The sequence below is a fragment of the Magnolia sinica genome, chromosome 17, assembly GCF_029962835.1.
Source record: "Magnolia sinica isolate HGM2019 chromosome 17, MsV1, whole genome shotgun sequence".
Lineage (NCBI taxonomy): Eukaryota > Viridiplantae > Streptophyta > Magnoliopsida > Magnoliales > Magnoliaceae > Magnolia > Magnolia sinica.
Genome location: NC_080589.1, coordinates 51,887,976 through 51,960,064, shown reverse-complemented (window position 1 = coordinate 51,960,064; position 72,089 = coordinate 51,887,976). Strand labels below are relative to the sequence as shown.

At 38.4% G+C, this 72,089-nt stretch overlaps 2 protein-coding genes across 10 annotated transcripts; one reads left to right on the top strand and one right to left on the bottom strand.

Moving 5' to 3' along the window:
- Nucleotides 1-39,552: 39,552 nt before the first annotated feature.
- Nucleotides 39,553-50,492, top strand: LOC131231356 (uncharacterized). 8 transcript variants are annotated; one of them, XR_009164327.1, is made up of 7 exons: nt 39,553-39,779; nt 40,038-40,101; nt 43,323-43,373; nt 44,815-44,947; nt 47,148-47,198; nt 47,286-47,408; nt 50,233-50,492. XR_009164327.1 is itself a non-coding variant. In XM_058227524.1 (3 exons), exons 1-3 carry the CDS (start codon nt 45,553-45,555, stop codon nt 50,432-50,434), a joined length of 483 nt encoding a protein of 160 aa, XP_058083507.1. In that variant the 5' UTR covers nt 45,076-45,552; the 3' UTR covers nt 50,435-50,492. The 8 variants fall into 8 exon arrangements, 2 of the variants coding, with proteins under 2 accessions (XP_058083507.1, XP_058083506.1); XR_009164329.1 differs by lacking the exons at nt 44,815-44,947; nt 47,148-47,198; nt 47,286-47,408; nt 50,233-50,492 and adding an exon at nt 44,524-44,777; XR_009164328.1 differs by lacking the exons at nt 39,553-39,779; nt 40,038-40,101; nt 43,323-43,373; nt 44,815-44,947 and adding an exon at nt 45,077-45,782.
- Nucleotides 50,493-53,710: 3,218 nt separating this feature from the next.
- On the bottom strand, nt 53,711-60,976 carry LOC131231448 (probable leucine-rich repeat receptor-like protein kinase At1g35710). Of its 2 annotated transcripts, XM_058227640.1 has the most exons (3): nt 57,212-60,976; nt 57,017-57,118; nt 53,711-54,300 (listed from the first exon to the last, which is right to left on the bottom strand). In XM_058227640.1, exons 1-3 carry the CDS (start codon nt 60,852-60,854, stop codon nt 53,942-53,944), a joined length of 4,104 nt encoding a protein of 1,367 aa, XP_058083623.1. In that variant the 5' UTR covers nt 60,855-60,976; the 3' UTR covers nt 53,711-53,941. The 2 variants fall into 2 exon arrangements, with proteins under 2 accessions (XP_058083623.1, XP_058083622.1); XM_058227639.1 differs by having other exon boundaries at nt 57,017-60,976.
- Nucleotides 60,977-72,089: the final 11,113 nt, after the last annotated feature.

Here is a 72,089-nt window from a genome sequence, read left to right as displayed (position 1 = left end):
CTCATTAAACACTGTTTCTTGTAATGTGATCGACTTGAGATTGTTGTATACTCATTTTTGGTTTCTTACCATAAAATGATATGGAAAAATAGATGGACCGCATGGATGAAACACATACATCATACTGGGGGCCACAGGGCACCGACCATCAGCCATTGGCTGGTGGCAGGGGGAGTAGCCAATCCGTTTCCCCTTAGGTTCCCCTGACCATGGGCCCACCTTGATGTATATATTGCATATTTATATCATCCATCAGCAAATTTTAGAGCATGGTCCCAAAATCGAAACTGATCCAAATCTCCGGTGTACCGCGACACATAAAACAGTGGTGATTGAATGCAGTCTATTATGGAAACACTGCTAACCGCGGGTCACCTGGGCAACGCCTAATCCGCTTCCATCCTGGAGATCAAGTGGCTACACGTGAAGCAATCTCATGTAAAATTATAAGAGGACCATGTTTAGTTGGACACTGTTTAAAAGATGGTGGTTTCTTCAATCAAATACATGGCATGGTTGCATGGCAATCCAAACCGTACAAATTGTTGTCCCTACTGTTGATGGACCATAACAGAAAAATTACAAGGAAAGCATAATCTTAACCATCTGATTTAATCTACAAATTTTAACCACTCCATATGCTTGTACTTTTGACCTTCCATTTGATTGACACTAAATGAATGGTTAGGATTGCTTTATCAGTATATTCTTAGAGGCATTCTCCATCACAATGGGACCCATAACTTAGACGGCTTGGATCGAAGTAGCTAGCTCCGTGTCATATGTGGGGACGATTAGCTGAACCACTTTCAAAATCGATATTTGGTGATGAGGAGAGATTGCTGTGTGATGGACACAAATTGCCTTCACAAAGGAAGCTCCTATCATGGAGGCCCACTGAGATATCCGTGAGATATCCATCACGTCCATTAGTTTCTATATGCAGCTCATGCTAGGACATGATAGAAAAAAATTACGGCAGATCAAAAATTCAAATTAAGACTTATTTGTGGGGCCTGCCAAAATAATGGCTATATAATAAAACTCTTCATAATAAAATACTTAAAAGTTGTTCATCTCATTCACAGTACGTTTCTTCACTTAGGTTTCTGGCTGCTTCGTCACAGAAACAATTCTCAACATCCTTCCTCTTGGTATGGAAACCATCTCCATCATAGTTACATAGCCATTGTGAATCGCACTTGAAAATTTTGCTCGTGCTTGGGGCATCCAATCCAATCATCAATTCACTTCCATGATATATATATATATATATATATATATATATATATATATATATATATATATATATATATATATATATATATATATATATACATATATCATATATGTGAGTTCTGATTTAATTGATAATATTTGTGAGTTCTGATTGATCGCGTACTTTAAAATCCCTGAAAGCCCAAAAGCTACACCTGGCTCAACATATAGGTGTAGGCCACCTAGTGGGTCAATTAGATTGATTTTTTTACAAGGGTGATAATCCTAGTGGGATCTACTATTTTCACGGCACGGATGTTGTTGGGAGTGAACCCGCTCTATATCACACCACAATAATGTAAATTGGAGACAACAATAGGTACAGATCAAACCGTAGGTGTTAGAAATTTGAATCTAACACTGCCATCATTTTGTGTGCTTTGCCGAAGCATAATAAATGAAGATAGAACAATATAATGATACAGGATAACTAAATTAAAAGCAAATAATCACAAATACGATGATATTTTACATGGAAAAATCCTTGCGTGAAATAATCATGGCACAAAATGGCAAAGATCCACTATAATTAAAACCTTAAAATTATACAAAGTCACATTTTTTCGATTATATATGTACCCGATCTCCCCTTGTGATGTGTACATCTGGGAAACCCCTAAATTCCTTGAGAAATCTTTCCCAAGACTCTTTACAAGTGTAGAAAACCATCTCCCTTGGCCAACCCTAGCCCCTTAAGAAAACAATTGTTTTAGCTTTTCATTAGCCTTATAAGTACTCCGAATAAGAAAATAAGGCTTAAATATGGTTCAGGGATGGACATGATGAGGTCGAGCACCATCTTCCTCACGAGATAATTATTCTAAATCCATAGAGCTTCTCTGCATTCCTCAAAGAGATTCTTTGAATCCACGAGGAGAGATAGAAAATAGAAATAAATTATAATAAAATCAGAAATAAATTGATCGATGGATAAAAATGAATTTACAATCATTTAAATACTGATACCAAACCTAGAGATAAGTTTCAGAATCAAACTCTAATTCAAACTCCCTAAAATTCATGACTTACTATAAATGTACTATTTATAGACAATCATGATTTCCACCATACTTCTTAGTTTTTGGCCAAAAATAAGTGTCTTATTTGGCCTAACCATGTTGTTCTCCTAAATTTTCTAAGCCCTTTTCATGTCAGACACAACTCCTAAAGCTCAATGGATCAAAAGTTATGATCAAACAAAATCGAAAATAAAATGAATTTTTGACTGTCGATATGATGGAATATTCTAGCAAATTCGGTGTGGACAACCCAATGTAGCAAGTTGGTTGGCTAAAGTAGCTTCTCCTACCTCTAAAATCATATATGGTACGTCAAATAACTCATTCTAATTTGCGAGATATGCATGTTTTAATGTTCTGACAGTCCTAATCACTTCCGCATTCGATCAAGCCTTCTCTGTTCCATCTTGGATATAAAAGTGTTTGTGACCCACTTTACATCAAATTATCTTATTTTGCACAAAATTGTGAAACTCGACAGCCACACCGTGAACATCACAGTGAGTCATAGTCGACCTTAGATCCTCACGGTCAACCGTGCCCTGCAGAATACAAGGTATCTGGACAACCAATGCCCAACATAAGTGTGTCATGTTAGTGAGAAAAAAAGTATGTCACCAAAAGCTACAATTATCTATTCCAATGTGAAAAATAAATAAAATAAATAAAAAAAATGAGTTGGATAATAAGTTCAATGGTGGGGTTGGATGCTTTTACGTGCGCAGGTCAAGTTTGGACTAGGCTCAAAGCCTATGCCTAGAATGATCCTAAAACAACAAGTTGTTGAGATGTGGAGCCACATCTGGGGGTCGCACGACTAGTCATGGCCCCTGCTCGACCGGTCGTGGCCCCTGCTCGACCAGTCGTGGACTAGCTCGACTCAAAGTCCAGTGAGTATAAGATTTTTGGTTCCGAGGTGCTTGACCGGTCGTGGAGTCCTCTCGACCGGTCGTGTAATCTGCTCGACCGGTCATGGTTACGCAGATTCGTTTCCGAATTTGATGCGGACTGCGGATTTCTGTCTCTCCTTCCGCAAGGGTGCGAAAGGGAAGTTGCCAAAACTATAAATTGGGGTCCCTAGGGCTATTCTAGGGTTAAGGTGAATATTGAAAAATATTTCTAAGGTGTGGGCAAGGGACTTTCTCTATACTTCCAAGGGAGAGGTTAGTATTTTGCCTTGTAATCTCTGTTTGTTCTTCATAGTGGAAGTTTGTATCTGTGGTTTTTTACCCTAGTCTAGTATTTTTCTATGTATATCTTGTCTTGTGGTTTATTTGTATTGCTTTAATCTATTTCTAGTTTATTTTTCTTCTTGTTTATCGTTTGTGGGTGAGGCCTGAGATTGGATCTAGGCTCGCTGCATTGTTGGCGTGCTGTGTAACAATTGGTATCAAAGCTATTAGTTTAGTTCTATTGGGAGCGATGACAGAAGAAGGGAAAACTAGAATTGAGAAGTTTGATGGTTCAAACTTTGCCTTCTGGAAGATGCAGATGGAGGATTATTTGTATCAGAAGGACCTCTATATTCCTCTAGGAGGAAAAGAGAAGAAACTAGAAAAGATGATAGATGATGAATGGTTTTTTACTGGATAGGAAGGCTTTAGGAACGATCTGACTCTCTTTGTCTAAGAGCGTCGCCTTTAACATATCCAACATGAAAACTACAAAAGAATTAATGGAAGCCCTAACCACCATGTATGAAAAGCCCTCAGTTTCCAACAAGGTTCATCTTATGAAACAGCTATTCAACATGAAGATGTCAGATGGTGGGAGCGTAGCTGAACATCTAAACGAGTTCAATACAGTCACGAGCTAGTTGGAATCCGTTGGCATTATTTTTGAGGATGAGGTCAGGGCTTTATTGATCTTATCCAGTTTACCAGACAGTTGGGATGGTTTGGTGATTACTATGAGCAATTCTTCAGGGTCGACAAAGCTGAAATTTGATGATGTGGCCGGTTTAATTCTCAGTGAAGAATCTAGAAGAAAGGCATCAGGAGTTTCAGGGGATTCAGGGAATGCTCTAAACGTTGAAGGAAGAGGAAGATCGTTAAACAAAGGAGACAATAAACATGAGCGTTCTAAGTCGATAAAGAAGGCCAAGGAACTGAAAGACAAAGACGGGTATTGGTATTGCGGCAAGAAGGGGCACATGAAACGTGATTACAGGACGCTCAAGAAACAAGAAGGAAGCTCTCAATGAGGGAAAGATTCAGTGAATCTATCTAAGGAGAGTGACACAGAGGGATTGATCTTGTCTCTTGATGCGAGGAATAAGTCTTGGGTTATAGACTCGGGTGCTTCGTTTAATGCCACTACATGTAAGGAAGTTCTGCGTGATTATGTGTCAGGTGACTTTGGGAGAGTCTACCTGGGTGATGATGAGCCGTGTAGTATTGTTGGAAAGGGGGACGTTCATGTAAATCAGAAAGATGGAACGATTTTGAAATTGAAGGATGTCAGATATGTACCGAGTTTGAAACGTAACTTGATCTCAGTGGGGCAGTTGGTCGATACCGGTTATGTGACGACATTCACTAGTGATTCCTGAAAGATCACAAAAGGTGCCCTGATGATATCTCGAGGCAAGAAGGAAGGTACTTTATATGTGACTTCGGGATCGTATAGTTCACTCTCAGTCACATCAACTGGAGTCAATGGGCAGTTATGGCATTAGAGGTTGGGACATATGAGTGAGAAAGAGATGAAAGTATTATTGTCAAAAGGAAAGCTATCGGGGCTAAAGTCTATTAACTTGGAATTCTACGAGAACTGTGTGTATGACAAGTAGAAGAGGGTAAGCTTTAAGAAGACGGGACGCGCTCCAAAAACGCATCTGTTGGAGCTTGTACACACTGATGTGTGGGGACCGGCACAAGTATTATCTCTTGGTGGCTCACGTTATTTTGTTCTTTTATTGATGATGCTAGTAGAAAACTGTGGGTCTATTTCTTAAAGTACAAATCTGATGTATTTGATGTATTTAAGAAGTGAAAAGTTATGGTAGAAAACGAGACAGGTAAAACAGTAAAATGTCTCAGATCTGATAATGGGGGAGAATATTGTGATAAGAGATTTGAGGAGTATTGTGCAGCAAATGGAATCAAATATCAGAAAACGATTCCAGGGACACTGCAACAGAATGGTGTGGCTGAGTGCATTAGCAGGACCATCCTTGAGCGCACCAGGAGCATGAGGCTACATGCAAGGTTGCCTAAGACCTTTTGGGTAGATGCTGTGAATACTATCGCATATCTCATCAATAGAAGTCCCTCAGTACCATTAGATGGTGGGCTACCAGAAGAAACGTGGGCTGGAAAAGAAGTGAACCTTGCACATCTCAGAGTGTTCGGTTGCACTTCATATATTCACATTGATGCAAAGCACAGAAATAAACTGGATGCAAAATCCAAGAGGTGCACGTTTATAGGCTACAGGCAGCATGATTTTAGCTACAGGTTTTGGAATGCAGAAAACAGGAAAATCATCAGAAGCAAGGACAGTCTTCAATGAAAAAGTGATGTATAAGGACAGTATGCAAGAAAATAAGGCCGAAGAAAAAGAATTCGTAGAGTTGGAAGAGTTACCAGACACAAGTGTTACAGCGCCACAGGATGATCATGCACAAGAGCATTATGAGGCAGAGCCGCATACACCGGTTGTGAGGAGGTCTACTCGGGAGAGGAGACCCACAGTCCGATACTCACCCTCCTTACATTATCTACTGCTGACAGATAATGGTGAACCAAAATGTTTTGAAGAGACATTACAGTCAGATACGTGGGTTAAGTGGGAGTAGGCCATGGATGATGAGATGGACTCTCTTGAGTCTAATCGTACATGGGAGCTAGTCACTTTACCTAAGGGTAAGAAAGCTCTTTATAACAAGTGTGTTTACAGACTGAAGGAGGAACATGATGGTTCGAAACGGTACAAGGCCAGATTGGTTGTGAAAAGGTTCCAACAAAAGGCAGGTATCGACTTCACTGAAATATTTTCACTGAAATATTTTCACCTGTGGTGAAAATGTCTACGATTCGCATGATCTTGAGTATAGTGGCTACAAAGGACTTACATCTAGAGCAGCTAGATGTTAAGACAGCCTTTCTTCATAGAGATCTTGAAGAAGAGGTATATATATGCATCAGCCAACAGGATACGTGGCCCCAAGAAAGGAGAACAAGGTGTGCAGACTGAAGAAAAGTCTATATGACCTGAAGCAGGCCCCAAGGCAGTGGTACAAGAAGTTCGATAATTTCATGTCGAGAAACGGTTTTAGGAGATGTCATGCAGACCACTGTTGTTATTTGAAGAAGTTTGATACGCCATACATCATCCTTCTTCTATACGTTAATGATATGCTTGTAGCCGGTTCAAGCATGAAGGACATCTTATATCTCAAAAGACAATGTCTAGAGAATTTGCCATGAAGAATTTAGGAGCTGCAAAACAAATCCTAGGCATGAGGATAAAGCGTGATAGGGAAAACAAGAAACTAGTTTTGTCACAGGCAGAGTCCATAGTTAAGGTACTTGATCGATTCAATATGGGAGGTGCTAAGCTAGTTAGCACTCCATTAGCCAACCACTTCAAGCTATCTAAGGAGCAAGGTGCAAAGACGTAGGAGGAACGGGACTACATGGCTAAAGTCTCATACGCATCAGCGATAGAGAGTCTTATGTATGTTATGGTGAGCACGAGGCCAGACATTGCTCAAGCAGTGGGAGTTATTATCAGGTTCATGAACAACCTTGGGAAGGAACATTGGGAAGCTGTGAAGTGGATCCTTAGATACCTGGTAAGTACTAAGGATGTAAGGCTGTGTTATGGTGGATCGAAAATCAAGTTACAAGGCTACGTGGATTCAGATTTGGCAAGAGATATCGACAGCAGAAGAAACACTATAGGTTATGTTTTTTCTCTGGGTAGTGTTGCAGTCAGTTGGGTCTCTCAGTTACAGAAGATAGTGTCTATCAGTACGACAGAAGCAGAATACGTTGCGGCTACAGAAGCGTGCAAGGAGATGGTGTGGATGCAAGGTTTCATGGAAGAGTTGGGTAAGAAGTAAGCAGATTGCAAGTTGTACAGTGACAGTCAGAATGCAATACACTTAGCTAAGAATTCAGCCTTTCATTCAAGGACCAAGCAGAATATGTTACTGAAAGATAGATCGATTGCTCTGGAGAAGATTCATATAAGTGAGAATCCTGCAGATATGTTGACCAAGGCGGTCACACGGGAGAAGCTGAAGCTCTGTTCAGCTTTGATTGGACTTCAGGCTTAAAGACAGGGAAGTGATGCACTCCAAATGAAATGTGTCTCCAAGTGAGAGATTGTTAAGATGTGGAGCCACATCTGAGGGTCGTACGACCGGTCCTGACCCCTGCTCGACCAGTCATGGACTGACTCGACTCAAAGTCCAGCGAGCATAAGATTTTTGGTTCTGAGGTGCTCAACTAGTCGTGGCCCATGCTCGACCGGTCGTGGGGTCCTCTCGACCGGTCATGCAGTCTGCTCAACTAGTCGTGGTTACGCAGATTCGTTTCCGAATCCAATGCGAACTACGGATTTCAGTGTCGCCTTTCGCAAGGTTACAAAAGGGAAGTTGTCAAAACTATAAATTGGGGTCCCTAGGGCTATTCTAGGGTTAAGATGAATATTGAAAAATATTTCTAAGGTGTGGGCAAGGGACTTTCTATGTACTTCCAAGAGAGAGGTTAGTATATTGCCTTGTAATCTCTGTTCGTTCTTCATAGTGGAAGTTTGCATTCGTGGTTTTTTACCCTAGTCTGGGGTTTTTCCATGTATATCTTGTCTTATGGTTTGTTTGCATTGCTTTGATCTATTTCTAGTTTATATTTCTTCTTATTTATCGTTTGTGGGTGAGGCCTGAGATTGGATCTAAGCTCACTGCATTGTTGGCGTGCAGCGCAACACAAGCCCAAGTCCAAAGCCTGAAAAGATTGGTCAGGATTGCATCCAACACAGCTAAAAATGGATCAAATACTTATTCAATGTGTCCCAATAGATGAATTGTCCTCATCACTGAAGGATTAGTGTTGCTTGTAAAGATTAATGAGAGTAAGTTACTAAGGTATTTAGTGTGAGGCATGATAGCAATGTTTTTATCTTATCTATTGACTTCTAAACGTGGCACCGCCACATTTGTCATTATTACAAATACTGAACTAAAGAGGACTTTTACTTTTGGTGGGAATGAGGGAATCAAGAGGCTTTGATGTGGCCTATAGTAACCATAGGGCCACACGGTAACAATTGCCTAATGCAATGGCACACCACATGCATTCTCTGGTGGAAATGGGATGTCGTACCCATGAGGGTGGTTTGAAACTGACTTGATGCTTTGTTATTTTCTCTTGAAAATATCAAGAAATAAACTTACATTGGGATGAAAGAAAATTGCTAGATGTAAAAAAGAAGGATAAGCAAAGAGAAGAAACTATCTCACAAGATAAGCATGAGAAGAAAGAGCTACTTGCCAAAATGGCATAGCAACCCGTGAAACCATATCTTCTCCTACCAACATGCTATTTGTGTAGTCAATTTAAACCATGGAAACACTAAGCCCCACCATGAAGACCACCTAGCACAATAATCAGTTGGTAGTTAATCAGCTGAGTCACACCATATTGGTACCATGGGACAACTCATGATTTGGCTCAACATGTAGATGTGGTGCACCCATTTAGACTATGAAATTGATTTTTGAGAAATGTCATCTTCATGAAGGGATCTATTGTTTTAATGGGACGGATGCCCACGAAAGTATCATGCTAGTGGAAAAGATGGCATGTCACCAAACATAGTAGAAAATGAATTGGATGATAGGTTCAATGGTGCATTTGGATGTTTTATATATGAAATTGAATGTGTGATGTGACTTAGGGTAGTAATGGGGTAAGCGTAAAGCCTGAGCCTAGTATGACCCTAGCTCGAGCCCAAGCCTGAAAAGATTGGTTGGGCACTACATGAAAAATGGAAAAAAAGGACGGATTTTGAGACAGTTTTGGACCGTCTCTAAAACTGCTTGGTTTAAAAACGCTTTAGAGACGGCCGTAAACCGTCTCTAAAATTTTAGACGGCCCCTGACCATCCTTAATATTGTCTTAAAAATTTTAATGTCCACAGATCATTTAAGACGGTCGTTAATCATCTTATATGCGGTCATCTGAGACGATCATTGGCCGTCCGCATTAGAGACGGTCTTTGACCGTCTTATATGCTGTCATCTGAGACAGTCATTGGCTGTCTGCATTAGAGAGTTATTGGCCGTCTTTGACTTGTAATCTGAGACTGTCAAAGACTGTCTCTATTAGAGACGGTCCGTAGCCGTCTTATAGCCCGATCAAAGACCGTCTCTATTAGAGACGGTCTTAAACCGTCTTATATCCCTGTCAAAGACCGTCTCTATCAGAGATGGTCCTAAACCATCTCTAATGCTTAAAAAGCTCAAAAAAATTATGAATTTCGAAAAAAAAAAAAATAGTTGAGAAGCTTAGAAAAATAATTAACAATGTTTAAGAAAAATTTAAATTTTGAAAAAAAAAAACTGTAATTTTATAAAAATCTAGATTTTGAAAAAAAAAAGTAAGAACTTTAAATAATGTTGATAATTTTGAAAAGCAAAAAATTTGATAAAAAAAAATGATTTGAAAAAGAAAATTTTAAAAATGTAACAAAATTGTGAAAAAATTGACAAATTGTAAAAAAAATATATTTTTAAAAAAAGAAAACTAGATTTTGTATTTTGATAAGAAAAATTAAAAAGTTATGTAACAAAAGTGAGATTTAAAAAATGATATTTTGAAAAAGAAAATTTAAAAAATTAAACAAAATTGTGAAAAAATTGACAAATTGTAAAACAATATATATTTTAAAAAAGAAAACTAGATTTTGTATTTTGACAAGAAAAATTAAAAAGTTATATAACAAAAATGAGATTTAAAAAATGATATTTTGAAAAAGAAAATTTTAAAAATTAAACAAAATTGACAAATTGTAAAAAAATATATTTTAAAAAAAAAAAACTAAATTTTGTATTTTGACAAGAAAAATTGAAAAGTTAGATAACAAAAGTGAGATTTTGATGATGTGTTGTATATCCTTGTCGCCCCTATGTTTCTCTAACCCATTTTTTGGCCGGGTATAAAAAATTGTGTAAATTTAAATCTTAAGTGGACCACACCACTGGAAAGAATGATAATATAGTACCTCGCCATTAAAAATTATAAAGAGCCCATCGTAAGGTTTTAGTAATGTTTATTTGCAATCCAACTTGTTGATAATGTAAAGAAGATCTAGATGAAGGTAAACTACAAAGATCAAATTGATCCAAAACTTTTGTGGCCTTCAAAAGGTTTTTAATAGTTATTCATCATTGTTTTGATTGGTATGACCCACCTGAGATTATTGAGTTCTTATGATTTGAAATCACATCCTAAAATATGATGGAAAAATATAAGGACGATGTCGATATACATAAAATATATCAAGGTGGGCCCTACACGGTTAGAGTAACACCCATGAAGGAGTTACCTAAATAGTGAATGGTACTATAAGGTCACCTCATGGGAAGTCCATGATGTATGTAGAACATCAACACCATGCATTGGATGTGTCCCCTTTATGTCCAAAAATCAGTCGTATACGAAACTCAGTTGGGCCATAGCATCTAAAACTATGTGAAGACATCCCTAAAACATATAAAAGCATTTAATTGGTGAGGCCCACATGAGTTTTAGATGTGTATGAAACTTGGGTTGACTCCTCATCCAAGTGGGACACACATAATGAATGGGCTGGATCTATGAACCATATCTAGGTGGGCCCAATAAATGATTATGAATGTTTTAATGGGAGGGTAACCCTCTCAACTATAGTATGTGGTGTGGCCCACCCAAGTCATGGATTGACTTTATTTTTAAGCTCTTGGCCTACCATGGAATGGTGCATCTGACTGACGGGGCAGATCCAAAGTTCAAGTGGACCCACACCATAGAAAAGAGTGGGATAGTGACACCCACTATTAAAACCTTCTCAGGGCCCACCGCGATGTTTATTTAAGATCCAACATGTTTATAAGTTAATATAGACATGGATGCAGTTGAAACTTGGTCTGACCACACATAATGAGTGGGTTGGATATGTGAATCACATTTAGGCAGGCCCAATATATGATTATGAATGTTTTAAGGAAACCCTTCTCTACTATATTTAGGTGAGTTACTCGTTACCCTTACCAGAGTAATTAAACTCTGTGGGGTCCACTGTTATTTATTTATTTTATCCACTCCATTCATCCATGTTTACAGATAATTTGACATTTAAAGAACAAAAAGGAAGCATATCCAAAGCTCAGGTAGATCACACCACAGGAAATAGTGTGATTGAACCTCTACCGTTTAAAATTTCTTGGAGGCCATATAAGTTTTGGATCAAGCTGATTTTTGTGTTTTCTATTCATTCATATATTTTTGATATTATGAACAACCTTTAATCGTTTTTGGACAATCTGATCAGTCCAGATTGAAGAGTAAATAACTTCAGATGTTTAAATCAAAATTCACTCAAATTGTTGATCAATCTTGTTTGCCCAATATCTTTCTCATATGTAGCATGATCGGGGCGAGTAACTATATTGATCAGTAAAATAGAGTGAATGGACCAGACATGTAAAATGGGTCAAATATTCTAGTCAAAATTGTGACCCAACTTATTGACACCCTGAGACTCTAAGAATTAATGTTAGTAAGTTTTGTAGGGCTCATCATGATGTGTGTCGAACATCAACACCGTGCATTTGATAGAAGTTTTGGATCAAGTTGATGTTTGTGTTTTCCCTTCATTCATATCTTTTTGATGTTTTGAACATGTTGGATGACAAACATTACTGTGGGGAAGGTATCGACAATGGAAATCATTATTCCACATTGTTTTGTGTGGCATGGTTCACTTGAGTTTTGGATTTACCGAAAATTTGAGATCAACACACACTGTTCATCCATTTTTCGAGATCATTTTATAGAATTATCTAAAAAATGAATCATATTCAAAGATTAAATGGACCACACCACAAATAAGGGGAACAGATTGGCTACTCCCCCTATACCATCCAATGACTGGTGGTTAGTGTTGTGTGGGCCCCACCATGATTTATGGCCCCACGACCAATCTTTTTTAAACTTTTGAACCAGTTGGATTTCAAATAAACATTACGATGGGCCTTAGGATAGTTTCAACGGTGGGAATCACCCTCCTGTTGTTTTCTGTGGTGGGGTCCACTACAGATTTTTATCTGTCTCGTTCTTTGGCTCGTGACTTAAAATGATATCTCAAAATGGATGGACGATGTGGATATAACAAATACATCATAAGTTTTTATATTTTTAAAATATTATATATATATATATATATATATATATATATATATATGGAAAAGGTTCTATACGTCGAGCTCATGGGAACTCCCTATGAGGTCGAGCTGTGTGGGCCCCACCATGGTGTGTGTCGTAAATCAACACTGTGTATTTGATGGTCCCCTTTAAATTATGGGATATCCCAAAAATCAGCCGTATACAGAACTTTGGTGGGCCATACCATCTAAAATCATGTGAAGACATGCCCAAAACATATAAAAGCACTTGGTGGGGCCCCACCTGAAATTTGGATGCGTCTGAAACTTGGTATGACCCCTCATCCAAGTGGCACACACATAATGGATGGGCTAGATTTGTGAACCACATCTCTGTGGGCCCAAAAAATAATTATGAATGTTTTAACGGAGGGTAACCCCTCTCAACTTCTGTGTTCGGTGGTCTATGGGCCCCACCATGATGTATGTGTTTCATCCATGTCATCCATCTATTTTTATAGATCATTTTATGATATTACAAAAAAAAATGAGTTATATCCCAATCTCGAGTGAACCACATTACAGGAAAAGGTGTTGAATGAATGTCGACCATTAAAAACTTTTTGGGAGCCATAAAATTATTAGATCAAGCTGATCTTTGTTTTTTACCTTCATCTGGGCCTTTATGACCAAATCAACAAATTGGATGTCAGATAAACAGTACAGTCAGCCTTAGGAGGATTTAAATGATGGATATCCAATCACTATTGTTTTCCTGTGGTGTGGTCCACCTAAGATTTATATCCCTCTTATTTTTAGGACGAAGGCCTAAAATGATCTTTAAAAATGGATGAACGGATTAGATGAAACACATACATCATGGTGGGGCCCATAGACCACCGAACACCAGCCATGAGGTGGGTTTCAAGGGGAGTAGCTAATCCGTTCCACCCCAAAAACCATCCCGTGCGCGCCCACAACCCCAAATCCCTAAATCTCTCTCCCTCTCTCTTTCTCTCTCTATCTAATCTGCGTCCAGAGACGCCCTAATCCCCGGGCTGTCTCTAGCGGCCTCCTCTCTTTCTCTCTCTCTCTCTCTCTCTCTCTCTCTCTCTCTCTCTCTCACCCTGTCCCTCCTCTCTCTCTGTCTCTCTCTTCCTCTCTCTTTCTCTCTCCACCACAGATCTACTGTTGCCGAACGCCCTACCCATGCATGCTCTCTCTCTCTCTCTCTCTGAAGCTCGGTTGAAGGCTAACTCATTCATCACAGCGAGGTATCTCTCTCTATCTCTCTCTCTCTCTCAATCTCTGCCAATCTCAATACTGATTTAGGGATTTGGGGATTTAGCAATTTGTGGATTCCCGATTCGATGTGGACCCTCATTTAGAGATTTGGAGACTTAGCAATTTGTGGATTCCTGATTCGATGTGGACCCTCGTTTAGGGATTTGGGGATTTTAGGGCTTACAGATTTCATTGTGGACCTCGAACCTGGGATTGAAACCTCGTGCATGCTATGCAAGCATGCGGTCAATGTGGTATATGATTCTTCATGGATTGATGTCCTATGTACCATGGATGTGTAGCAACATGGTTTTGGATTGCGGTTTGGAGAGTGAATCTCACAGAAATAGGAACTCGTACAGCTCGCCCCAACTCAGTATCATTTTAGGGTGTAACTTGCACATTGACTCGTTTAGAAGATGTTGGATTTTACGTCTTGTTTTTTGTTGCACTAAAATTATAAGATTACAAAGAGTTTAGAAGATGTTGGATTTTACCCCATATAATCTTGGAGGATTAGGATTTTTTATATTTATATTCTAGGGAACACTAGGCCAGTTGCGTGGATTTGGGAAAAAAAAATGTTCTTGTGGGACTGTCGATCGGATACTTGGATAAAAGTAATTTTCACTTTCTCTTTCGTTATTTTATCTTTTTCGACCCTAATTTCTTCAATATCTGTTTGTGATGATTTGAGGAGAGGATTTTATTCTGTTTTGGGAAATCTAACATGTGTTTTGTTTATTTTAGTTGGAGAGGTATGTTTGACAGTTCTTCTCATTGAAAAATATTAAATCTTTATGAACATTTGGTGCATAGGGATCTTGATTGTCATGCAATGCTGGTGCACTTTCTCTTTGGCAAATAGCTAAATAATTCCATCATGAATAAAGCACAACTGCCAAAATTTTATGGTCTGATTTTATTTGATAATTGCCAATATAATGCTGTAAAATGTATTTTATATATGCAGCCACCAACAATTGCAGTAGCGGCATCTGTGGCTTGGTTTTATTTTGACTTCTCATTGGTAATATGCAGGTTAGCAGTAATTCTCATTTCCATCCATGGCTTGGTTTTATTCTCAATTCTCCTTGGCAATATGCAAGTAACTAATTCCTCAACCATCTCATGGTCATGGCGAACATCAATTTGAGTCAGCATAAACCTTTGGATCCTCTTTTTGAAAGGTATATTCACTCTAATCCAACTCCCAAGCCCACAAATGTATTTCTTGCAATATTTCAAAATCTGAATGATATTTGTTACATTGCTGACAGTAACATTGTTTTCTAATATGTGCCACCAAAAAATTGGATATGGGCTGCCTTGTGGTTCTATTTGTCATTGAATTATTTTTACTCCATGTTTTATATTTACTTGATATGGATTTATTGATAGATTTCGGCAATGATTATTGTATTTTTCAAAACGGAGGTAGTAATTCCCTACTTGGAAGTGTTAGGATTACCTTCACTCCAACCATCCAGCATTATAGCATGGCAACAGGGCTTAAGGCATTATATTGATTTAGCTGAGTTAACTTCAATTGTTTCTTGTATTTCAGGAAGCTATCAATTTAATGTTCAGATTTCACCCACACATAACTTTCTGTTTAGATGTTATGATTAATTCGATTTGATCATATTCCTAATTAATTGGTTAGATCAAAGCTCAAGTGGACCACACCATAGATGTATATGTAGGTTTAACAAGCAGTATTGTCCATGTACCTTCTTTTATCTGCATCCAAATCACAACTACTTAAATGCTACAAAACATGTATTTGAAATAACCATTTGGTCTTCCAAATAGGAGTTACTTTCAGCTTGTAGTATTTCATCAAAATTTTAGAAATTGCACATGCAAGTGAGCATAATATATTATATACCAAGCATCTTACATATTCTACCCGTCATACCTAGGGTTGTCAATGGGTCAGCTTTGCAATGGGCTTAGCATACTCGAATCCAAACATGATTAGGGAATTCAGATTTGAATCCTGTTCATTTTGGATCCGAGTATCATATACGAGGAACTAGAGCTGAAACTTATTGGAAATTGGGAAAATTTTCTTTTCTAAAGTATTTGGGGCCCCACTTTTTTAATATGATGATGAAGCATGTTCATCTCTCAATTTTTTGAAAACATTTAATTATTTGTATTTTTTTCTAAAAAATCTGTTTAACAAGAATAAGAATAATTGCAACCTTTTTTTTTTTTTTTTTTATATCTGTTTTATTTCAATGTTTTCTTATTTATGGTCTATGATTATGATCAATAGGTTGCATTTGTTAATGGGAAATCAGTTTTTGTTTATAATAATATTTAAAAAATTTATTTATATATAAAAAAAAATTCCATTTGATTTTTTTTGTATGGATGCATCATGCATGGTTTTATGATAAAACACATGTATGTATGTGTGTATATGTATGTATACACGCATGGATGGATGAAACGTATGCATGCATGCCTGGATGGACAGATTATGCATGTGTGTGTATGCATGCATACATACATGGATGGACTTATGTGTGTGTATATGTATGTATGTATGTATGCATGCATGGATGGAACACTAGATGTATGCATGCATGGATGTGCGTCGGAGCTATCCGGATGAGCGGGGGTCCTTGGAAGGTGGGAACCGCTGTAATGACCATGATGAAGCTGTCCATCTCCTATGGATAGCATTGGATGGGCTTGGCCATTTGGACAGGCCATGTTTATGTATTTGCTCGAAATTAATGAAGCAGACCCGGATGTGCGTCGGAGCTATCCGGATGAGCAGGGGTCCTTGGAAGGTGGGAACAACTATTATGACCATGATGAAGCTGTCTATTTATTATGGACAGCATTGGAGGGGCATGACCATTTGGATAGGCCGTGTTTATATCTGTATTTGCACGAACTTGATGGAGCAGACCTGGATGTGCGTCAAAGCTATCCAGATGTTGAGCGGGGGTCCCTGGAAGGTGAGAACCACTGTTATGACCATGATGAAGCTGTCCATTTCCTGTGGATAACATTGGAAGGGCCTGGCCAATTGGAGCAGGCCATGTTTATATCTTTATTTGCAGGAACCACACCCTCAACCTATAACCTAAACCTATTCTCAAATCCCAAAACCTATAACTACAACCTAAACTCAATTCCCTATATAAACTTTAACCTATAACTTAACCTAAACCTATACTTATAACCTAAACATATTCTCAAATCTCAAAACCTATAACCTAAACCTTAACCTAAACCTATAACCTATAACCTATAACCTGAACCTATAACCTAAACTCAATTCCCTAAACCTTAACCTATAACCTAACCTAAACTTATACTTATAACCTAAACCTATTCTCAAATCCCAGAACCTATAACTATAACCTAAACCTTAACCAAAAACCTATAACCTAACCTAAACCTAAACCTATAACCTTAACCTAAACCTAATCCTATAGCCTTAACCTTAACATATAGCCTTAACCTAAACCTATGACCTAAACCTAAACCTATAACCTAAACCTATTCTCAAATCCTTAAACCTAAACCTAAACCTAAACCTATAACCTATAACCTATAACCTAAACCTATTCTCAAATCCCTAAACCTATAACCTAAACCTAAACCTTTAACCTTTAACCTATAACCTAAACCTTTAACCTATAACCTAAACCCAAACCTAAACCTATAACCTTAACCAAAACCTAAACCTTAACCTTAAATTATAACCCAAACCTAAACCCGATCACAAACCCGAACCCGATTTCCTAAACCGAAACCTTTAACTATTCTCAATTCCCTAAAGCAATAACCTATAACTTAAACCTAAACCTATAACCTTAACCTAAACCTAAAACCTAAATGTATTCTCAAATCCCTAAACCTAAACCTATAACCTACAACATTAACATAAACTTATAACCTAAACCTATAACCTACAACATTAACCTAAACCTAAACTTATAACCTTAACCTATAACCTAAACCTATACTTATAACCTTAACCTAAACTTCTAACCTTAACCTAAACCTATTCTCAAATCCCAAAACCTAAACTTCTAACCTTAACCTAAACCTTAACTTATAACCTTAACTTAAACTTATAACCTTAACCTAAACTTATAACCTTAACCTATAACCTTAATCTATAACCTAAACCTATACTTATAACATTAACCTAAACTTCTAACCTTAACCTACACCTATTCTCAAATCCCAAAACCTATAACCTAAACCTAAACTTATAACCTAAACCTAAACCTATAACCTATAACCTAAACCTAAACCTAAACCTATAACCTAAACCTTAAACTATAACCCAAACCTAAAACCTAAAACCTAAAACCTTAACGTATTCTCAAATCCCTAAACCTAAACCTACACCTAATCCTAATCTCAACTCCCTAACCTAAACCTAAACCTAAACTTGAAAACCCAAACCTAAACCCGAACCTGATTTCCTAAACCTAAAATTGTAACCTTAACCTAAACCAAAACCTAGGACCTATAACCTATAACCTAAACTTATAACCTATAACCTAACCTTAACCTAAACCTAAAACCTAGGACCTATAACCTATAACCTAAACTTATAATCTATAACCTAACCTTAACCTAAACCTAAAACGTAAACCTTAACCTATAACCTAAAACCTAAATGTATTCTCAAATCCCTAAACCTAAACCTACACCTAATCCTAATCTCAACTCCCTAACCTAAACCTAAACTTGAAAACCCAAACCTAAACCCGATCTTGAACCCGAACCCGATTTCCTAAACCTAAACATTAACCTATTCTCAAATCCCTAAACCTAAACCTAAACCTAAACCTAAACCTATAACCTAAACCTAAACCTAAACCTAAAACCTAAATGTATTCTCAAATCCCTAAACCTAAACCTACACCTAATCCTAATCTCAACTCCTTAACCTAAACCTAAACTTGAAAACCCAAACCTAAACCCGATCCTGAACCCGAACCCAATTTCTTAAACCTAAACCTTAACCTATTCTCAATTCCCTAAAGCTATAGCCTATAACCTTAACCTAAACCTTAACCTAAACCTAAACCTTAACTTAAACCTAAACCTATAACCTTAATCTAAACCAAAACCTAGGACCTATAACCTATAACCTAAACTTATAATATATAACCTAACCTTAACCTAAACCTAAAACCAAAACCTTAACCTATAACCTATAACCTAAACCTAAACCTAAAACCTAAATGTATTCTCAAATCTCTAAACCTAAACCTACACCTAATCCTAATCTCAACTCCCTAACCTAAACCTAAACCTAAACCTAAACCTAAACTTGAAAACCCAAACCTAAACCCAATCCCGAACCTGAACCCGATTTCCTAAACCTAAACCTTAACCTATTCTCAATTCCCTAAACATATAGCTTATAACCTAAACCTAAACCTTAACCTAAACTTAAACATAAACCTATAATCTATAACCTAAACTCAAACCTAAAACTTAAATGTATTCTCAAATCCCTAAACCTAAACCTACACCTAATCCTAATCTCAACTCCCTAACCTAAACCTAAACCTAACCTTGAAAACTTAAACCTAAACCCAATCCCGAACCCGAACCTGATTTCTTAAACCTAAACATTAACCTATTCTCAATTCCCTAAACCTATAGCTTATAACCTAAACCTAAACCTAAACCCTAACCTAAACCAAAACCTAAACCTATAACCTATAACCTAAACCTAAACCTAAAACCTAAATGTATTCCCAAATCCCTAAACCTAAACCTACACCTAATCCTAATCTCAACTCCCTAACCTAAACCTAAACCTAAACTTGAAAACCCAAACCTAAACCCGATCCCGAACCCGACCCCGATTTTCTAAACCTAAACCTTAACCTATTTTCAATTCCCTAAACCTATAGCTTATAACCTAAACCCAAACCTAAACCTAAACCTAAACCTATAACCTATAACCTAAACCTAAACCTAAAACTAAAACTTAAATGTATTCTCAAATCTCTAAACCTAAACCTACACCTAATCCTAATCTCAACTCTATAACCTAAACCTAAACCTAAACTTGAAAACCCAAACCTAAATCCGATCCCGATCCCGAACCCAAACTCGATTTCCTAAACCTAAACATTAACCTATTCTCAATTCCCTAAACCTATAGCTTATAACCTAAACCTAAACCTAAACCTAAACCTAAACTTAACCTAAACCTAAACCTAAACCTATAACCTATAACCTAAACCTAAACTTAAAACCTAAATGTATTCTCAAATCCCTAAACCTAAACTTGCACATAATCCTAATCTCAACTCCCTAACCTAAACCTAAACCCAAACTTGAAAACCCAAACTTAAACCCGAACCCGATTTCCTAAACCTAAACTTAACCTATTCTGAATTCCCTAAACCTTAACCTATAACCTAACCTAAAGCTGAACCTATAACCTGCACTTATAACCTGAACCTAAGCCTAAAACTTAAACCTGAAACCGAAATGTATTCTAAAATCCTTAAACCTAAACCTACACCTAATCTTAATCTCAACTCCCTAACCTAAACTTAAACCTAAACTTGAAAACCCAAACCTAAAAGAAAATTGTTGCTTATTTGTTTCCTTTTTTTTTATGATGTTAAACTTATATGTATTTTATGCGTAGATGAATGTAATGTGGATAAGATTGCTTGTGTTTGGATGGATGTAGTTTATGTTTGGATGAAAGTAGTTTGTTTGGATGGATTTACGTAGTTTGGGTTTAGATGGATGTGAATGTGAATATGATGAAATATATTATATAACACGCGTAACGAAAAATATTGTAACAGGTGTATATTGACCATCTCAAATTTGAAAATGTCCTTTGAAGGCTCATAAGAGACGGTTGATAGCAGTCCTTTTTAAGGACGACCCATGACCATCCTTTAAAAGAACGGTCGATGGCCGTCCTTTGAAGGCTCATAAGAGACGGTCTATGGCAGTCCTTTTTAAGGGCGGTCCATGGCCATCCTTTGAAGGCTCGTAAGAGATGGTCCATGGTAGTCCTTTCTAAGGACGGTTCATGATCGTCCTTTTAAAGGACGGTCCATGGCCGTCCTTTGAAGGCTCATAAGAGACAGTCCATGGCAGTCATTTTTAAGGACAATCCATGACCGTTCTTTTAAAGGACCTTTGAAGGCTCATAAAAGACAGTCCATTGCAGTCCTTTTTAAGGATGGTCCATGACCATCCTTTTTAATGACGGTCCATGACTGTCCTTTTTTCATCAATAAGAATGACGGTTTTCAACCGTCCTTTAAGTAATACAACATGTCAAAATATAATGGCCCATGCAACGGTCCATGACCGTCCTTTTTTCATTGTTTTGGCGTAGTGGAGACAGGGTCCAACTCATATTGAAAAATGATTAAATACCTATTCCATGACGAATTGCCGTGATCTGTTACATGTGTGCCATGTGGGCATGAGTCACATGAAGCCCATGTCTATCTCAAGGGAGTGACTGTCATTCCCTCTAATTGAGAACATAATATTAGCAGTTCTACTACCTATCCTTAATAAGTCATTTATATCCTGCCAAGCATGGATATTAACTGACTGGACTCTTTCTCATTAAACAATTAGCTGTATTTTCATGTTATATAGAACATATGGAGGCCATATTATATTCGTCCAATGCCTCAGTTCTTTGTGAATCCATCAATTCAGTTACTCCCTACAGATGAACTGTCTTGATCACTATTGTATGTAAGGAATGCTACTCTAAATGAACACTGCCAAAGCAATCTGCCCCACACATTGAAGAGGTGATTGACAGGACATGCATTCAGGGGCTGTGCAAGCAAGCTCTGGTTGGTTCATGAGTTGTGCCCACTGCATGAGTTAACGGTCATTTGTTTGTGCCAATGGATTTTCATACCGGCCTTCCAGATTACATATATTACACAAGTGTCAAGAATCATCTCTAGAACCTCTTGTTGTGCAAATTACACACCATGTTCTCAAAGTACAAACACATCCACAGATTAAGTAGAGTGGCAAACGGTGGAACTAGTTTGGAGTCAGTAGCATGATTCAAAACAGACTAACCATTCAAAACCCCAATCTGAGTCACAACCCATGGACCCATGATCCAAAACTTACCCATTTACTAATTCAGTTTAGAAATTTCTAACACATGGTCCAACCAGTCGGAAAATCATTAGGCCCACTCCTTCACCCCCATTTACTTGTTAGTTTCTATGAGATTTGGGAATTGAAATTTTCTATCACTTACGTACATAGTAGAAGTACAGTTTGAGATGGGAATGAGTTTGCCATAGCCTGACTTGTTTACTTTAACGGGCATTGTTTTCTGGCTAAAATGAAGCACAACCCAAAAAATACACTTGAGCTCAAGTTAAAAGCAAGCCTGGCAAGCTGGTTCATGGGCTGATGAGAGTTGCAGGCCCATTGCTAGCCCTAATTTAGGTATCATTTAATCTTAAATTGTGCAAAATAAAAAAGCTTTGAATACATTTTGACTTGATGAGCATAAACAAATCAATAAAATACTATGTCTATATCTAGTCCCAGGCCCACTCCTTGGAATTTGGCGGCATCTAAAAAAAGAGACGTAACTTGAAGAAGTGTAAGATAGGCGTAAACCCATCCATTCCTACGCCCCCACTCATTGGAATCTTAATGCTCCCAACAAAAGAGTAAACTTCATAGTAGAATTTAAGATCAAACCATTCAGTCATGGGCCCACTTCCTTGAAATAATCGCAGCACCCAATAAAAACGAAAATTTGCCCTAAAGATAAAATTTTGGCTTAACGTTATCCAATCCGATGCTCAACTCCACGAAATACAACAACACCCAATAAAATAAAATTAAAATTAAAACAAAATAAAAATGAAAAATCAGAAAAGGAAAAAAAATATATATGATACTTGACTGCAATAGTAGAATCTAAGTCCAAAACCATTCAGTCTCAGCCTCACTCCTTGGAATAATGGACACAGGGCTTCCTAGTAAGCAGTTATAACAGAAATCCTATTTAACCTTAAGCTTTGTGGGGCTATATATGTGATGCCAATGATATATCCACTCCATTCATCATGCAAGCCCATTTTAGAGTCTGATGTAAAAATTCAGGAAATTAAAAACTCAATTGACAGTGAAAAACATAACCTTTACCGGCCAAAAAAGTTTTGGCGGTAAAAACATTATTCAGCGGTTTAGTTTGTCGATGAAGCTCGGGCAAAAATTTTCTAAAGTGAAAAACATCCTAAGTTTCCTTGGCCGAAAATTTTATTCGGTAAAAACATTATTCGACAGTTTTTAGTTCGTCGGTAAAACTCAGGGCGAAAATTTTCTATCTTAAAAATTAAAATACTTTTATCGACGAGAATTTTCATCGGTAAAAACATTATTCCCGACGGTTTTAGTTCGTCGGTAAAACTCAGGGTGAAAATATTCAAAGTTAAAAACATAACACTTTTACCGACGAAATTTTCGCTGGTAAAAGTCTTATCGCGAAATTTTTAAAATAGCGCGAACATTTTCATCTTAAAAATTAAGATACTTTTACTGACAAAAATTTTCGTTTGTAAAAACATTATTCCCAACAGTTTTAGTTCGTCAGTAAAACTCACGTCAGTAAAAGTACTGTTTCTTGTAGTGTATGTTTATTTTATCCATGTTATCTTCTAGATTATTTTAGGTACACGCTCAAAAATTAGACAGAGACAAATCTCAGGTGGACCATGCCACAAGAAAATAATGGTGATTGAAAAGCCATCATTAAAAAAGTTTCTAAGGCCTAATGTAATGGTTATTTTTTTATTTTAAAAAAAAACCATTCATCATATATCATCACAAAAAGTCTATACAGCTTGAGATTTGGGAGGGACCCGGTATGTGGGCCCTCCTATCGTAAGAGCAACAAGGAAATTGAAGAAGTGGACTCGGGTGAGGCGATACGAATGTTGCCCAACCCGATTCTGTTAAAGAAGAGAAGGCCGCGAATCTTGACAGGGAGGGCATCCTTGGATGAAGGGAAATCACAAACGTCAGCTGCATCTAAAACTTTTGTAGCCCTTAGAAGTTTTTAATGGTGGGCATTCAATCACCACATGAGAGTTGGATGTGCCTATTTTTTGACTCGAACCTTCAAATGACTTAGAAAAATGGATGGACGACATCAATAAAATAAATAAATGATTAGGGCTGTCAATGGGTCAGCCTAGCCCATGGGCTTCCAAGCCTAGCCTGCCTTAGGCTGGTCTTGGGCTAGGTTGTTAGGCCAGGTTTGAGCTCAAAGATAGAGCAGGTTTTTCAATTAGGCAGAGCTTAGATATAGTTATTTAAGGCCCGTTAGCCTGCCCAGCATGTAACAATCTTTTAAAGTTCAAAATTTGAACTTTTCTCCCTCAAACTTTCTATTCTTTAAAACTATTTTTCATACCTTCCCCTTCTTCAAGGCCATAGTTAATGCTTCCCTCTTTAAACTTGAAGCGGATTGCGTCGTGTGCTCCATGCTGTGTTAACATCAACAAGTTCTGTGGGCCCCACCATAATGTATGTGTTATATCCATATCGCCCATTCATTTTGAGAGATCATTTCAGCGCATTAACCTAAAAATGAGTAGATCCAAAGCTCAAGTGGACCACATTAGATACAACAATGGGACAATGATTCCCACAGTTGAAACTTTCTTAGGGCCAACCATGATGTTTATTTGCTATCTAACCTGTTCATAAGGTTACACGGACCTGGATGAAGAGAAAATACATATACCAGATTGATTCAAAACTTTCATGACCCTCCATAAGTTTTCAATGGGAGACATTCAATGCCCATTGCTTTCTTTGGTGTGGGCGACTTGAGCTTTAGATCTGTCTCTTTTTCTTTTTTTCGGGGATAAAGCACTAAAATGATCTTGCCAAATAGACGGATGAGTTGGATGGAAACGAAAAATTATGGTGAGCATTATTGTGACCCTAGGAAGTTTTTAATGGTGGGTGTCCAATAACCACTGTTTCCTTTGGTGTGGTCCACATAAGCTTTGGGATCTACTTAATTTTTGGGAATACGTATAAAATGGTGTGAGAATGGTGTTAATATACAACACATCATCAAGATGTGCCCCGCAAGTATGTTGTTACCTAGCTAACACCTAATCTGCTTCCTCCTTTAATTGCCCCTCTCTGCAGAGGCACCACCCTCCATTTGTATATAAGTCGGCTCATCCGCACTGACCTCCATTCGTATCTCTGCCGATTCATTGAGTTTTCTTCATATTCTATAATTTTTGTTTGGTTTATATTTTAGGGTTTTGATTAATTTCAAGAGGGGAGACGGAGAAGGATAATAAGAAGCTCTGATGAATGTAGGAAATAGCGTTTCATCTACTGGTTGTTAAGTACGTAAATATCACAAAAATTTCATCATCTCTTTTCGATTGTTAAAGAGTTTTTGTCACATTGGGCTCAGGCTTAGGCTGGATTTGGGCCGAGCCCTGTAATAACAAATCGGGCTACGTTGGACTGGATTGTTTTGGCATATTACAGGCCCAGCCTGGGTTTGGGTTGAAGCTAAAAAATTCATGCTAGGCTTGGATAGTTTACCTCTGCCCTAGCCCGGCCCATTGACACCCCTAATCATGAAGAGGCCAAGAAAGCACCTTCTAATAACTACTGGCTACCGACAGCCTCAGTAGACAATCGGCTTCCTCCACTATTCCTTCTGGTTTTTAAGGGACGGATGAGGTTTAGCCACAAATGTTGTCATTAGCTTTGCGAGCCCCACAATGATGTATGTGTTTCATCCATGCCGACCATCCAATTTTTTAAGATTAATTTAAGGCATCAGCCCAAATATGAGGTAGATCCAAATTTCAAGTGGACCGCATCATAAGAAACAATATTGATTGAATGCCTATCATTAAAAACTTCTTAGGGCCACAAAAGTTTTGGATCAAGCTGATATTTGTTTTTTCCTTTTATCCTGGTCTCTATGACTTAAGCAACGTGTTGGATTTTAATTAAGTAAACATTACAGTGGGCCCTAGGAGGTTTTTAATGGTGTGCATTCAATTACTATTGTTTTCCTGTGGTGTGGTCCACCTGAAATTTAGATCTACCTCATTTTTTTTAGTCAAGCCATAAAATGATCTGAAAAAAAAATGGATGGACAGCGAGGATAAAATACATATATCATGGTGGGGTCCACAGATTTGAGTTACATACATCATAGTGGTCCCACGGAGCTTTGAGGTGGATACAAGCAGCATCATTAGCCAAACCGTGTTGGAGGTACACATCTCTAGAATTATTGTTTGGTTGTCTTCCTTGTGGAAGTATCAGATATTTCTTTGTTCAGCCTTTGTAAAATTTATTGCGATGCATCTACGGAAATTTCTCTATGTCAAATAGAAAATATGAGGCTTGTTGAAGGCAGAATCTCTATACGTGCTAATGGGAAGTAAAAATTGAGTTTCATTCTATACACAGTTTCTCTAATATATGTTGTTGCTCATAGAAATAAGGTTGCGTTTAATTGCAATGTGATAGTTGCACCACGTTTAATAGATAGGAAATGAGACCAAGGGTAGCAATGGGTAGGGCGGCTCGAAAGTTCGGCTCGGTTTGGTTTGGTTTGAAAAAGCTCAGCTTGGATTGGTTCGAATAGAAGTTCAAATCAAACTAAGTGCTAGAGTCAAGCTCATTTAAAAAAACAAACCATGCTCAAACTAGGGCAATATCAGCTCAGCTTGAATCTCGGCTTCATTCAGTTCGGTTTAATTCAGGTTGTAGATTGTATGCACAATGTTTCTTGTGGTGTGATCCACTTGAGCTTTGGATATGATTCAATTATAGGATCATGTTCTAAAATGATATGTAAAAACAGATGGATAGCGCGAATAATACATATACATGATGACATGGATAATACATAATACATATACATATACATATACATGAATGCACACTATTTCTTGTGGTTTGGTTCACTAGAGCTTTGGATATGATTCAATTTTGGATCATCTCCTAAAATGATATGTAAAAACAGATGGACGGCGTGGATAATACATATACATGGTGGGCCCACAAAGTTTACTCAATATGCTAAAATGGGATTCGAATTGGCTAGTGACCTCAAGACCCGTAGCTAATGCCAAAGCTCTATGGGGGCCTCCATGATATATGTGTTTTATCCAGCTGTCCATTAAAATTTTCAACTCATTTTACTGCATGAGACTAAAAATAAGGAAGATCCCAATCTTCGGTAAACCACAACACGGGATCCAAACTTATTGGGGGACAGAAGGTTCGGATCAATACATATGATTCAATTTTATGTATATTGTTATTTAACAAAAATAAAATAAAATGAGTTGACACATGTTCTAACTTGGCTTGATTCGGCCTGGATATTTGGACTAAACCAAACCAATATCAAACGGTAGGGATAGGCTTAAAGCTTAGCTCATGTAAATCTCAAACAAAGGAGTGTCACATAAACAAGCCAAACCAAACTTGGGTCAAACTCAGTTTAGCTCGGCTCATATACAACTCTAGCAATGCGAAGAGTTGTCTACCAACCTAGCTTTCGGCCGAGCTTAGACCAACTAACTAAGCCTATGGGCCAGGCTTGGACCTTCTATGAACAACTTGATTATTTTTTAAGTCAAGCTAGGACTCATGTTGGTTTATGCTAAATATGTGCATGTATTATATCCCACAAATATATACTATGTTAGGCAATCCATTCATCATGAATGTAGACGACTCGTTTAATTCCTCTACAATGTCAACTTCTTTGTGCATTGGTGCCCCACATGATCAATGGATATATTAGGAAAATTCAAATAGGAAATAGGGATTTTACCAATTTTTAGGTCAAGCTTAAGCTTGGGCCTTCTGCATTAGGTTCGTTTTGGGCTTAGGCTAAGGCTAGGACTTAGGCCCCACCCATTGCCCACCCTAAAAACCTTCCTTATTGTTTATAATTAAATCGAATTAGCCCTCAAACAGCTTGGATAGAACAAACAAAGACAATAAGATGTTCCTTTTTGCACTATACAAACAATGCATCAAAGGTGTGCACATCACTCTACTGGTCCTCACTCTCTCTGATTCTCTTCCCAAATTCATATCCCATTTTACCATTGCAGAGAGGGAGGTAAAGAAGGAAGATTGAGGGCGTTTGACACTTCTCCAACGAGTGTCTTCTCAAACGTTTGGTGATCAAGTAGGTAAGGATCAAAACCTCTGTCAGCCCATTGATTTGATGCTTAACAGCATTGTAAACATTTGGTATCAAAGCAAGGTCTCTGCTTATGCGGCAGTGATATTTTTCCACCATTAAAACCCTAGAAGGTTTTCCATCACCGACCATGGCTGTCGCTACCACTAGTTGGAGAATATAGCCCCCCTTTTAATGGGCCTGCTTGACCTAGCCCTCAAATGGTGGAGATGGTGATGAACAATTTAATCCGTCATCATAGTGCCATTGTTGAATCGGGCCTCCATCTCAATCACTACTACCAAATCCTTGTTCGAGAATTCTCCTCCCTTCTTCCACTCTGTCTCAAAGAGTAACTAGGACTAAATCAGTCACATCTTCGGGGTCCGTCTGTATTACTCTTTTATGTTTTATGATTCATGTCTTTGCAGTTTTAACTATAATTCTTTATGCAAATCAGTCAGTCCATGCATCTATTGGTTGGGCTTGAGCTTGGGCCAGGGTCAGGTTTAGCTTGAGTCTGGCACATTGCCAACCTTGGAAATGACCAAGTGTTGAAGCAACCCTTTGTATAAAGTGGTATGTTCATTTTAAGCTCTACATTAGTAGGAATTTTTAAGGTATTTAGAGAATTTATAAATTTTGCATGCAACAGCTAAGATTTTGTTGGGAGCGTTGCACAAAAATCTTAGAATCTTACCTTCTAAAAATACTAGAATTATAAGATATAATAAAGCAATGAAATAAATTAAAGCATAAACCACACGACACAAAGGATTTTATGTGGAAAACCCTCAAAGAGGTAAAAACTACAGGACCTCGTCCAAATCAACAATTCACTATAAAAGTAAAATGTTGCAACTGATCACAAGCACACGCCACTTGGATCAAATCTTCTTGATTCACGCAAGAGTTGAACAATAAGAGAATAAAGAAAACGGAGAGATCTCACTGATCACGAGGACGTAAAAGTGTTGAGATGTCAACTACGCAATAGATCACCTTTACGAGCAGAACCCTCCCTTCCACAAGCGCTCTCTCTCTCTCTCTCTCTCTCTCTCACCTTTTGATAACCTTAAAACCCTTTAGCAAACCCTTGCATAGCTTTAGGAAACCTCCTTGCATTGCCCTAGAATAACCCTAGGACCCCTATTTATAGTTTAAGAAACTCCTTTCTGCACCTCTGCGAAAATCGCCTCAAATTTACGCAGTCCGCATCAAATCCGAACTGAATCTGCGTAACCCTCGACTGGTTGAGTCAGGCCCTCGACCGGTCGAGTAATTAAAAAACCCGGTCGCTGGACTTTGAGTTGAGCAGTCCTCGACTGGTCAAGTAGCACCCTTCGACCAGTCGAGCAACGCTGTGAAACATCCATCTTTTTACAACCGGCTACTCTATCTCTCCTCTAAAATGAGGAGGAAAACCTCATCAAATCTCCCCCTTTCCGATTCAGGAGGAATTCGCCTTCTTCAAGCCAGCCAGGTTTCTACAAACCTCAATCTTTTCCTTGAGCAATGCCTTGGTCATCATGTCATTATTGTCCATGTGGACCTTCTCAAGCTGTAACACCTTTTATTCTAAAGTATCTCTTCATGATAAATCTCTATGTGCTTCGACTTGGAGTGCGACTTGGATTCTTACTCAAGTGTATAGCACTTTAAATATCGTAATAGACTATGTGTTGCTCTGCTTCAAGATAAGTTCCCGTGTAGGAACCTCTTCATCTAAGGCATCTCTTTACATGCTTCGTGACCGCATGATGTACTCGGCATCTATCATCGATAATGCTACGACCTTTTGTAGCTTGCTATACCAAGAGACCGCTCTCCTTACAAACGTGAACATGAACCCCAATGTAGACTTCCTGAGTCTATGTCACCTGTCATATCTGCATCTGTGTAGCCCTCTAACATAGGTTTTGAGTCACCATAGCATAGGCTCAACCTAGATGAGCCTCTTAGACACCGCAATATCCATTTCACCATATCATAGGTGTGGTTCTTATGCAAGGATTTCATCTCCTCTTGCATAGCTTTCAACCACTCTCCCTTATGCTCGTTAGCTAGGGTCTCAAAATAATCTCCTGCCTCTCCCCCATCAGTGAGCATAATGTACTCATGCGACGAGTACTTCTTGGACGGATGTTTGTCCCTATATGACCTCCTCACTTGTGGCTCAATAGGTGGATCAAGTGGGGGTTTCTCCCCCGGTCCATCTTTTGTAAGAACTCCCTCATCCTCTGTACCTTACTGTACTCCTTCGTCATTAGGCACCACAGGAGGAATAACTGAATCCATGTCCTTTAACTCACCTGAACTAGGCTGGGTCTTCTCTGGCTTACAAATGTCTTCTATCATTGATCTTTAAAGAAAACCACATCTCTACTCCTGACGAGCTTCTTCTCAGTCGGATCCCATAATCTATAGCAAAACTTTTCATCACTATACCCCAAGAACACAAATTGCCTAATCTTCGTGTCGAGCTTGGACCTCTCGTCCTTTGGTATATGAACGGATGCCCTGCATCTAACACCCTGAGATGACTGTACAATGGGTTTTATCTAGTCCACACCTTCTCAGGTACTTCTCCATTCAACAGGGCTGATGAAGGCCTGTTTATCAAATACACTACCGTGTGCATTGCTTCTCCTTAAAACATCTTGGGCAACTTTGCATGGGATAACATGCATTTGATTCTTTTTATAATGGTGCAATTCATTCGCTCAGCCACACCATTATGCTAGGGGTCTTGAGAACCATCTGTTCATGCCGTATACCCAGGAACTTATAATACTCATGGAAGTCACCAATGTATTCACCACTATTGTCAGTGCAGATGCATATAATCTACCTGTCATTCTCTCGACCATAACATGAAACATTTTAAACACACCAAAGACCTCGTCCTTGGATTTCAAAGCATAAACTCAAACCCTTCTAGATGCATCATCTATAAAAGTGACAAAATATAATGCCCCACCTAAGGTTTTTGTCCTCATAGGACCACAAACATCAGAATAAACCAAATTTAATGCATGCACTTTATTAACATGAGAAGCAGATTTAACAAATGAAACTCTATACTGTTTTCCTGATAAATAATCAATATAGGTTTTGAGAGGTATACCTGTCACGTCTGGAAGGAGCCGCTTCCTTGCTAGTACCTGAAGTCATTTTTCACTCATGTGACCTAGACGTCTGTAACACATGTCAATAGTTGAATCTTCCGTTGTGTTCAACTCATCCTTGCACAAACTAACAATTGCCTTGTAAAGGGTGCAACACTTCTTCCCTCTGGCTGTGATCAGTGAACCCTTGACGAAGCTTCCAGCACCCACCAATAAATTGGCTTTCATACCCATCATCATCCAACCTTCTTATCGACATCAACTTGAGGCGAAGGTCTGGAAAGTGTCTCAAATCCCTGAGAGCCAATGTGTAGCCCACATTGGTTTTCACACAAATATCACCGACCCCTACGATTTTCGATACGCCAGAATTTTCCATCTTCACGGTCTCAAAGTCACCTTACTGGTAGCTTATGAAGAAGTCTCTGTGTGGAGTCGTATGAAACGAGGCTCCTGAATCTATCACCCAGTCGGTGTCCTGACTCGTAGCCGTGAGACAAACATCATGATCTACCGAAAGAATAATTACAACGTCGTCATCTGAAGCGGCCGTAGTGGGGTCTGATTCATCTTTCTTCTCCTTTCCTTTTTTCTTTCTTGTCATTCTTCTTCTTATGACATTCATGCTTATAGTGGCCCTTCTTGCCACAATTCCAGCATTCAACATCCTTCCTAATACTCGAATTGCTTCTTGATTTATCTCGGGCCTTCTCGCCCTTTCTGTTCTTTCCTCTCCCCCGACTTGTGTCATAAGGGCCTCTTGTTGAGTAAACCCCTAAGACTTCCTCCTTGTCTCCTCATTGAAGAGACAACTAGTTACCTGTTTCATGGACACCTTTTCGTCTGACGCGGAGTTACTCAAAGACACCATCAATGTCTCCCAACTGTCAGGCAATGAGCTAAGCAATAACAAAGCTTGTAGTTCATCGTCCAAGACCATCTTCATAGTGGAGAGTTGGTTCAATATGTTGCTGACCTCATTTATGTGCTCAACCACAAAACCACCACTTTGAACTTGAGATTTATAAGTCGTTTTATCAAAAAAATCTTATTGTCAGTTGTCTTCCTCTCATACGCTAGCGGCTGAAGTCTCCATAGACACATGGTGAAATACGGAATCATCCAGCCATTGTCTAATAAACCTATAACATCTCGGAAAGATTTGTACAAGGACCCAAGTACTAGGGCTGAAAGTTGGGCGGGTTCAACCCGATCGACCCAACATTGGGTTGGGCTCGAGCAGGATATATCGGGTCTGATCTCAAGCTTAGGCTATACAAACACCAACCCGATCAAACTTGGGTTGGGCTCGGGTTGAGGTCTCGGGTTGCCCGACCCAACCCGAACCCAATCAATATATAAATTACTTATAAATTATAATTGAGTATGGATCATTTGAGTCAAAGGCACACTAGTGATGCTGGGTCTCATTTGTTCATGTCATTTCCTATGACTCAAGCTAACAAGATATGCCGGATTTCTCTCTCCGAAAAAGATTGCGTGCTATGTTACGTGACTTCTAAAGGAATAGTTGTCCTATATTTTAGCTTATTTTTTAAAATGAAGTTCTTTATGATGAATAATCACATATATAATTAATAAAATCATAGATACAAAAAATAAGTCCTATATTGAAATATAATAAACTAATTTAATGACGAAAATATTAGCACGTATACACCCGACTGAACTCACTTGGGTTGGGCTTGGGTTGGGAATTCCCAACCCAAGGTTGGCTTGAGTTGGGTTAGGGTTGCGTTATAGGAACCTTGGGTTAGGCTAGGGTTGAGCGCCCACCCGACCCAACCTAACCCGCCGGACTTTCAGCCCCAAGTACCACCTCAGGCAGAACCACTTATGGACCGTATCATGTCGTAATTTACATGGAAATTAGTTAAGTACTAAACTAAATAATCGATGGATTAAGCATGGGCTACCATTTTCACAAATGAGAAGGCATAAAACCATTAATACAACTAACTCAACGTCCCTTAAAGACCTAGGAGAAATCCTAAGAGCCTATCAGTCTCGGGAGTACATTGAAACCCCGTATCAGACCACACGTCAAGAGTCTGATGACCGCGAAACTATAGGATTATGTCCATCCTACGAGGCTTGACAACCATCGCGGGAATCAAGCCCAAATGGTGTCCAGAAATGCACAACTTGAGCTCTCTTTAGAAAATGTAATGGAACTTAAGTGAATTAGGCCATTCGCTCACACACAAAATTGAGGATTTCAAACGGTCAGTTTTTGACCAAACTTCACCCATGAAAAATGAAATTTCCCTGCGCATATCTATATACTTGTGGCCCCAATCGAGTAAGTATGACCGTTGATCTGACACGGGTCCTCCACAGTCGATCAGCTTATCCGATCGCACTACAATCACATTCTGGTCTAGATCCATTGTCAAGGAACTTAAACTATGATGTAAGTGAGTTGTGGGCCTCCCTGTGTGCCCCGTTTGTTAAAAACAGCAGCCCTTTGGTTATAACCCATGTATATAGTGGCCCTAGGGCCATTTGCATCACTTATGTGCCTATAAATAGCCCTTAAACCACCCCACTTCTCTCATATACGAATTTCTCCAAAACCCTAAGGGAGAGAGAGAGAGAGAGAGAGAAAAGAATAGAAAAGAGGAAAGAGAGAAGAAGAATCTTTAGTGATCGTTGCAATGATTATCTCCTACGAATCCACGCATCGAATCACCTCCCGTTAAATTACACAATCTGTTTTGGTTACGATTTTGGGTAAGAAACCCTAACCTTAATCTTGTTATAGAGATTCAGGTTGATTATTTGTCAAACTAGCTAACCTTTTATGTTAGTTAGGTGCCCAACGTTTCATTTTCGGGAACGTAGAATTCGAACCGAGTCTAAATCTAGTATTCCGACGAAAGGTTCGGACTATAAACGTTTAGGTTATGGTTATCAATGCTTTCTATGTCAGTTAATGATTTATGTTTGACTTGATTGCTACTATATTATCTTAGATACACTATTTTCGATATAATATACATGTATGAACTATGTGGAACAAATTATACATTTTATGTGTTTGTTGAAATGTTAGAATGAATATGTAAACATGATTTGTGCTTACCATTATTACAAATCTAGGATTCATCATTGTCATATGCACGCTGACCTATCTATGTAAAGATCTGCTAAAATATGTGTTATAACTAACCTAGTCTATATATTTGGTGAAGTGTAGTCTAAGTGTTTGATGAATTGTCTAAATGAGAGATTGTTGATGATTTCTATGTAATACGAGTATTAAGATAGGATTCTTAATTACCTTATGCACATGTATAGTTTCGTTCATGTAATCATATTTTCTGCTACGCAATTCATGTATTAAATACAAGTGTTTGGCAATATGTTCAATGTGGTTGATGAAATGTTTAAATGAGGAATTCACTTGAATTGTTTGTTAAATGCTGAAGTGATTATCACATGTGTTTATGTGCTACATTTGAATAAGATTGGGACTACAACATAGTCCAAGCAATCAGTAATGAAAAGGCCTAGCTATATGTCCCACTAAGCTAGGTTTGCATCCTACTAAGTCGATTTATATAGTAACACTCGAGTACGAGAAAGTACGAGGTGTTAAGTCAGCGTGTGGCCATACCAATCGAACTTGCGTAACGAATCGATTGGCCTATTGTGTGTTTACCATGCATGGACACTACTGCTTAAATCTAAGGTACCCCTCTCCAATGTAAAGGCTCACTTTAACCATGGTACCAAGATCTGCTAAGACTCATGAGCTGAGCATGGTGATATGGGACACCGTGTTCAAGCTGTCGGCTCACGCTAGGGTGACGAATCTCCCCGTAGTGACCAGTGAGCAACCAAGACTCGTGAGTCGGGCATGGTGGTATGGGACACCTTGTTCGTGTTGTCGACCTACGCTGAGGTGACGAGCCTCTCATGGTGACCGCGAGTATAGACTCTTGAACTTGCCTATCGACTGTTTTTCATTAGGAGTGATGACCTTACAACTTGCCTATCGTATGTGCTTAATTAGGAGTGACGAACCTAGATGGATCCTTCGATTCGGGTCAATGATATAAAGGGAAGTACCCTAGCTTCTCAAACTTGCTGTATGAATAAACATAATTAATTACTTGGCTAACACGACTATGCATCGCACTGCATTAGTTAGGACGTGCTTTAAAGGTGATGAAGTCACACCGGAGGCAATGATGTCATATGCGAAATTGGTTGTTAGAGTCACTTTTTGAGGGAGCTTTGATACAAGGGCATACATCATTACTTGCACTCCACTCATGCATTAACAAGAGTAGTTGGGAAGTGATTGCTAAGTTGCTTTATCATTACTGCTGGATTGACTTGATAACATGTTAACCTTTAACTTATAGTACCACTGAGTTGATCACTCACTCTCACCCTGGGACGGTGTTTTAAAACACTAACCAGACTCTGGTTTAGATGTAAGTGTTGATGAAGTCTATGCAATGGAGCAGGACTTTATGGATGAGGAGGAGTTCTCCTACTTTCAGCTCTCGGGCGGGTTTGTGTAGACCTCATGCTGATTCGCAGGGAACACTAGGATATTTGGCTTAGTTGGACACCTTACATTTCCACATTTTGTATATTTTGAAATAATACATGTATATATTCAACCCAGTTACATACTCATACTCTGGAGGTTGTGAAACACTTATACACTTAAATATATATGCTTCAGACTTCTGCTTGCTTAGTAATTATATCTGGAGTATGATATGTTGCTTTAGTATAATCCCACTCATGTTTAACTCATTAATATGGATAAAATCTGAACATCATTATCCATATTACATAAGTGATGTGCTGGATCTCGGGAGTAGAGCTTTGCTCGACCCTTGAAATTCAGGGCATTACATTGTGGGCCCTCATTTGGATTTCGAGAAAGTAAAGTATTTATGTTGAACTTATGCATGGATGTTTGATATCCTATTAAAAGAACGCAATTTTTGACAATTTTTCTGAGATAAATCTTGTTAAGCCTATGGAGTGTATACGAGAATCATGGTGCATGACATCCACACCTGACAACCAACCTGAACGCTCTGATACAACTTTGTTGGGAGCGTTGCACAAAAACCTTAGGATCTCGCCTCCCAAAACCTTAGAAATATGGGATATAATAAAGCAATGAAATAAATTAAAACACAAACCACATGACACAAGGGATTTTACGTGAAAAACCCTCAAAGAGGTAAAAACCACGGGACCTCATCCAGAGCAACAATTCACTATGAAGTAGAACGTTACAACCGATCACAAGCACACACCACTTGGATCAAACCTTCTTCACTCACGCAAGAGTGGATGAACAATAAGAGAATAATGAAAACGGAGAGATCTCACCGATTATGAGGACGTAAAAGCGCTGAGACGTCGACTGCGAAGTAGATCACCTTTACGAGCAGAATCCTCCATTCCACAAGCTTCCTCTCTCTTTTTTCTCTTTCTTTCACCTTTTGATAACCCTAAAATCCTTTAGCAAACCCTTACATAGCTTTAGGAAATCCCTTTGCATTGTCCTAAAATAACCCTAGGACCCCTATTTATAGTTTAGGAAACTCCTTTCCGTACCTTTACGAAAACTATCTCAAATTTACGCTGTCCGTACCAAATCCGAACTGAATCTGCGTAACCCTCGACTAGTCGAGCCAGGCCCTCGACTGGTCGAGCAATAAAAAACCAGGTCGCTGGACTTTGAGTCGAGAGACCACTTGACCGGTCGAGCAGCGCGGTGAAACATCCATTTTTTTTTCAACCGGCCGCTCTATCACTCCTCTGAACTGAGGAGGAAAACCCCATCAATTTGAACGATACTAGTAAATGAGTTATAAGTGATTTACAACTTGTGTTTGGATGCCTTAAAATGCTTGTAAATGATTTACAACTTGCGTTTGAAGCAATTGATAATTTTTAAAATTTTGACAATTTTGAAAGGAAAAATTGAGATTTTTGAAAAAAAAAAAAATGAATTTTGAATTTTCAAAGAACTAAGAATTTTTAAAAATTTTGAGAATTTAAAAAAGTTAAAAAAAAAAAAAAATGACAATTCTGAAAATTTATGATTTTTTTTTTAAATTGAGAATTTTGCAAAAATTTGATAATTTCAAAAATAATTAAGAATTTTGAATTTGAGAATCTTGAAAAATTGGAAAATTTTAAAAATTGAGAAATATAAAAAAATTAAGAATTTTCAAAAAATTGGAAATTTCAAAAAAAAAAAAAAAGAATTTTAAAAACTGTTAAGAATTATTATGTTTTTGATAATTTCAAAAAAAAAAACTAAGAATTTTTTAAAATTTGATAAATTTCAACTAATTCAGAATCTTGAAAAGATTTGGAATTTTAAAAAATTTTAAGAATCTTGAAATTTTTTTAAAATTTTTTTTCATAAAATTCATAATTTTGAAAATAATTAATAATTTCCAAAAAATTGATAAATTTGGAAATTTTAAAAAATTTGAAAAAATAAGAAGTGAATTTTGAAATTTTGAGAATTTTAAAAGAAAATTGATAATTTTTTTTTTTAAAAGAGAATATTGAAAGAATTGATAATTTTAATAGGTTTTTATGGATGGTATGGCATCTTGTTTCCACTGTTTTATGTCGTGGGGTCCTCGAGGTTTGGCTCTGCCTCATTCTTTAGGTCATGCGTTAAAATGATCCCTCCAAAATGATGGACGGTATGGATACATCACATACATTATGGTGGGGCCCGCATAACTTGGTGACGTCATTTCAGGAGGGAACCTCGCTGCTCAACCTGTTCCGCGTCCCTTATTATGGAAACGGATTGGCTACTCCCCGCCACCAGCTAATGGCTGATGGTCGGTGCTCGGTGGGCCCCACCGTGATGTATATGTTTCGTCCATGCCGTCCATCTATTTTTCTATTTTTTAAAATGATAACAAAAACAAATGAGGTATATTCCAATCTCAAGTAGACTACATTGCAAGAAACAGTGTTGAATGGACCTCGACCATATAAAAGTTTTGGATCAAGCTGATCTTTGTTTTTTCTCTTCATCTACGTCTGTATATAAACAGATCTGATGTCAAATAAACAGTACAGTGGGCGGAGAAATTTAATGGTGGTGTTGTTCATCTGAGATTTATATACCTCTAAGTTTTTGGATCAAACCATAGATTGATCTTCAAAAATGGATGAACAGAATGGATGAAATACATACATCATAGTGGGCCCACAGATCACTGACCATCATCCACCGGGCCGGTGGGGAGTGGCCAATCCGTTTCCGTCCTTTACCAGGGGAGTTAATTAGGTACGCCCCGCCGCACCAAACATGGTACGACCTGGCCGTGGGGCTCACCTTGATATATGAATTGTAAATCCACTCTGTTCATCTATTTTTTCAGATCATTTTAGTGCAGGAACCCAAAAATGAAGTAGATCCAAATCTTAGGTCGACCATACCATTGTAACAATGACGATTGACCATTAAAAGCTTCTCGTGGGACACAAAAGTTTTGGATTAATCTGATAATTTATTTTTCCCTTAATCTTAATTTATTTTGACCTTATCAACAGATTAGATTGAAAATAAATACTATGGAAACATTACAGTGGGCCTTAGGAAGTTTTTCGCGATAGGCGTTCAATTACCATTATTTCTTACGGGTTATTACACATGAGATTTTATCTTATTAATTTTTATTCCCATGCCTTGAAATGATCTGAAAAAGAGGATGGACGGTGTGGACATACATTACACATATCAAGGGGAGCCCCACGGCCAGGTCGCACTATGTTGGGTGAGTTCGGCCGCACCTAAGCCGCTTCCTCTGTACGCTGATTTCCTGCCGAACCTTAGCAGGAAGTTACTGGGTAGGATGTATAACAAAAAATTAGTTGTATCCAGCAATTAAAAGGGCCACACGAGATGAAAGAGTAGTAATTAAGTGAGAACCGTTGAATTATTCTTATGTCCACAAAAGTTTTGTGTCAGACTACATTTTTGGTTTTTTCACTTCATCCTATTCGGAATTCGGAATGAACTTATAAACAGTTTGGATAGCATATAAACAACAAGGTGGAGCGCAGGAGGGTTTCAACGGTAGTAATTTCTTTCCCCAATTTTCCACCTCGTGTGACCAACTTGAGTTTTGAATCCACCTAATTTCTAGGATCTTTTCATAAAATGAGATCTAAAAACGAATGGACGGAATGGATTTCTCACATACATTGAGGTGGGCCCCACCCATCATACTTGCGCAGGAAATCCGTGTCCGCTTCCTTGGTGGATGAGTTACGCGCGGCCATAATACCCTCGTTCATTTGCAGCAAAGAGAGAGCGAGAGAGAGGAAATGGCGACGATCAAGGCCATTTGAGAGAGCAAATGGCGGCGATAAAGGTTATTATAGCTAGACATATCTTCGATAGCTGTGGAAATCGAAACATTGAGGTGATTTTTTCTGTTTCTTTCAACCAACGATTTGCTATTCTCGTGTCTAGGTTTTCGATTTCTATTACATGCCTGGATTTGATCTCTCCCGTCTATTTCTCATTTTCATCTTCCCATCTGTCGTCTTTTATACGTGATTGGATCAGATCGTAATCAGGCATCGATGCAGATAGTGCGATTCTCTCTTCTGATGAAGAAATTTCGGTTTCTTGTTCTTATTTGCGATGGATGTTTCTCTCTGCCTGTTTATTCCTTCAGGTGGATGTTTGTCTGAGTGATGGAACCCTAGTTAGGGCTGTTGTCTCGAGTGGCGCCTTGACAGGTAAAAACCAAGAACTCATTTCATAATAGAATCTGTACTGCATCGTGTGATTTGGATCTGTATCAGATCTCTTGAATTTGAGCTATGATGAGGTTTTAGTGATTTTTATTTTAGTTTGATTGTAGAAATAGTGGACCAGATGTTGAGGTTTCTTGTGTCGTGTATTTTGAATTATCTGTGTGGCTCTCCTTCCCAAGTTTCTAGGAGGAAATTGGGAAATTTAATTTCCTGACTTCAAATTCATTGCTATATATATATATATATATATATATATATATATATATAGAATAAATAAGATTATGAGCTTTTTTATTGGATTTGTAAATATTATAGTTAGTTTATTAAGTTGAACTTGACCTATTCCACAATTTTCATGCTCTCAACTTGGTGCCGGAGCACTTTGGAATTTGGATAATTGGATGGTGTCTGAGCATGTTGGTCCTGTGACATTTACAATACCTGCAGTGAGAGACAATCAATTAACTATTAAATGTCACTGAATCCAATGCCGAAACATTACCAGCTTACAAATCTGAAAGGCCTTATGATTTTTGAAACATCGGTCGTTCCTTTCTAACCATAGAACCTATATGCCTACTAACAAAATTAATCACCAGAATTTTCTCCCAATATTATACTCCCATCACGCCACATCAAAAGAAAACTATCAACGAATTTCGGTAATGCCCATGAAACTCGGAACACATTGAAAAAATTATCCCACAACCCTTTTGCAAATGAGCAATGTGCAAACTGTGTTGAGATGATCCACTGCTAATTTCCTCATACATCTAGAACAATTTGCATTTGTAGATAGGGCCTTTGATGCTAGAAATTTTGCATCGGTGCAAGAAATTGTTAGCATTCATCGAAAAGAAATCACAACCAATAATCCCAACTCATGCATGCTCAAATTCTGATTAGTTGGGACAAGACTTAGATTATGATGCATGCTCATATCCAAAGTTTCATATCAAACAAGGAACAAGTCTAGTGTCCTTGAGCACTGCATAGATGCACTCCATCACGTCCAAAATGTTGATTGTCCTTGCAATGGTTATTTATTTATTTGTTTTGATTCCTCCATACAAGCACCAAGTTTTGGGTACTTGAATTAAGCTAAACATGCACTACTGCATTTATATGTAGTATATAGGAATTTGTGACAGAGTGATAAAAATGCTGTTTGGCTTATATGGAAGTTGGCTTATAGGGCAGTTGGCCTGACCCGGCCTGGACGACTCGGTGTGTAGGGTCAGGACTTGGGCACTAAACGTGGTGCTGGCCCAGTCCAATCATCAACTTCCCCACCATTTTTTAAAAAGGATGTTTTAGAGACATTAGCAGTTCCCATTCAATGTGGACGTGTAATTTAAAGGAGCTCTTGGATCTATGGTCATGTTTTGATGATCAAAACATTTTGTATGATATTTTATATAATGAACTTGTCCTGGATGAACAGGATTCTCCCAAAAAATTTCCTAGATTAAGCTGTCACACACATTTAATATTTGGACTATTTTCCTTATAATGCTAGCCTTATAGGGTAGGGCCATGACCTTTTCAATCCAACTAGGGCTAGACCAAGCCCGGGTCACGACCCAGGTATAGAGAACAGGGGCTAAGCTAGGGCACCCCAAATGGCTCATGCTTAGGGTGGACCAATCATCATTAGCCCAACCGTAGTCAGAAAATTTTTAATGAATGAGAAAAATAATTTTACAAAAGATTGAATGACTTTTCTTTGTATGAATAGATTTTTTTATATTGTGATGAGTATATAGAGAAGAGAGGGAATTAAATCTCTAATCAGATCCTAAATCTTAGAGACAAAATAAAGAAGAAGAAAAAAATTCATATCAGGAAGAATTTTCATAACAGAGTCCAACCTTTCATCATCTAGCATGAAATTCAAACCCAATCTCAGCTAGCCACCCTACTAGGTTGGGCTGCCCAGCCACCCGTATCAATGAGTATGAACTGTGCGCATGGTGAGCACTTAAAGTTGGGGCACACATATTTCCCAGCACTTTAAGAAGAAGACAGAATCAAGTTCTTGTTCGGATTGACAGTCAACTAAGGAAAGCATTTAATTTATATCAACAATATGTTTGCACTTAAAGGAGTGAAGCGCCAGCTTTTGCCATTTCTGTCTTAAGAAGGGAGCCAAAATATATATTTTCTTTCACTCAAATGCTGAGAAAAGGGTGTTTCAGACATCCACTTATGAGATTGTAAACCAAATACTCTCACCTATAAAGAATAGTATTTTCCATTACTTTTCTTTAACAAAAAAAAAAAAAAAGTGCAAAGAATTTTCTTTCCCTACAAATATTGTTATTGTTGTTAGTTTTGGTGATTGTGGTGGTGGTCTACACACACATAGAGACATCCATTTTTAAAATAGCAAATGAGGATAAACTCACCAATGTAGCTAGATAGACAAGACGAATAATTGGATAGAGATGATAAGCTTGTTTGGATTATCAATTGGAAAAAGCTAACAAAACAAAAGTGGCCCCACTCAACAAAACGCGTGGTGTTTCCTTCCATATAAGGAAAGAGGTGAAAGCATAGGATCTTTAAAAGGCATGGAGTAAAGGCTATGGAATGAGCATGGCTCATTGATCACATTGATTGAACTATCCTAACCATCCAACTGGTGGCTATCAAATGGATTGCTATGGAATCTGATAGAGTAGATATTCGAGTATTAACCATCACATGATGGGAATAGCCACATTAATGGCTTAGATATTTATATTTATATATATATATATATATATATATATATATATATATATATATATATATATATATATATATATATATATATATATATATATATGGTATAAACCCAGGTGTGGGCTTTAGTTATCAGTACCGTTTGGGCACAGTCTAGAAGGGAAGTTTTATACCTATGTGTTGTTTGGTGCCAAAGTTTGTGATGTGTTTGAGTATTCTTTTGTGAACTGGTCTTGTCCCTTGCTCAGCAAAATAGGGGCTAAAAACCCCACTCAATCAAACAAATGCAGCGTAGAAACACCCTTTGCCAAGTGTGTCCAAATGGGCCCTTGATCTATGCTATGGTTTCTTTTTTTTTTTTTTTGGAAAGTGTTGGATTTCTAACCTGTACTGAATCTCTTGTTTTATGTGCTTCTGTTGTGGTTCTTGGGTTATTGTCTTCCTTCTGAATGCTTTTTTGCTTTTTCTTTCATCAGGTTCTAAAATGTGAGTATTCTGTCCATGGAGAGATTGTTACCCATGCCCAGGTATTCCAAATTGAGAATTCATAGGAAGATTTTCTCCCTTCTCTTGAGATTATCATTTCCTAATGGAAAGCATGCTGACCCAGGTCACTAATACAATACACCACCACAAAAGCAAAGTCCATAGAACTCATTCTTGAACACGAGGATTCTGAATGCTCAACAATAGATCTTCTTATAATTGTTCATGTTGGATTCTTATTTAAAACACCTTGGGTTCTACCAAAAAAAAACAAAAAAAAGTCTGGTTACATGTCCTGTTTTATAGGCTTCGGTTTTTTTTTTTTGGTTGTTGTTGCATCAATGATTGAAGTGACATTATCCAAAAACTTGCTGGTCAACTTGAGATTTGGCTGAAGCCAGGTTCCTAGTGATCCAAAAAGATGGTGCAATGTGCCTCACCAAGGATGGACCACACACCAGAAGTCCCTGAGATTGGAAGATCCCAGCTACCGAGTCAATCACTATTGATCTTTAACTCTTAACTGTCTCTTAACTGTCTGTTTACTGTCCGTGAATTGAATGGATAAGATATCCAAACCTAGGATATTTTGGTGTATGATCCATCCATGATGGAGCCCATCATATGGATGGCTTAGATCATTGCATGGTCCATGCATGTTGGAGCCCATCGTATAGATGGTTTAGATCACTGAACCAAGGGTTCTACTTTTACAAACTGAAAACCCATGGTACTGTAAAAACTCTTGGGCCCGAGCATTGCATAATATCTCTTCCATGTATATGCTCCTGAGTAGTATCTCTACTTCCATGCTTATAGTTCTACATGTTCCTTCTTATATAGATTCTGCTCTTGTAATGAAGATGGAAAAGAGCACAACAACTATAAGTTCAGAAAACAATGAGCAAGACAGTAGAAATTTAGTTCAGGCTACTTTCTGTTGCTCCAAATATCATGAAAATTCATGATTAATCATCTAATTCACTGCAAAATATGTTGAAATTTCATGATACTTTGTTCCGCCAAACACACCCTTAATTACTGAAGAATGATCAAAATCTCTCTGGTCACTGCATTTTAGTAAACCAAGCAACCAGAGCTTGTTAAGAAGCAATCTGCAGTGAAACACCTTTTGTTGGGTAGTGCATCTAAAAGGTTCCTTAGTCTCACAACACGATCTTTCAGACATAGGTGGAGTTTGAGACAGTTTGGTTCATGGAACAATGGGCCCATAAATTGAAAGACTGCTTCGGTTTGAGGAATCTGATGTTGAGGACATGCTTCGGTTTGAAAATGTCTTTCTAGTAACTTGCCAACAATATTCCCATTAATACCTCACACTTACACCTAACCTCTTCACATTAACGTTAGTTATTAGGTTGCTATTGTTGTATCAGTACCAGTTTTTACTTTTAGCATTATCTTTAGATTTCTGATTTTGAATTCCTACTAGAGTTCTAAGGTTCTTTTTTTTTTTGGCAGTTATGGTGTTATATCTGTACCAGAAGTGACGGATTGACAGCCTTTAACTAGCAATGATAGATACCTGGTAGCTGCAATTGATGGGGTCTCCGAGAAAATGACTGTGCAGGATATCTGTGATCTAATATGGGATGTACGCATTCAAGATAGTGAAAAATCAGAATCTGTTTCTACCAACACAAAATTGTTGGCTGTGTGGAAGGCTATGTTCATGTGCATTTGTAGTTTGTTTTGAAAACTTTAAATAGACCATTAATTGTTTTGTTGGTGTTGTGCTGATTGTTTTCTCTTGATGAATGTTAAATGGGTGAAAAATGCACAGGTTCAATCATTGGTTGATTATGATATTGTTAGCTTCGGTTGATAGAAACCAAGGCTAAAGATGGATTTAGTATTAGTTGGCATTAACTGAGGTGAAAAACTAGATTTAGCCTTGGTTATTGAGAAATGAGGTTAAAAGCTGAATTTAACCTCGGTTGATGCTAAAAGAGGCTAAATCCATCTTTAGCTTTGGTTTTGCCTCAGTTACCCAAACTGAGGCTGCAACTCCCATGGCTAAAGGCTTTAGCCTTGGTTGTAGAAAACTGAGGTTAAAAATAGATTTAGCTTCGGTTGGAGGTAACTGAGGCTAAAATTTGGATTTAGTCTCAGTTGGAACTTTTAGCTTCACTTGAAGAACCGAGATTATAAAAGCTTTTTTAGCCTCGGTTGCTAAAACCGAGGCTAAAGCCTTTAGCCATGGGGGTTCCAACCTCGGTTAGGATAATTGAGGCAAAAATGAGGCTAAAGGCTTTAGCCTCAGTTTTTATCCTTTTTAGTTACAGTTTTGAACTGAAGCTAAGGGCAGTTTTGGTTGTAGTGACAGTAGCAAGTAAGAAGGGATGCAAACCATGTAACAAGGAGACTACATTTCATCTTATCCTCTTGATTTCGGAAAACCATGACCAAGGAATCAGTTGTTTTTGCTGGTGAATGCTTGAGTCTTGTAGTTCTGCTGCACACACTGTCACACGCAAGTAAATGTCAGAAAGATGTTATGAATTTACCATTGGAAGCATCTAAACAGGAACCCATAATTTGTCCAGCTTAATTTGAATTACATGTATGCAATTTTTAACTAATTTCTAACTGTCTGTGCATCATCCACCACTCTGCCAGAGTGTCAGCTAAGTCCATGATTATATGAAAATTGTAAATATTGAGGTTTGAATTCCTTATTATTTCAAAATAGGGAACTTTCCCATTTGGAACTTAGTTTGTATAGTTGGGGCCATGATTGGTATATCCTAGACATTGGCTAGAGTAGAGCAACCGTGGGTGCCAGTCCACATCTGCAAACTAAGCTCTGCACAGGAAAGTTCCCTGTTTGGAATGAATAGGGAACTAACTCGGCCTCCTCTATATTATATTTCTATAAATTACCAATGTGTCAACGAAAAGTTTATTTGATATGAAAAAGTATACTGTTTCTACATCATTCGTAGTTCACCAAATTCCCACTTACATTCTTAACAATAAAGTGAGTCTGCAAAAATGATTTCAAAGTTATAATTTCTAAACGAAACTATTCTTCAAATTATCTATCATCCAGGCTGATTCAGTTGCATGCAGTGAGTTTTCAGATGAGTATGGCACCTTTTTAGCCATTATTGTTTTGTGCAAATCTTCTATTCCTGTTTGTTGAAGAAAATATCGTACTAAATATTATATGTTATGAATTTACTGATCTAAACATACTATGTACTTGGTTTAGTCTTGCATTATCCATTTTGTAAATGTTTCCATCAACTTGTTTGTTTATCTGCATTATGACAATAAAGAATCTGTGCCCCATATTCTATTGATGTCTTGTTGAATTCAGTGGTCATCTTCATTACACTTCTATGTCGGATTGGTGTAGACCAGCTCAGGAATGATGCGTTTGCATAATTTGTTTTGAGAACTGATTGCGTGCAGGCAAATATACCACAACTGGTGGGGTACTGTACGATCTTTCCTTCCAAAATGCCACTTGTGTAGGACATCAAAATGATAGGCCCCACCATGAGGATTATGCTTCTAGAAAACCCAAGCTGATTCACTCACTATATTGACCACACCTTAATGTCGAGTCAGACTGTCTGTTTCCGATTGATTACAGTGGTATGTCCATCTGATGCATGAAAAGGACATTTTTGTTCCAACTTTCAAGTGATCTTCCTGGTGGGTCCTATTGCATTCACAGTGTTAATGCCACACAAGTGGTATGTTTGTGCCAAAGATGGTACGGTGCCACAAGTTGTGGTGAAAGTGCAAACGTGGGAATAATTCTTTCATTTTGTTTTCTGCTGCAGGTCTCCTCGGAGATATTTTCTCCCTAATTCACTGTTCACAAGATCTTGGAGGTACTTCACATCTGAATTTATGGCATATAAGCAAGTTGGTTTTCATCATGTGCTTCTAAAAGAGTTGTCTTATCGTATTGATTTCAGACCAGGGTATCGGTTGTTATTGCTGGTGAATGCTTGAGATTTCTGATTTTCCTGAACACAATGTCACACGCAAGTGAATGTCAGGAAGATGTTATGGGCGTGCTTGGTCTGTGGAATTGAATGGTATTGAATTGTATTAGATGGGATTAACATTATTATTGAACAATAATTGCATGTCAGGAAATATCACAGTATTGTAGCCACCCAATACCATATTTGGGATAAAAATTTTGCTAGGGGAAAACACCGGATTAAGCAAAATCATGTTTGGTGGACCATTGAATTGTAATCAATGGACCAAATTCACAACGGATGTCGTTCAATTGTACACATATATAACCAGAATGTCACATGTAAATGATGTATATGGATGGACGGCATGGATAAACGCATGCATCAATGTAGGGCCCACATGTGTAGTGGATTTCAAAATCCACGGAAATCCTGCATGGGACCAAATACAATTCCATGGGACTAAATGCAATTCCATCCCACCTAATCCCAATCTTTCCCATCCTCTCCAAATGCTGGATGGAATTGTATGGGACCAAATGCAATTCTATCCCACCTAATCCCATCTAATACCCTGCGCCAAACGCCCCCTATGGTTCTCCACTCATGGCTTGGTGGTAGACAGTGTGTTTCCACTTGAGGTTATGGGTTTGAGAACCCATGTGGTGTGTGGGTATGAGAGTGTGTATTTGACCACCAAAAAATAAAAACAAAGGGGAGTTATTTGATGCTCAGGCAGTGTAGGACACTTTGATAGGCAGTCACCCATGCGCAACATACATTTTACTCAAATTAAACCGACTAATCTGCCAAATTGTTGCCAAGTCAGTCCACAAATAAGATTTCTTGAACAATCCCAACTTCTGGTTTGTGGATGCATGTTTGTTGAAACAGGACCATTGAACATTTTTTCATTTTTTACTGCCGAATCTGATAGTCAATAATAACAAATAATCACGTTCATGGTACATCTAAACAGGGACCTATAATTTGTACAGCTTAATTTAAATTACTTTTATTTTACGTATTCAAATTTAGACTAATTTCTAAGTTCCTTTGTGTCATCCATCACACTGCCAGTCCAGCTTTTCTCGAAGCTAAATCCACAAGGAGATGAAATTGTAAATGTTGAGGTTGAGTTCCCTAATCTTTCCAAATAGGAAACATCCCCGTTTAGAACTTTGTGGATTCGGGTCCCATATTTGGTTTATCCAAGCCATTTGGTCTTACAAAATATCCTCACAATTGGTCAACTCTAAAACCTTCCCGTTGTTGACATGCAAATACATGGTTAAAAAGAAATTCATGAATAAACCCACATTTAATGGAGGAAAGACCAAAAAATTTGATGGCTATGATCTTCCATTTTAGGAGATTTTGGGGATATGGTCCATCCATGATGTCGTCGGATTGATGGCTTGGGTAGACTAACCATGGGCACCACATCTCCAAACTAGGCTCTAAACATGATTGTTCCCTCTTTAGAATCAATAGGGTTCTCGGTCTCCTCTGCGAAAGGCTTAATTTTCTTTTACCACAGCATACATAGTTCACCAAATTCCCACATACATTCTCATCAATAAAGTGCCTCTGCAGAATTATTTTCAAGTTACTTAGAGGAAACTATTCTTCAAATTATCAATCATCTAGGCTGATTCAGTCACTTGCAATGAATTTTCATGAGTATGAGACCTTTTTGGGCCATTGTTGTTTGCCCAAATCTTATACTCCTGCCTGTTGAAGTGAATATGATATTAAATCTTATATATTATGAATTCGCCGATCTAAACATAATATTATCTTGGTTTTACTCATGCATTATCCATTTGTTTTCATTCACTGGCTTGTTTATGTATATTATGATAATTTAGAGACAATGACCCATATTCTACTGATGCCTTGTTGAATTCAGTGGTGTTGTTAATTACACTTTGAGAACTGATCGTGCACAGTCAATGATACCGCAACTTGTGGTACCATACGATATTTTCTGCCAACATTTTTTTTTTTTCACACGCACACACCCCCACATGCTCACGTTGTGGTGGGATTTCACTGCCTATGGATACTCGAACCCTCGACCGGGTGTTGAAACTCCTGAGAGTCTACCACCAGAGCAAGAGTAAGGATCCGTAATTTTTTTGAAACTCCTGAGAGTCTGCCAACATGCCACTTGTGTACGACATGAAAATGGTAGGCCCTGCCATGAGGATTATGCTTCTGGAAATTCAAGCCGATATGCTCACTAGGTTGGCCACACCTTAATGTACTTTGAGTCAAATTGTCAGTTGTCCATTGATTTGTGGTATGGCCTAGCTGATGCAGACAACCTGATTTTTGTTCATAGTGATTGTCATGGTAGGTCCTAGTATTTTCGTAGTATTGATGCCTACACAAGTGGTATGTTGGTGGGAAAGATCGTATGGTTCGACTAGTTGTGGCACCTTGCTTGCATGTGACCAGTTTCTCAATTTGTTGTCATTTTTGGGATGAGAAAAGCTTCAGTGGTTTGGGAACATGTGATAATCCACTCCATGCATGGGCACCCATGTACCTTCACGGATCCCATTTTAGATTGTTGTAACAAAAAATTTACCCTGAGTGGATGATACGAACTGCCTGATTGGTGGACATCTAGTTGAGAGAACAGAAAATATTCAATTGTTCGAATTAAACAAATTGAAGTCCATTAAGCAGAGGTCAGGATCATTTTGATTAATCCAATTTTGGGGAATTTCCATTTACAGTGGGGAACGCTGTTTCGATGGTTTGAGTTTTGAACTAAGGTACAAATATCGGTATCCTACTATGGCTCTCATAATCTATGAGTGTATTAAGAAACTCCTTTTTCATGATTCATCCCGCAAATATCTACTGTATCTAATTCCGATTAGGGAGAAAAAATATTTTAACACTCTTGGATGGTACTTTTCAGGATATCATCTGAGATTAAAGCTACTCAGGGCGAGAATGCAACTCAGGTGAAATCCACATGTTCATCTACATTTCCAATCGTCAAGATACCATTGCAGATGGACAAAGAGCCTCAAGATAATGTTTTAGAACCGGTGACAACTCGTCCCAACACTATTAGCATGGAAAAAGGTGGAGGAGGTGAAGAAGATGATGATGATTAGGATGCATTTCAGTCTTTTCCTGCTGATAACACTTGTATTGCTGCTCATCTAGAAGTAGTCAGAATCCACAACCTCTCAAAAATGCCGAATTGCCAAACAACATCAACCCTGTTTGTGGGAATGAGGGTCCAGTGATCAGAACCAATGGTGATGGAAATGACGAAGACCTCTCCGATCTTCGATCGGTTGAGGATGTTGCAGAATTGAGTACTTACCATTATTTGCCAGTGGGTGAACAGATTGATGAGAAGCTGAGGTGATGGAATTGATCTCCAGGAATCCTGGAATTCAGTGGATTGAGGATGCTGAAGAGTTGAACAAAGAAATACATTTAGAGAGCGGCAGCGAGAGGATGATGAGAATAGTAAATCAAGAGATTTCTAATCCACAGCCAGCTGAAGGTGTGGAAGATACAAGTGGGCAGACAATAGCTGGGTGGTGATTGACAAGAAACAATAATCTCCCAATTGCCTTCTGATGCTCAAGCTCCCCAGGGCGCCAGAATGACCATACATAAAAATGGTGATCAAGAGATTTCGATCTAAAACCGAAGCAAACAAATACAAACCGAAGTAAATAAAGTACTAGCTGGATTGAAATTCTGCACATTGAAGTGGTGAAAAGCTCTTTCAACATAACTCTTTTGAGTTATGTACACTTTCTTGCTTTTTTGCTCCAAATATAGTCATTCGAAGAATATGATTAATGACTCCTAAATTTTTCTTATTCAATTTATGAACCAAACAAGCTTTTACACAACAATATTTTTACTAAGATGTACAACCATAATTTGATTAATACTCAATCATAAGAGAATGAAGTTACTTGTACTATATCGATGAACATAGGCACAATTATCTGTCTCACATTTTGGAAATCTCAAATCAACAATGAATGATTTAAACTACTCGTACTATCCCCTTCGCACCTATTTTAATCCAAAAGCTTTCTTGAAAAAATTTAGGGGACGGTTGGAGATATTTTAGAGTTTTTTTTGTTTCCTATAAAAAGCTTTCCTGAAAAATGTTATCCACCATAAGGTGAACTCACAATTAAAAATAATGTCATTTTCATGGAAAATGTTTTCCACCCAAATGCTTTCCGAGCACTTAAACAGGCCCTTTTTTAAAGAATAATTCATAGAAGAAGTTTTTAAAAAATTTCCCAATCTTTTCTTTGTTTGCTTTTCTAAGCCCCAAACAAGCCATAAAAATATACCAACTTCACAACTAATAATTTTAATAAAGGACTTCTAAAGAAGGAGAAGATGGTTGCAATAAGCCCAATTGAAGTTCTTTGGAATGCCTCCTTTAATTTTCTAATGAAAAAAAATTTTAAAAATAAAAAAATTCCACTTTTCCAAAGGTGAGGAAGCTTATCCAATTTATGTAATTTTTGGATATATCCAAGAAACATAAGGCTCTCTTAATGATAGTCACAGTGCTATTAACATTAGGGTTACATGTAAAGAAAAGCATAGGTTATTCATTGTGCCCCTATAGACTGGCGTATATTCGTAGAAACTTTGCATTGAGCTACAATACCACCATCTTAATCACATTTCCAGAGTGTGGATTTGCCGTTCCTCTTTTTTTTTTTTTCTTCTTCCTTTCTTCTTCTTTTCTCTTTTAACTAAAGAAGCCACAACTTACCATCTCTTTATCTTTTGGATTTGGGAAAAGCTTCACTTAATTCCCATTTAGCTATTTATCCCTCTTCTTCAATCTATTAGAAATCTTATCGAGGGTTACATGTGTCATGTTCCTAACATGCTGAGCAACTTTTATTTCTCAGCCCTTGTTTGACATATTTGGGAGGGAGAATATAACCGCATTTTCAATTCTAAATCTCTTTAAAAGAAAGCCATTCTTAGACCATATCATTAATGTTTTGAAATCTATAGTCATTTTGGTTTTTAAGCACTTGTTGGTGCCAATTCCACAAGCTTGCTCTTTGCCGCCTAGGATATCCCCACGTCGCATAATAGAGCGAGTCTTCTTGTGCTTCAAAACCATGATCAAAGATATCCCGACCTTAGTGGATAATATCATGTGTTAAAATAAATGGTATAAGAATTGGGCTCATGTTCTTTCCTCTCTCCTCAGGAGCCATCTAAGGAGTTATCTTAGAGGTTGACATGCATAGGCTAGGAGATAGAAGTCTGGAAATCCTTTTTGTTGCCATCTCTAAATTAAATATTATCTATATTTTAATGCTCTTATTTAAGTTTATAAAAAGGAGGTGTGAGATTTCTACTTCAAACTATTGTTCATGTACTATGAGTCTTGTTATGGGTGAAAATGAACCAAGTAAGACAACCTATATGAGCGAGAATACAAAGTATAGAAGAGGCAGAGAGCTCGGTCCTCGCCGCCCAGATGACCTGTATGAAGAAGAAAATGCGCAGAAGAGAAAGTCAGCCCACTCCCTCCATGAGAGAGAACACAAAGCATGGAGATGAGCTGGGTCCATGCTTCCGAGCACAACCTCCACGAACAACTTTGAGTCCCAACCACCGGAGGGGACCTCAACCTCGGCTATCTCGCCAATGTAACTGGAGGACAACCTTTGAATACCGACCTGACCTCAACCGAAGATCATGATCGCGATCAACAATTCTACTCGAACAGCGTGGCAGGACATTGATCAGCCCGACCTCGAGTCATCTAGAAGGGACTACCGGATTTCTGCATTAACAAGTCTATTAGCTAGTGTACTCTTATATCTCTCCTATTGTATTATTAGAAAATGCTAGAAAGAACTTATTTTAATATTGTCTAGGACTCCCCTGGGTGCTACTTTTTGAATTTTTCTTGCTTTGAGTTAACTTTTCATTTGATTTTCTTTTCTTTAATTTCTTCCATGGCCCAGGGTGTGGGCTCTCCATCCCTAGCCGAGGGCTTAGGCTCTTTTCCTTTTCTTTTTCTTTGTTATTTTTTTTGTCTTAGGGTGTGAGTGCTTGTTTCAAGCCCAATATGTGGGATTTTTTTCTTTTTTTCCTTTGCTTTAAGGGTTTTTGCCCCTTGTTTTTTTTTTTTTTTTTTTTTTGTGCGTGTGTGTGTGTGTGTGTGTTCAATTAGGTCGTAGCCCTTGGTAATAAAAGAGTCTTTTCTTCCCTGCCTTCTAAAAAAAAAGAAACTCAGACCATCTCTCTTAGATAAACAAACTCTTTCTTTTACTTTTCATGATACATTAGTATATATAAGGAAAATGATTATAATTCCAAGAAAGTAGATTTTTTATTTGGCTTGAAACCCTTCAGTTAGAAGATAAACATCACACAAGAAAACATCTTTATTCTTTCAAATACTTTATAACAAAGAGATTTCGATCACCAACACTAAAATACTACATTTCTATAAACATCGATTCTACACACTGAATTATGTACATATCATAACAAGAAAAACACCTTCTCCATGCTCGATGATTTTCATACAACAAACACACAGTAATAATGTTCATGCCACCACATGTCCACAAACTTGGTGATTTTCATCCACCCAACTATACCTTCAGATCCATCAGCTGACGTAATGTAACTGCATGGAATGGCTGTAGAGAGAAAGAAGGCCCTCTAATAGAAAGCTCCTGAGCCACATGTCGCATGGTTGGCCGAGTGTCTGGATCTGGCCGAATGCATGCAAGAGCCATGGATACCACAAATAAGACTTCCTGTGCAACATCAGCCATCGGATCTGAGAGACGTTGGTCCAACATATCTTTTAGCAGTGTATCTTGTCTGCTTGATGATGACAAAGAGGAGATGAGCTCCCCAGGATGACTTCCCATCATCACTTCAAGTGCCACAACACCAAAGCTATATACGTCGCATTTTTCAGTCACCCTCATTGTATATGCAAGCTCTACAAGGAAGCATATTGTTAGTCATGTTCATTTCTCTTTCTAAGCATCAATAGCTAAACTCTTAATCATATATCAAAACTCACTTGGGTTTCTCGAGTTAGGTTTCATATCTTGTAGGTTTTTGTGCTTGCTAAACCTAAGGCATCTCTACAAAGATGTGTTTGAAAGATTTGGGAGGTGAATAAGATGGGACAGGCTTTCGGATGATCATCCTAGGAAAGTCGAGATGGTCAACTCACCAGGCATGCCACATATATACATTAAGTACGTACTATTGGTTTTTATTTTTCTCTCTCGGAACTATCTATTGTTTTCATGTGGTGGTGGCCTGCCCGATAAGCATACTGGTATAGTCATCGTGTCGGGTCATCTGCATGGTTGAGCCGACCTCTATGTATGCCTCAAATGTCCCAAATGCATGAAAAGTTGGCATGTATGAACCAGACTGTAATGGTGCGCATATGGGCATCATTGCAGCTACACATTTCATCAGCATGAGTGATATGTGAATTGTTTGACAATATTAAAATGGATTTAGCATAATTACTTATATCAATATTCTGGATCCAGTAGGAATAACCTTCTAAATAGTAGGAAATGCCATTTCAACGGTTTGAATGGCCTAAAAATATAAAATGGACCATTGATAGTTTCAATCATGGTAAGCTACCAAATACTTTTTCTTATTTTGGGATTCACCTGTACATTTGATCCACTTGGATTTTGGGCTTACACCCTAATATAAGATGGGAAAGTGGTGGACGGTTTGGATTTGCAACAAGCATCATGAAAGTGTGCTCCACCGAAATTCAATGGAAAGTGACAACCATTGTCGCCTCGGGTCACATCTCACGACTCTTCGGAGTCTCACTACAAGTGGTTTCTAAAAGCATGGGGCTATCGTGATATGCCGTTTACAAGTTTGGCCATGTTATTTTTACTTAGCTGCCTAAAGATGAGGAGATCAAGTGCTCGGGTGAGTCACAAAGCAAAAAAAAAAACAGAGTGAATTGTTAAAGGCCACTGTCCAACATTTTGCTGTTGTGAGACCCACCTGTGCATTGGATCAACCTCAATTTTGGGCCAACATCCTAAAATTAAAATTAAATGGCCAAATAGGTAGGGGGTCGAATTTATCACAAGCATCACAAAAGTGGGTCCCCCCCAAGATTTGATAACAAATCATGTCTTGTCACGTGTCTGAACCCAGGTACGTCTGATGGGAGACGGTCATGGTGATCATAGAGCCCAACATGTTGTTTGAGAAAAAACCAAGCTGTCCACCATTTCCCTCGTATGATTTTACAGCTTGAGCCAAAAATAAATAAAAATGATCCGAATCAAAAGCTCAAGTGGGCCACACGGATTGTAAAAGTACATATTGAACATACACCTATCAAATTATCAGGGGCCATAGTAATTTTATATTATGGAAAAAACCAAGTGGTTACATTCAACCCATTGTGAATGACCTTTTGAACAGTTGGAAATGTCATTTTAACAATTTATATGGACTAAAAGCATAATAAATAAACAAATAAATAAATTGACTATTGATAGTTTCAATGATGGTAAGCTCGTGACCACTTTTTTCTATTGTGGGACTCACTTGTGTATTCAATCTACTTAGATTTATAGACTTATGCCCTAAAATAAGATGGTGCACTGGTGGACGGTTTGGATTTATGGCAAGCATCACAAAAGTGGGCCCCACTAAGATTTAACAGATCATGATAACCACTGACGGCTAGCCTCGGTTTAAAATTTCATTGGACTTAGAATTGCCTAACATAGAACACAACACGTTAGTTATGAACGTATTTGCATGATGGGACCGTGATTATGGGTCCCACTATGTTCTTTGCAAGAAATCTGAGCCACCCACCATTTCCCTCATATGATTTTAGGGATTGGGCTCTGAAATAATTTAGATGCAAAGCTCAAGTGGGCAAAATGACAAATAAGGTATATATTGAACATATGCCATGGGGCTAATGAAATTTTAGATCAGATATAAAAATTCAGTGGTTACATTCATCCCACTGGGAATGACTTTTTGAACGGCAGGAAATATTGTTTTAACAGTTTGGATGGCCTTAAAAAATGAACCATTAATAATTTCAACGGTAATAAACTACCAACCTACTTTTTCCTGTAATGGGACCTAAGTGTGCATCATAACTGCTTGATTTTGGGGCCATGGCTTAAAATGAGATGGAGAAAATAGTGGATCTTTTCCAATCCCCTATGCTTTGGATTTGAAACAAGCATGATTCTGGAGTCCACATCATAGTTCAGTGTTAGTATTAAATATCCTAGGCTATAATCATTGAGTTTGTTTGAAAAAAGGAGTAAGCAATTTTTTTATGAGATAATAAAGTCAAATAAGACGGCTTTTGGACCATCTTTCAAAAGAGTACTAGGGTTTTTGGAAAGAGTTTAAAAGTAAGCTCTTGTTTTTTACAATAGATGAAAGGATACACAGGTGTTTGTAAAACCTCTAATTTAGAGAATCATAGTGGGAAAAGAGAGCATTTTCTGATACAAATTTCTCATATTCCAGTTGCCCTGGATTGCCACATTCAGCAACAGTATTCTAACATATACACAAACTTCATAATATATAAGTGCCAACAAAAGATAGAATAGCTTAAGAAAATAAAGACCAATTACTAATAAAACTATTAAAGCGTGGAGAATCTACTAGCAACTAACCCGGAGCGATGTATCCGCAAGTGCCTGCGAGTGCAGTCCAATTTGAGGAATCGGGTATCAGCAATCGTGCAGTTCCAAAGTCAGAGACACTAGCCTCAAGTTCTGAATTCAACAGAACATTGGTGCTTGATAGGTCTCGATGGACAATCGGTAGGGTACAATCATGATGCATGTAAGATAAAGCATGAGCCACACCTTTGATAACATTCACCCTCAAAGTCCAGTCCAACTGTGTAGCTCCTTCATCGTTGCTTAGGATGCTTGCCAAGCTTCCCCTTTCCATGTACTCATAGATTAGAAATGAGCATCGAGCATGGGAACAAAAGCCATAAAGTTTCACAATGTTGCGATGACGGATTTCCGTTAATGCTTTTATCTCATTCCTAAAACTTCTTTGATCAGATTGATTCCCACCTTCGAGTAGGTGAAGTTTCTTTATAGCTACTACCTGGCCTGCTGGTAGATTTGCTATGTAAACTTTTCCATACCCTCCAGTTCCAATGCAGTATTTGTCATGAAAACCCTCTGTCGCCTCCGCAATGTCTTCAAACGTGGAAATCCTATCATAATTCCATGTTGAAAATGTATTTCCTTCGCTCCTTTCAAGAACCTCTTTCTCTATTCTTCTTCTTCTTTGATAATAAATGGAAGAAATTATGCCGACGATTGCAAATAAAAGAAACAATACTGAGAAGAGAAGAATAATGAGGATCACAACTTTGTGGCGTTTCCTTGCATCACCATGACTTATTGAAGAGGCATTGCAAGGCCGCAAACCTTGTACTTCACCACATAAGCCTTTGTTTTTTATGAATGCCTCTGCCGGAGCCTTCCGAAAGGCTTTGCTGCTAGGAAGAGGACCTTCCAAAGCATTGTATGAAAAATCAATGGATTGCAAGCTGAACATCTCTTCAAAAGAATGCGGAATAGAGCCTGTCAGCATGTTATGGGAGAGGTTTAACTTTTCCAGCCTAATCAATTTTGCGAGTTGTGGTGATATCTGTCCATTGAAGGAGTTATGACTTAGATCTAGTAAGATCTGTAGGTATTCTAGGTTACCAATCTGAAAAGGAATGCTTCCATTTAAAACATTTTCGCTCAACTTTAGATACTGGAGTTTGGAGCAATCCCCAATTTCAGGTGGTATTGAACCACTTAGCTGATTCCTTGACAGGTCAAGAAACGCTAAATCGGATAGTTTTCCAATCTCTTGGGGTATCTGACCAGAAAGCTGGTTATCATTTAAAGTCAAGTTGAACAAAGAAGTCAGCCACCCAAATTCCTTTGGAATCTCTCCTATTAGTTGGTTCGAAGAAAGACCAAGCACTTCTAGCTGCTTCAGCTTCCCAATCTCTAGAGGAATTCTACCGGTGATCATGTTCCCGGAGAATGTTAGCTTTGTCAATTTTTGGCTTTCTCCCCAGTTTGGTGAGAGTTCACCAAACAGCATGTTGTTGCTGACGTCCATGTATATGAGATGTGGGTATACACCAAAGGCTTCTGATACATTTGCAGTGAGTTGATTTCCGTTGAGTAGAACTCTTGTTAAGCTAGTGCACTTTCTGAAGCTTCTCGGAATCTCACCACTGAAATGGTTGTTTGGCACAGTGAATTTTTCAAGAGATCCCCCATGGCATAACTGAGGTAAGTAGCCAGAAAAGTTGTTGTTACCCAAGTAGAGTTCCGAAAGATTTGTCATGTTTGTCATTTCTTGAGGCAAGGAACCAGAAGCTTGGTTGGTGTGGAGATTCAAAAAAGTAAGCTTGGTCAACTTTCCAAAAGTACGAGGGATAGAACCAGAAACTTGGTTGGTGTGGAGATTCAAAAGTGCAAGGTTGCTCAAATTACCTAAAGCAGGAGGGATCCGACCAGTCAGATTGTTTTGGAACAACGACAATTCAACCAGAGCATGTAGATTCCCGATTTGTGAAGGAATGGAGCCAGAGATTTGATTTTGGTCCAGGTACAAGATGGAAAGCTTTGTCAGATTTCCTAAAGTGGAAGGGATGGAACCATTTAAATGGTTAACGGACAAGTCAAGCTTTTCAAGATCAAACAGATTCCCTATTTCTGGAGGAATAGAACCAGAGAATTGATTTTCGGTCAGAAGAAGAAGAGTGAGCATGGACAAGTTTCCTAAAGTGGAAGGGATAGAACCTGTTAGAAGGTTAGTGGACATGTCAAGCTCTTTGAGATTAACCAGATTCCCTACTTCCGGTGGAATTGAGCCAGAAATTTGGTTGTCGTAGAGATACAATTTTGTAAGGTTGCTCAAATTACCTAAAGCAGGAGGAATCTGACCAGTCAGATTGTTTTGGAACAATGTCAACTCAACCAGAGCTTGTAGATTCCCGATTTGTGAAGGAATGGAGCCAGAGATTTGATTTTGGTCCAGGTACAAGATGGAAAGCTTTGTCAGATTTCCTAAAGTGGAAGGGATAGAACCAGTTAGAAAGTTACTGGATAGCTTGAGATCCCAGAGATTAACCAGATTCCCTACTTCAGGTGGAATAAAACCAGAGAATTGATTTTCAAACATATGAAGAAGAGTGGACATAGATAAGTTTCCGAAAGTGGAAGGGATAGAACCTGTTAGAAGGTTAGTGGACATGTCAAGTTCTTTGAGATTAACCAGATTCCCTACTTCAGGTGGAATTGAACCAGAAACTTGGTTGTGGTAGAGATACAAAATTGTAAGGTTGCTCAAATTACCTAAAGCAGGAGGGATCTGACCAGTCAGATTGTTTTGGAACAATGTCAACTCAACCAGAGCTTGTAGATTCCCGATTTGTGAAGGAATGGAGCCAGAGATTTGATTTTGGTCCAGGTACAAGATGGAAAGCTTTGTCAGATTTCCTAAAGTGGAAGGGATGGAACCATCTAAATGGTTAATGGACAAGTCAAGCTTTTCGAGATTAAACAGATTCCCTATTTCTAGTGGAATTGAACCAGAGAATTGATTTTTGAACAGATGAAGAAGAGTGAGCATGGACAAGTTTCCTAAAGTGGAAGGGATAGAACCTGTTAGAAGGTTAGTGGACATGTCAAGCTCTTTGAGATTAACCAGATTCCCTACTTCCGGTGGAATTGAGCCAGAAATTTGGTTGTCGTAGAGATACAATTTTGTAAGGTTGCTCAAATTACCTAAAGCAGGAGGAATCTGACCAGTCAAATTGTTTTGGTACAGGGACAACTCCACCAAATTCTTGAGATTCCCTAACTCTCCAGGTATTGTGCCTGAAATTTGATTTCTGGATGAAAACAAAATTCTGAGCATGGGCAAATTACCCAAAGCGGGAGGGATCTGACCAGTCAGATTGTTTTGGGACAATGTCAACTCAACCAGAGCTTCTAGATTCCCGATTTGTGAAGGAATGGAGCCAGAGATTCGATTTTGGTCCAGGTACAAGATGGAAAGCTTTGTCAGATTTCCTAGAGTGGAAGGGATGGAACCATCTAGATGGTTAATGGACAAGTCAAGCTCATTCAAATTCACAAGATTCCCTATTTCCAGAGGTATTGATCCAATTATTTCATTTGCAGACAGATTCAGGGACGTGAGTTTGTAAAGGGGTTCAAGATGGGCTGGAATGGTTCCTATGAGTGTGTTGCCGCTGACATCAAGATGAAGGAGGTTTGGAAATGACGGGAAACTCAAGTTATCGAGCTTACCTTCCAAACCCAGACTCGGTAGGCTTATCCCTGTGACACTTCCAAGGATGTTGCATGAGATCCCGGTCCAGTTGCAAGGAGAGATTATGTTGGTGGTAGAATTAGCAGAAGGAAGAGACCATGAATGGAGAGCTTGTGATGCTGAGAGGCTGGCTTTCCATTTCATGAGAGCCTCTACTTCTGAGAGTGTGGATGATGGTGCTGCTGTTGCAAATGATATTGCTTGGAAAGAAAGAAAGGCTAACAAAATGAGTAGGAAAGCAAAGGGTAGAGATTTGTGTATGGCCATGGTTGCCATTGCTTATGGAATGCTACCAACTCACGATGGATGGGTATTTATAAGGGAAGGTTGATGCTATTTTAAATAAAAAAAATCTCGTACACATGCGCGCATGCGATTCAGACGGAAGCGGATTGCCTGTTGCACACTAGCACGTGAGTATCCACATGCACCACCTGGCCTCTGTAGGTCCCATCGTCATGTTGGTGTTTTATCCGCACCATCCACATAGCACGACAGAAAATCATACATATTCAACGCTCAAGTGGACCACACCACATAAAACAGTGGGAATTGAATGCACACCGTTGAAATCTTCTTGATTGTGGTCGGTTACGAACTTACCACTTATATTTTTAACGGTAGGCGTTCAATCCCCACTGTTTCTTATGGTGTGGTCCACCAGAGATTTGGATCCGCTTAATGTTTGAGCTCATGCCCTAAAATGAGTTGAAAAATAAATGGATGTTAAGGATAAGACACGTACATCATGATGGGTCCAGCTACCTGGCTGGTGTTCGGGTCACTATACAAACCACGTCCGCAGAATTGTTCAAACGACCTGGTTTTGGGATTACTGTTTATTTGATACTCTGGCAGGGCATGACGTTTGATATGCAAGCACTTGGATCTAAATTCAGATTTGCTGAACTCCGGTAGATGTCCTCCAATTCGATAGCCAATTAATCAAATAAATGTAATTTCACGTTGCTTTAAGGCATTCGAATAATTTCCAAGTGCCTTCATACCTTCCATCACAATTTCCAAAACATCAAGTTTATCTCAATATATATATAACACCCTTTATAGGGATTTGCTACTGACAGGTTGAGTAGCGGGACTTGCGGCTAAAGTGACGTCACCAATTTCACATTGGAATAGATAATTGTAGCTTTTGGTGACATACTTTTTTTCTCACTAACATGACACACTTATGTTGGGCATTGGTTGTCCAGATGCCTTGTATTCTGCAGGGCACAGTTGACCGTGAGGATCTAAGGTCGACTGTGACTCACTGTGATGTTCACAGTGTGACCGTCGAGTTTCACAATTTTGTGCAAAATAAGATATTTTGATGTAGAGTGGGTCACAAACACTTTTATATCCAAGATGGAACAGAGAAGGCTTGATCCAATGCGGAAGTGATTAGGACCGTCAGAACATTAAAACATGCATATCTCTCAAATTAGAATGAGTTATTTGACGTACCATATATGATTTTAGAGGTAGGAGAAGCTACTTTAGCCAACCAACTTGCTACATTGGGTTGTCCACACCAAATTTGCTAGAATATTCCATCATATCGACAGTCAAAAATTCATTTTATTTTCGATTTTGTTTGATCATAACTTTTGATCCATTGAGCTTTAGGAGTTGTGTCTGACATGAAAAGGGCTTAGAAAATTTAGGAGAACAACGTGGTTAGGCCAAATAAGACACTTATTTTTGGCCAAAAACTAAGAAGTATAGTGGAAATCATGATTGTCTATAAATAGAACATTTATAGTAAGTCATGAATTTTAGGGAGTTTGAATTAGAGTTTGATTCTGAAACTTATTTCTAGGTTTGGTATCAGTATTTAAATGATTGTAAATTCATTTTTATCCATCGATCAATTTATTTCTGATTTTATTATAATTTATTTCTTTTTTCTATCTCTCCTCGTGGATTCAAAAAATCTCTGTGAGGAATGCAGAGAAGCTCTGTGGATTTAGAATAATTATCTCGTAAGGAAGATGGTGCTCGACCTCATCATGTCCATCCGTGAACCATATTTAAGCCTTACTTTCTTATTCGGAGTACTTATAAGGCTAATGAAAAGCTAATACAATTGTTTTCTTAAGGGGCTAAGGTTGGCCAAGGGAGATGGTTTTCTACACTTGTAAAGAGTCTTGGGAAAGATTTCTCAAGGAATTTAGGGGTTTCCCAGATGTACACATCACAAGGGGAGATCGGGTACATATATAATCGAAAAAATGTGACTTCGTATAATTTTAAGGTTTTAATTATAGTGGATCTTTGTCGTTTTGTGCTATGATTTTTTCATGCAAGGATTTTTCCATGTAAAATATCATCGTGTTTGTGATTATTTGCTTTTAATTTAGTTATCCTGTATCATTATATTGTTCTATCTTCATTTATTATGCTTTGGCAAAGCACACAAAATGATGGTAGTGTTAGATTCAAATTTCTAACACCTACGATCTGTACCTATTGTTGTCTCCAATTTACATTATTGTGGTGTGATATAGAGTGGGTTCACTCCCAACAACTTCCGTGCCATGAAAATAGTAGATCCCACTAGGATTATCACCCTTGTAAAAAATCAATCTAATTGACCCACTAGGTGGCCTACACCTATATGTTGAGCCAGGTGTAGCTTTTGGGCTTTCAGGATTTTAAAGTATGCGATCAATCAGAAGTCACAAATATGATCAATTAAATCAGAACTCACATATGATCAATTATATATATATATATATATATATATATATATATATATATATATATATATATATATATATATATGGAAAAGGTACTATGCCCTTGACCTCACGATAAGCTCTTGTGAGGTCGAGCTGTGTGGGCCCCACCGTGATGCGTTTCGAACATCTACCCCATCAGTCAGATGCACCATTCCATCGTGGGCCTAGGTCTCAAAAATCAAGTCAATCCGTGACTTGTGTGGGCCACACCACATACAGAAGTGGGGAGGGGCCGTGCACCATTAAAACATTCATAATCGGTTTTTGGGCCCACAAAGATGTGGTTTGCAAATCCAGCCCATCCATTATTTGTGTCCCACTTGCATAAGGGTTTAGACCAAGTTTCAGCACATTAAAAACTCGGGTGGGCCCCACCAAGTGCTTTTATATGTTTTAATGGTGTTTCACATGATTTTAGATGGTATGGCCCACCGAGTTCCGTATACCGCTGATTTTTGGGATATCCCATAATTTAGAGAGTACCCATCCTCTCTCTCATCATATATATATATATAATATATATGTATATATATTATATACATACATATATATATATATATATATATATATTGGGAAAAGGTACTATGCCCTCGACCTCACGGTAAGCTCCCGTGAGGTGGAGCTGTGTGGGCCCCACCGTGATGCGTGTCGACCATCAACACCGTGCATTTGATGGGTACCCTCTAAGTTATGGGATATTCCAAAAATCAACCGTATACGGAACTCAAGTGGGCCATACCATCTAAAATCATGTGAAGACACCGTTAAAACATATAAAAGCACTTGGTGGGGCCCACCTGAGTTTTGAATGCTGCTGAAACTTGGTCTGAACCCTCATCCAAGTGGGACACACATAATGGATGGGCTGGATTTGCAAACCACATCTCGGTGGGCCCAAAAAATGATTATGAATGTTTTAATGGTGCACGGCCCCTCCCCACTTCTGTATGTGGTGTGGCCCACACAAGTCACGGATTGACTTGATTTTTGAGACCTAGGCCCACGATGGAATGGTGCATCTGACTGATGGGGTAGATGTTCGAAACGCATCACGGTGGGGCCCACACAGCTCGACCTCATGGGACGGTCCCATCAACTCGAGCGCATAGTACCTTTTCCCTATATATATATATATATATATATATATATATATATATATATATATATATATATATATATATATATATATATATCATGGAAGTGAATTGATGATTGGATTGGATGCCCCAAGCACGAGCAAAATTTTCGAGTGCGATTCACAATGGCTATGTAACTATGATGGAGATGGTTTCCATACCAAGAGGAAGGATGTTGAGAATTGTTTCTGTGACGAAGCAGCCAGAAACCTAAGTGAAGAAACGTACTGTGAATGAGATGAACAACTTTTAAGTATTTTATTATGAAGAGTTTTATTATATAGCCATTATTTTGGCAGGCCCACAAATAAGTCTTAATTTGAATTTTTGATCTGCCGTATTTTTTTTCTATCATGTCCTAGCATGAGCTGCATATATAAACTAATGGACGTGATGGATATCTCACGGATATCTCAGTGGGCCTCCATGATAGGAGCTTCCTTTATGCAGGCAACTTGTGTCCATCACAGAGCAATCTCTCCTCATCACCAAATATCCATTTTGAAGATGGTGGGGCTAATCCACCTCACATATGACACGGAGCTACTTCAATCCAAACCGTCTAAGTTATGAGTCCCATTGTCAATGGAGATTAATGCCTCTAAGAATATACTGATAAAGCAATACTAGCCATCCATTTAGTGTCAATCAAATGGAAGGTAAAAAGTACCATATGAAGTGGTTAAAATTTGATAATTAAATCAGATGGTTAAAAGTATGCTCTCCGTGTAATTTTCTGTAATGCTCCCTCAACATTAGGGACAACAATTTGTACGGTTTGAATTGCCATGCAACCATGCCATGTATATGATTAAAGAAACCACCATCTTTTAAATGGTGTGCAACAAAACATGGTCCTCTTATAATTTTACATGAGATTGCTTTTCGTGTAGCCACTTGATCACCAGCATGAAAGCGGATTAGGCGTTACCCAGGGACCCGTTAGCAGTGTTTCCATAGTAGACTGCATTCAATCACCACTGTTTTATATGTCGCGGTACACCGGAGATTTGGATCAGTTTCGATTTTGGCACCATGCTCTAAAATTAGCTCATGGATGGATGGTATAAATATGCAATATATACATCAAGGTGGGCCCATGGTCAGGGGAACCTAAGGGGAAACGGATTGGCTACTCCCCCTGCCATCGTCCAATGGCTGATGGTCGGTGCTCTGTGGGCCCTAGCATGAAGTATGTGTTTCATCCATGCGATCCATCTATTTTTCCATATCATTTTATGGTAGGAAACCAAAAGTGAGGTATATAACAATCTCAAGTCGACCACATTACAAGAAACAGTGTTCAATGAGAATCAACCATTAAAAACTTTTTGGGGCTATAAAAGTTTTGGATCAAGCTGATATTTGTTTTTTCCCTTCATCTGGGCCTGTATAAACTAATCAACAGATTGGATGTCAAATAAACAGTACAGTGGGCCTTAGGAGGTTTTTAATAGTGGATATACCATCACTATTGTTTTCCCATACTGTGGTGCACCCGAGATTTATATCCCTCTCATTTTTGGGATCAAGCTAAAATGATTTGTAAAAATGGATTAACAGAATGGATGAAACACATACATCATGGTGGGGCCCACAAGGCACCGACCATCAGCCATCCGGCTGGTTGCAGGGGGCGTAGCCAATCCGTTTCCAACCTGAGGTAACTCCTCTCGGACGCTGATTTCCTGCAGAGCCTTTCGCAGGAAGTTTCTGCGCTTGGATGTAAGGTGGGTTCCACTGTGATGTTTAAGAGAAATCTAAACCGTCCATCCATTTTTTTCAGCTCATTTTAGGACATTAGACCGAAAATGAGGGGTATCCGAAATTCAACTGGACCATACAAGATGAAACAGTGGAGAAAGGAATTCCTACCGTTGAAACCTTCCTATGCTCCACCTTAATATTTATACGCCATCCAAACCGTTTATAAGGTCATTTTCACTTTGATGAAGCTAAAACACAAATAAATTAGACTGATATAAAACTTTTGTGACCATATAAATATTTCAACGGTGGCCACTAAATATCTACTGTTTCCTCTTGTGTGGCCAATTTGAGTTTTAGATCCACCTTATTTTTTTTTTTTCATTTCCTTAAATGAACTTGAAAAATAGATGTATGGGTTGGATTTCTCACAAACATAGCAGTGACGCCCACCCAGAATCCTTGCGCAGAAACTTCCTCCTAAGGGCTTTCGCGGGAAATCCACCTCCACTCCTCTCTTGTCACTCACACGCCAACTTATCACCCAGGAAAAATCTGCTCCTCACTAGGTTTTGCTTACCCACGGGACCGTTCTAAACGCCATGCTATACTGGGCCATCCTAAGAAACTTATGTTGAATGGATAATCCTGACACTAATTTGTTCGGTATACAATACTAGCTAGCAGCTTGTGGACACTTTTGCCTCATAATTAACTGTACAGTGGGAATTTTAATAGAAAACATGATACAGCCCATCCTTTTTAATCTGGGTAGTTCAAGAGCAGATTACGTGAGACCCATCAGCACCCAAGACTCTATGTTCAGCCCTTTATGTTAGGGTTACCGTGGGCCCACCTTGATGTATGTAGTATATATCCACGCTGTCCATCCATTTTTTTCAGATTATTTCAGGGCATTATTCCAAAAATGGCCCTACCTTGATGTATGTATTATATATCCCCTCTATTCATCTGTTTTTCCATATCATTTTAGGGCATTATTCCAAAAATGAAGCAGATTCAATTATCAGGTGGGCCATACCATAAGAAACAGGGGCGATTGACCATTAATGGACCACAAAAGTTTTGGATCAAGCTGATATTCTATTTTTTCATTCATCTAGGCTTACTTGACCTTATCAACAAATTGGATGGTAAATAAACACAACGGAAACGTTAACATGCGCCCTGAGAAGTTTTCAATGGTAGTACAGTCAATCACCACTGTTTCTTATGGTATGGTCCACCTGATAATTGGATCTACTTCATTTTTTTGGACAATGCCATAAAATTATCTGAAAAAAACTGATGAAAAGCATAGATACATAATACATACATCAAGGTGGGCCCATGATAACCCCACGGTAAAGGCTGCACCATCTTGGGTAAGGCCGGGGTCTCACCAAATCCCCTCTCCATTTCTGTTGGGTGTTTTAAGTTTCAAGAATGTGGATCCGGTAGTGTTGGCTGCAACATTAGGAGCGGGGAAGTAGGTGCAACCGTGACTGTAGGCCCATGCTGTCCATCTGTTTTTTCAGCTTATTTAGGGCATGATACCAAAAATGAAGTGGATATAAATTTAAGGTTGGATCGCATCACAAAGCAACAACTGTCACCAAAAGCACGCCATTAAAAACTTCTCAGGGCTCACCACAATGTTTGTTAACCATCCAACCTGTTGATAAGGTTAAACAGACCAGGTTGAAAGGAAAAAATAAATATCAGCTTAATCCAAAACTTTTATAGCCCTCAAAAGGTTTTTAATGGTCATTACCCTATTTTCTGTCGTATTATCCCCATAAAATTTGCATCTACTCCGTTTCCGGGATGATTCCCTTAAAATAATCTGAAAAAACAGATTAATGGCATGGATATGTAATGCATACATCATAGGTATGATTCCCTTAAAATAGGGCTTGCTCGTCCAACTGCCCCTTCGGTTTATTCTAATGTTGGTTGAGTTGGGGATCCTAATGACCATCGTTCTACTTTAGGGTCTGCTGTCTTTCTTAACCCCTATTTGATTTCTTAGAGTACTATGAAATAACCATTCATTTCTCGTTCTAGCACTGAGTTTGAGAATTGTTCTCTTAGTGTCATAGTTGTAGAGTTATTTTGAATTCATATGGTGTTATGTGATCGAAATGTTTATCTGCACTAATCTTCTATTCTTTACTATGATGATATTAATGCCATCTTTTTTGCCTCTAATCTTTTTTATCATGTCCGTACGAAACATATTGAAGTGGATCATATCACTTTATCTGTAAAAAAGGTTACTCAGGGTGATTTTATTATTCAATATATTAACATGGTTGATCAATTGGTTGACATCTTCAGTAGAGGTTTTAAACTATGCTAGGTTTCAAGAATTAGAAGCTAGCTAGTTTCACATCGCCAGTCGTCCGACTTAAGCTAGCTTAAAGGAGCATGTTAATAAACCTTCCTCATCTTCATTGCAAGTACCTTCGGATGGTTAGTGAATTACTGGCAGCATATTCGAATTTATAATTAAATTCAAATTGTAACTTTTTATTGTAATCTAAAATCTATAAATAGCAACATATACAATGACATCTGTTGATTTATTTGATTGACTATAATATTACGTATCCTTTACTGCATTCCAAGTTGGCTATAATGTTAAAGATGTGCAAATGGTTTAGAAAAGTATGCCAAAAGATTTATCATCCTTCTTTTATTTCTGTCATAAATATTAGCCTACCTAATAAGCATGTTTATCTTTGTGTTAGAGCATATGATAGGGCCCTAGTCAACTTTTGGGAGTTGGGGTTCACCTGAATGTATCTTCCCTCTCTTTAGCTAAGTCTGCTTATATCTCTCAGTTCTTAAAATAATAATAATAACAATAATAATAATAATAATTAATAAATAAATAAATTTGGAGTTTCTTTACAAAAAAAAAATAATAAAAACCTCAGAGATCATCGAGATTCCAAATCGAAGGTCTAAGGCCCAAAATCTGATGACTTTGGGCCCAAATTCTTGTTTTGGAGTAAAAAATCCTCTACTTCTAGAGTCATCATCTAGAGTTGGGCATCGAGTCAAGTTGGACCGAGTTAGAGCTGACTCGACTCGATCCGGTTTTGAAATAGGCCAAACCTGAACTCGATCCGACTTGATATCGAATCCAGTATGCCTGACTCGATCCGAGTCTGGTTTGGCCTGGACTAATCTAAACCGAGTCCAATTTGGTCAGAAGTACCAAGTCGGATTGAGAGATGAGTGATGGAGAGACTGAGAGAGTGGACAGGAGAGAGAGGAGGAGGAAAAGGGTGATGGTGGTGGGTGGTTGCCAGGCTTGGAAGATAAGGAGGATGAGGGAGGGAGAGAGAGAGGCCGGGCTTGGAAGATGAAGAGGATGAGGGAGAGAGAGAGATTTTGGGATTGGTCGGGGTAAGGTTAGAGAGTCAGGTTTTGGATCGAGTCGGTTCTAACCGGATCGAGTTTCGGGTTGAGTTTGGTCGAGTTACTAGGTAACTCAAACTCGACTCGGTTTGAGTTCGGATTGGGCGAAGCCTACTTGGTTCGGACCGACTCACCCATTCGGTTCGAGTCGAGTCGGACAAGTCAAATTAACCGGATCGAGTTGTCCGGTGCCCACCTCTAACCTCCTTTTTTAGTGAGTGTTGCCATGGCTGCTATTGCTTATAGTTTGTTACCAACTTACCGATGGATCGGTATTTCTAGTAGATGGTTGATGCTACTCAGGCCAATCACACTCATCTACCTCTTACAAGAGGGAAAAAATTTATTTGATACGCATGCTGTAAGTATGACTTCTCGTATACATGCATTCACACTATTCAAATTGCCCAATTTGTTGACCCAAACTTGGACCCTGATGCCTTCCATCCGTTTAGCCATCTGTTTTTTAGAGAGAAGCCTAAACATGCTTTTATGCCATCTGGTGATTCTTACAAGGATGATGGGAAAATACAAATATCAGCCTCAAACAAAACTTCTGTAGCCCCAAGGAAGTTTCAACCACGGTATTCAGTCTTTTTCTGTTCTTGGCTTCAATGAATTAATTTCTAACGTGAATGGAAGTACAATGCATGCAGCCCCTGCCTACTGGATGTTCTAGTAGGTGGTAACTATATGGGCTTGCCATGATGTACATGTGCACGTGACATCCACTCCGTCCATGGGTTTTTCTGTAGGACTGTTTCTCATTGTGCGGCCCACTTGAGTATTGGATTTGCCTTATGGTTGGGCTTATGTCCTAATGTGATCTGGCAAAATTGATCACAGAGTGGAATTTCATTGACATTGTTGGCTCCACAGGGCTATTGCCTAAGGGGCTCCCTGTATGCTGGGGCTCAGGAAAGTCGTATCCTATGCCAATTGCCTGTAATTGGGGGAATCGACTCTAAACCTAAGCTCTATTCATGTTTCCCTTCATCCATGTGGGGATCAACTTATGAAAAGGTGGATGGCATATAAATATCAGGTGGGCCTTAGTAGCAAGAGTTTCTATCCCTGCTATTTCCTGTGGTGAGGCTTACTTTGGGTTTTCAAATTTTCCTAATTTTTAACATCACATCCTAAACGTGGGCTGGCAAAATGAATGGAGTGAATATAATCCCAGGTCATATGCAATATTACAAGGGTGGGCCTTAGACTAGATGATTTTGAACCCAGTTTCTTCTTTGGTCAAGACTTTTTTTTTTTTAATTATTCTTTTTCTTCTTTCTACTGGTGTTGTGGAATTTCCTAGAGTTGAACATGGGACGGGTTATCTTTATGCCAAAAATTTATCACTAGTGGAGTCAAGTCTTATTTTTTGTTGGATTGTGCAATATTCCAAGGAGTGGGCCCCAGACTAGCTAGATGGGTTCGATCCCAAATTCTACGGTTAAGTCTCCTCCTTTGTTGGGAGCTTTGAGATTCCAAGGAGGTTTGGGCTCAAGTTTTGCTTTTTAGAGTCAAGTCCTTTTGTTTATTGGGTGCTGCCAAATTCCAAAAAGGAGTGGGCCTATGATTGGATGTGGAGACAAATATTTTATTAATTTGTTTAGGTTTGTCTGCAAATTTTAATAGATTTACCATTGCAGTCAAGTCTCTTTTATTTTTTATTTTTTAAATTATTTAATTTTAATTTTATTTTATTGGGTGTTGTTGGATTCCATGGAGTTGAGCATCGGATTGGATGGCATTATGCCAAAATTTTATATTTAGGGACAAGTCTTATTTTTATCGGGTGCTGCGATATTCCAAGTAAGCGGGCCCGAGAGGACGCAGATTTACTGGAAAGCCTTTCGTAGGAAGTTCCTGCACCGGGAACCCAGATGGGGCCTATTGTGATGTTTGTCAGAAATCCTCCCCTTCTATCAGTTTTGTGAGTTCATTTCAGGACATGATGCCAAAAATGAACAGTATCTAAAGCTCAAGTGGGCCATGCTAAAGGAAAATGTTGTTAGGGAAATTCCTTCAGTTGAAACCTACCTGGGTTCAACAGTGATCTTTACATGCCATCAATACCGTTAATAACTTCATTCCTACTGGGATGAACTGAAATCACAAATATTAACATGATTCAAAACTTCTGTGGCCCACGAAATTTTCAACTGTGGACATTCAATTATATCACATTTTCAGCCCACTTGAGCTTTGGAAAGGTTCTTTTTTGGCATCATGTCTTAAAATAAACTCAAAAAATAGATGGACGGGTAGGATTTCTCATAAACATCATAGTGGGCCCTAACTGGGTTCCCAGCGCAGGAACTCCCTGCAAAAAGACTTTTGTAGGAAATCTGCGTCGAGGACTG

Bases quoted from the DNA above. Each gene is read 5' to 3' on its own strand.
- LOC131231356 (XM_058227523.1), top strand. From the start codon at position 45,553: ATGGGGGTTCCAACCTCGGTTAGGATAATTGAGGCAAAAATGAGGCTA. The intron at 45,783-47,147 runs GTGAATGCTTGA...TTTCTGCTGCAG, and splicing joins GGAATCAGTTGTTTTTGCTG to GTCTCCTCGGAGATATTTTC. The intron at 47,229-50,232 runs GCAAGTTGGTTT...GGTACTTTTCAG, and splicing joins TCTGAATTTATGGCATATAA to GATATCATCTGAGATTAAAG.
- LOC131231448 (XM_058227639.1), bottom strand. From the start codon at position 60,854: ATGAAATGGAAAGCCAGCCTCTCAGCATCACAAGCTCTCCATTCATGG. The intron at 54,301-57,016 runs GTTAGTTGCTAG...GCTTCCTTGTAG, and splicing joins TTGCGGATACATCGCTCCGG to AGCTTGCATATACAATGAGG.